The sequence below is a fragment of the Dromaius novaehollandiae genome, chromosome Z (genome assembly GCF_036370855.1).
Source record: "Dromaius novaehollandiae isolate bDroNov1 chromosome Z, bDroNov1.hap1, whole genome shotgun sequence".
Taxonomy (NCBI): domain Eukaryota; kingdom Metazoa; phylum Chordata; class Aves; order Casuariiformes; family Dromaiidae; genus Dromaius; species Dromaius novaehollandiae.
Window position 1 is genome coordinate 37,555,174 of NC_088132.1, and position 72,089 is coordinate 37,627,262.

The 72,089-nt window shown below is 40.1% G+C and overlaps 1 long non-coding RNA gene across 1 annotated transcript; it reads left to right on the forward strand.

Moving 5' to 3' along the window:
• Nucleotides 1–18,274: 18,274 nt before the first annotated feature.
• On the forward strand, nucleotides 18,275–53,990 carry LOC135324962 (uncharacterized). The gene is made up of 7 exons (XR_010386180.1): nucleotides 18,275–18,397; nucleotides 20,412–20,520; nucleotides 25,167–25,386; nucleotides 26,889–26,952; nucleotides 45,007–45,120; nucleotides 45,522–45,685; nucleotides 51,017–53,990. It is a non-coding gene; the product is annotated as an uncharacterized LOC135324962 (long non-coding RNA).
• Nucleotides 53,991–72,089: the final 18,099 nt, after the last annotated feature.

Here is a 72,089-nt window from a genome sequence, read left to right on the forward strand (position 1 = left end):
CACCTGGATAACCAGTTCCTAACCTAAAGACTGTGTTGCCCTATTTATTCATTCTGTCTCTATTCTGGGAAGTCGATAGCTGCATTTTCCTTCCTTCTTGTTGAATGGAATAGGGTGTCCCTATGTGAGGGCATTTGAATAGCTTTCCAGGTAAGAACAGCCGCTGGGATCGATAGGAAGTAAGAGAGGATGAGGAATGGTTATCTGCTTTCCATAGATAGCAAACATATGATAAAGTATTACGAGGACTTCAGTGGGAAAAGTAAATGGTTGTGGAGGGAATCAACAAAATATCGACAGCTGGCTGGCAAGTGGGAGCAGATTCAGAGTTAACACACATTTCCTCCCGTGAAGAATCCTCTCCTTGGGCCTGTGGAACACAATGAATCATGAGTCTAGCTCTGTACTAATGGATTCAAGATTGAAGTTAAATGTTGTAGATACTTATTCACACAGCCACCCAAAATGCATGCATAACTGCAAAAAGGACATGAACATGTATTCATTCAAGTTCTTTTGCTTTTAATTCAAAAAGATATCCACTTTAAAAAATAACCCTCTATTAAGTCTTAGTGTGCATAAGCACCTAATCATCTGTTTCCAGTTATACCCCTCCATTTCTGAACTTTTGTGGATTCATGAAGGCTGTCCACATGTGCAGTGGCTTTATACATTCTCCATTCATTTTGGAAAATGAATAAAAGTCTCATTTGTGATGTTCACAAGGCTATCCCACATTGCGAGTCATTAAGTCCAACATTACCCTCCCAGAGCACTGAAGGAGGGTAGGGGTATGTTGAGCGTTCCAGTGGGTGCACAACCAAAAGGAGGCATTCACATCTTAAGCACACAGACTGCACCTATTCATATGTAACATAAATAATGTTTTTTTTCCAGAAGTATGGTTTTCAAGACATAGCTTGCTGAGGGTAAGGTGGTGTCATTCTCACTGTTCATGAATAGGGCAGTGTGCAAATTCCACGAGCCGCGTACCTTATGTGTAGCATCTGTGTCTTAGAAAAAGTTCTCTCGGTCTCTGTGTCACACAATGTTTCCGCAGTAAGTACTTGCTCCTGATCAAACTGTTGAATAAATAGGCAAATAAAAGGCAGGCAGTTTGCTGCCCTGTTCTGTGAGTTGTCTCTTCTGTCGGGCTGCAGTTAATGGAACATGAGCCTTTATGAAACTGTCTGAAATATTTGCCGAAATATTTTATCCTGAAATGATGTCTATCTCTCTATTTTCACTGATGCTGTTTCTGTCTGGAAGTAGTATACGTTTCAACAGAAGCAAACAAAGAGTTGTAATGTATGGCAGTGCTGGCTCTGTGGTGAGGAATTACATAAATAAATTCTGCAAGGAGGAAAAAAAGCCCTTTCCAAATATTTTTAAAAGATTAAAGGCTGGAACATTTGCATTGGCATGTGCGTAACCTAATTAATCCTGTGAACAGATTCCTAATGTTCAAAGGATGATGTAGTGGAGAAAAGGTTATGCTTTCGTTAATATTATTTTCATTATCCAAAAGCTGGAGGTATTTCAGTGCCCACTTGATGCCTGGTTCCTAAAATGCTACACAAGTAGAGCACTGAATTGAAAACTCAGTGTAGGACTAATTTTTAAACATTGAATGACTTACAAGAAACAACAGTGTTTGTAATTTCTTCATTTATTAATGGAATTACTGGAGTATGAATAAATATTGGTGCTACTGATCTCACAACAGACTCCAAAGACACCGAGGATGTGTTTTATAAAATATTACTGTCCTTATCAGAAAGGCCCTCAAACTTGGAGCGCTCCATCTAACTACTCTTGTGTTCAGCTTTCCTGCAGACGCTTAATCCAGCAAGTTACTAGCCTGCCAGAAAGCCATCAAAAGACATTTGTCACTGGATCAAAATCAAATATGTATCCTGGCTGTTAAGACGGGTTTTGTTGGACTAAATGACTGTACCATTTTAGACACTGCTGCAAGATTAACGATGACACTGGTTGTCCAATTTTCACCCTTGGGGCAATATTACAAAGATGTGCCCTTTCCGTGCACCTGATGTTACGCATATCAAATGCATCATTCCTTCTGCTGTGAGTCTTAGTACTGGTCCCCGTTTCCCTGCTCCCCCTCCACAAAGGAAGATTAACATGGCGTGGGTGCAATTGATCTTGGGGAGGGGGCGCTGGATAGAAGTGTACTTGCCGGTGCTATATGATGCGGGTTAATCTCCTAATCACAGAGAACACTTAACAAGCGCGTGGTCTCTGACAGAGTGAAGCCTCTGGCATATATTTTTGAGCCAAAGCAAATGAACTGTTCCTCCCCGTCATCATTCTTTAGATGTAAAAGCTATCAGTGAGCAACCTGCCTTCAATTAGCTTTATATACTTTGACCTGCTCCAAAGCCCCTTCCTCCCTGTCTTTGTTTCACAGCACCCCATTACCAAGTGTAAGCTGACTTTCACAAGGAAATTCAGAAAATAAAGTTTTACATTTTGCCCCATCTGTACATTGGAAAACTGCTGAATAAAAAGCACTCCTGGCACTGTTAAATTTCTGTGTAGTGTTTTTCTCCTAGGTGGTATGTTGAGCCACTCTGGTGTTTCCATTTGCCCTGATAATGACTTTACATTCAGCTTCCAGCTTCATGATTTTCTTTTCACATGGTACTGAGCTGCTTGCTCTCTCCTGCTGTTCATGTCAGAGGCAGTTGAACTTGGAGGTCAGCGTGAAGAGAAAAGAGCAATATAATTGCATACCACAGAGGCCAGACATTTAGTAAAATCTTGGGGAATCTTGTCAGGAAGCACCATTGAAGCTCCTGGGAGATTCACCACTTTCCCAAAGGAAACTGGAAAATTGTACTCCAAAAAGAATGGTAGTCATTCCTTGGCAGTAACATGCCAAGAGAAAAATAAAATGTGCTTATTTTTGTCCTTTATTCTATATTACATCTTATCTCTCCTTTCCTTTTCTTAGTTTCTATCCATTTCTTCCTGATCCATCCAAAGTATAAACTGTAGCTGGGAAATGAATAAGTGCTTTTAATTTGTGAAATAGTTTTGTTTCTGCTCCTAGTTATGAAACCTTGACAAAGCCATCACAAACTTTTCAGACATTTATTGTACAAAAGTACAAAAAAAAAGGGTCCTCTGCTAGGACTAGTCTTTCAATAGTTCACCACAACTAGTTGAAAAGTTTGACATCTGTTTTCTTCAATATTATGGCATTGTATGACACAATAGCTAACAGAAGTTGTGCATTTTGAGTGTGGAAAATCATAATGAAATATGAGGCTAGACATTAGCTTTTTGAAAATCTGAACTTAAAATTCAATTTTTGTCATGTTAAGAGAAGCAGCGTACTAGGAATGAAAATGTGGGTGGGTAAATTCCAATTATTGCCAGATGGGCAATGACCAAAGTTCTGACACCTTAGAAAATCCAGTTATATCACATGTGATTTTTAAAGTGATTAGAACCATAAGTGTATAAAATATCATCTCAGTACTTGCCCCCTCAAGGTGCATGATTCAGGAAGAAGGTACTCACACTTACAATTTACACAGACTCAAATTTAAAATAACTGCTGGAGCAGGAACCCGAAGGTCAGTACACATTTGCTACTTGGTTAGTTGAACTGGCCAAGGTCAACTTGTGAGATGAGCCCTGGTGGGAAATGTGGAAATTACAGTCTAGTAAGCACCACCTATCATCTTTATTGTTATGAGGGTAGAAATTATAGCACAACATAAGCAGATGTGTGGTGCTTACCAGTTAACTTATTTTTATGGTAGTTTTTAAGCGAATGAAATGAATTTAGGCTATATGGAAGTGCTGTTATTGTTCCTGCCCTTCCCTTTTTGGTACAATTTCTTTTCTTTCTGTGTGATCCAAGGTTAAGTCTAAACTGGGAAGTTTTAAAAAAAAAAGAAAAAGTGCAGTAGGGTATATTCTTAACTGTTAGAAATGCAAAATTACATTAAGGTCTACAGCCTCCTGCAAATATTAGAGGGTGTCTTTGCAATAGGATGGGTTTTGAGTCAACAGAGAGAGAAAGCTGGCCCCTCTCTATCCATAGCTGTGGTAGGCTGAAGATGAATTGATTCTTTCCTTAGGTAGCCTTTGCTTCCAACTTTAGCATCTTATTTTTCTCTACTCTCATGCTTGTGTAATATTCATGTGGGAGAAACTCAGAGGGTAGACTTCCCATAGATACCTCAATTAATGTTTAATTACTAGTGGATGAAAAATCTCTTATGTAGGTGGATATAATAAAACTTGTATCTGAAGAAAACTTGTATTTCTTTCGCACGGTATTCTCCAAACCTAGGGAAATGTCTTTTTAGAAGCTTCTTTTCTGAAATAATGCTAAAATGATATTCTTAACAGGCCCTTAACCACTTCTCCACTCCCACTTTTAAATATTAATTAAAACTGAATTTCTTCTTTGGTCTGGCTAGTCTTCAGTAGAAGGACATCTGAATAGCTCATTGTATGAAAAGTGAACAAAAGCATATGAAACTGAGGAGTTTCTTTGTCTTGACACAACATAACATATGTGATGGAAGTGTCAGCTTTCCTAAAAACTTAAGCCAGGAATATCTTGTATGGGTATAAATACTGTCTTATAAAAAGAGAAGAATGCCACAAAGAGGGATCTGTGAGAATATAGGTCTCATTCTCGACACTTGAATATGGAGCCACTTTACCTTCCTGGCCCCAACGCTCAGATCAAGTGAATTCAGCTTTAGCTTGTTGATTCCAGCAGTAAATTAATCAGTGGCAATCTCGTCCCTGTAACAGTTTACCCTGATGACCCAACCTTCAGTTGTTTCACCAGCAGGGCAGAGTTGTCCATTTCCAAGAGAGATGTAGCTGAACTGCATTATCCATCTAATAAGCCATTCTGCCTCACCAAGATGTGGATGTGCTATCTGTATTAGCACCATGAGTGTTTTGCTGCATGTGCTTGAGCAGTTCTTTGCACTAAAATGTCCTTGCAATAGCCTCTGCCTCGAACGTTCAGAAAGCCAGTGGCACCATTATTTTGTTACTCCACTGTCAGTTGGATGGTATGTTGCTGATAAGCTGGGCAATTCTGTCCTCAGTGATTTTGGATAAGGAAAGATCTATGATTAGGTTTGCTATGTAATATAGATATGACAAGACTTTTCAAAACGGTGTAGCCCCCACATAATTTAACATAATTTAAGTCTCTCATTTCCCACCTTATAATTATAATATATTAAGCTGTTTCAGAGATACTGAATATGAAAGCGTACAGGCACTGAAGTATTTCTCACCCTAATCTTATCAAGTCTGTAATATTTTAACAGAAAAGAAGACCTAAATGCAAATTTCCATTCTCTTTGTATAACATTTATGCAGTAAAGAATGAGTTGAGTACATGATTTTTCATTTCTGGATAGCTAGGAATAGTAATGCATGAGCCGCAGAAGAAAGCATTAATCTCTCAAGCTGCTAAGAAATGAAACGTCGTAGAGAGCGACTTGTTCTTCACTGGCGCTTTCCCAGCACCGTTTTTTTCCCCCCATAAGATTCTTCTTCAAAAGAAAAAAAATCGCACTTCTGATTATATTAGGTTACAGTAAAGCCATAGTCTGTCATACATTGATTTAGATGCTGTATTTGGAGTATGAATATCTCGTGTATCCTCTCTCTCTTCTCATGTATATGTAATTTTAAATCATTTTGGAGTTTGCAGGGGCTAGTGTAGGTAGAGGAAGGCTGAGAGAGTTTTTGCATTTACTTTACTGTGTCACCTTAGAGCTAATTTCTAAATAGGACCTATCTTTTTCTTCATTTTCTTTATTTTATCTTTGTAATTTTAATTCAGGCTTGCAGCCGCAGTTGTGTGATGTCCTCTTGGTTGCCCTGACTTTTGTCTTGGCAGGCATGAGTACACAGAGGTGCATGTTTATGTGAGCAGGAGCCTATGGATGCAAGTACCTGTGACAAAAACATGCTTGGTTAGATCAACTTCCTCATTCTCCAGTGGTAACGTTCAGAGGGAACGACATTCTCCTCCATTTAGTGGTTCTGTGCCATCTTTTTGACACTGCTTAGCACCGCTTCTGCCTTCCTCTTAGGATCTAATTGGGACTTCAGTGATATGAAGGCCTTGAGTGAGTTCTTTGCACACAGGGTGAAATTCACTCCTGCAGGATAATTAGTGTCCTTTGACATGAGGATTTATTAATAGGAGTCATGAGCTCCTCAGACTTTTATGAGCTCCCTGTAATGTTAAGGTCCTCACAGACCTAATCCTGTCATCTCTTGGCACAAAGTTCCCAATGACTTGTGGAATTTTGCATCAGTTTTGGATCAGGATTATGGGTCTGATCCCACAGGATTACAATGATGAAGTCAGAAATCTGTCATCTGATAATATGGCGGTGTATTCTATCTCATGAGTCTCTTTTGCTAAGTTGCAGAAACATAAGATAGCATAGATATTCTGTAAACAGAACTCTCATTTACTTCTTATATGTTCTGTACCCTTTGCCTACTTCAGTCATAATCACAGTGGCCTCTTCTGTTTAATTTTCATCTCTGTTTCTCAGATAGAAGTCCTAAATTTTTTGTTATGTTTAGAAACATTCCGTAACAGTTTTGGAAATCTTGTCAGTCTGGCTGTCTCAAATTGTCATTGTAAATACAGAAATCAGTTTGATTTCACAGGAAGAACTGTAAAAGTGTTCATGTGTACATAAACTGTTCATATGTGGATCAGTGACCTTCACCAGCATTCTTAGAGAACCTAGGCCTTCTCTCAAATATTTAGTTCTGCCTTTAAAATAGAAATATCCCTTCCACAGATCACTGTAGAACATACAGCGCTTGACAAATGTTATAGTATATCATGTGAACAGTAGAAAGCAAAAAAAGTGTATGTAAAAAAAAGTACAAACTATTTAAAATTTGTCATGTGGAAGACAAAAAATAGCAGGTTTGTGAGGCTGCTAAGACTTCTTCATATATGCAGTGCTATTGCCTTGTTTCAGCAGTTATTTTTCTTAAGCTTCAAGTACTCACAGTGTGCTATTAAGCTATGGGTGTCTTTTCTGACACCCATAATGCTGTCACCAGCAGTAGAAAGATCAGAGTTTAAGAATGTGTATTTTTGTCAGAGAAGTCTCTTTCTTATCAGTTTTCAGGACCTTGCCTGACAAAAGTAGACCTCTTCAAGGAAATTTGTATTCACTATTTTTGAAATAGATGGAAGTCCATTGTTGTTGCTGCCAATGTGATTGTTATGCTTTCAGCAGTCTATGTGTAGTTATAGGTACTCTGGAAGTTCATTTTGCTTACGAGTGAAGAAAGGTATCAATATATCTGCCCTTTAGATATGGCTGAAACAATATTTCTTTCCAATAAATTATTCTCCCTCAAACAATTCAATTAGTAATCAAGTCTATAGTCAGCTTGGAATCCAAGTCACCTCCCAGTTGATGCCTATCAATAGTTACAGAAATGGTCAGGCATGGATAGGGATTGCAATAGAGAGGTTGAGGCTGATAGTCATTGATGCCTACCAAGAGCAAACTGGGTCTGAGAACAAAAGCTGAGGTGCATGTGGAGATGGAGAGGTATTGATGGCTATGGATAGGACTGGATATCTACAGCCGTCATTCCCTCGCGATACCTCTGGTAATTGGTACTCAGCAAAGCCTCTTGATATTGTGAATGGTCAACTTTGATAGTTGTCAGTGAGTCCAGCGAGCAGGATCGTTGCGAGAACAAAGGCTAAAGATGCAAATGGAGATGGAGAATTACCAACAGTGTGAGAGGCAAAGCTATAGATGCCTGTGGAGATGGAGAGAGATTGATGCCTATGAATAGGGCTGGTTATCTATAGATGTCATTCTCTAGCGATACGTCTGGTAATTGATACTCAGCACAGCCTCTCGATATTGTGAATGGTCAGCTTTGATAGTCGTCCGTGTGTCCTGAGAGCAGAATCAATGGGAGAATGAAGGCCGTGGATGCCGGTCCAGATGGACAGTTATCGACAGTGCGAGAGGCAAAGCTATAGATGCCTGTGGAGATGGAGCTGTATCGATGCCTATCGATAGGCATCGAATCGATAGATATCATTAGGCATCGATATCGATGCCTATTGCTAGGTGTGGAAATGGAGAGGCATGGATAGGGATCACTATCAAGAGGTGTTGATGCTGATAGTCGTTGATGCCTATCGAGAGCAAACTGGGTGCGGCAGCAAAAGCTGAGGTGCGTGGGGAGATGGAGAGGTACTGACGGCTATGACAGCAATATAATTTCATATTGTTAATTCAGAGCTCAGAGACTTGAGTGAAAATGACTCTCATCTTCTAACTGAAAAAAAGGTCTTAACCATGCTATGAAACTTTCTTTAGGATACGTTCTAAATCCCATTGTAAAAAGAAATTCTTTCCATTGGTTTCAAGGATTTTGTATTAGCCCTCAAGATCAAAGAACAGAGCACAATGAAAGGAGAGAGGCAGGTGTAAATTTGCCAGTTCTTCTGTAACGCCTTTAAAGAAATTTCTCCATATACTAGTGAGGGGATGAAAACAACACCCATTGGGATTCTCATATATCTATGAATTGTTTGATGTTTTGTTAGAAATTACTCTAGATGATCAACAACAGCAAATTCACTTATCATCTGTGCAATACCATTAAATTCCTGTAGAGCCAGATGATTCATGGCTTTTATGGATGCTATTTTATATCTTGTCATTTGTCTTAGAACAGCTACTCATTCTTTGGGAGAGAAATTCTTGTGTTTCTCTTTTATGTTTCATAATGTTTTCACTTTCTAGAAAATCAGCAAGTATGTGGGGGTGGTATCATTCCTGTACTTGCATCTTTTTTTTTCCTTCCATTATTGTTTGTTTGCTGGGTAGTGTAAAACATGTAGCACATACTTGGGGATTTCTTTGTAGCTTGTAACTGGGATGTGACAGTACTGTCGTAATGAATCAAATTAATACAAATAGAAAGGCCTCTACTTTTCTATGGGGTATGAGTGTTAGGAGGTTTTGAAGAAAATGAATTCAGTTTTATAGAAAACTACTGAGTTCTGAAATGCATTTCCCCCGCTATATCCAAAAGCTGGCTAGACAACACTTATCCAGGATGTGTTGCCTTGCTCTTCCTTATCGGCAGGACCTGACAGTGGTCTGTCTCCTGTATCAGTGTACTGGGATTTTTACACTACTTTCCCAAGCAGACTTGCATCTTGCACCTAAGAAAACTTTCCTGTTCATCAAAAGAATAAGGAAGCTGTAAGTACTTCAGTGTTATTACCAGGCTGTTAATGGCTGTAATTTATTCCCCATACTTCTTGAATGTAAAGGCATTTCTGTAGTACTTGTAATTCTAGTGCCTTGATGCCTCACAACAATAAAAAGACATCAGTGTCCCTAGAAGATGGAACTCTATTTCTTTTCTTTTCCAATTCATCTTCATTTTTATACAGTAATTACTACTGTACTGAAAATATTTTTGAGGCATGAAGTTTGCCTATCATTGGTCTAAATGCAATAATGGCTGAATTCTTGGTATTTTGATTTGTGAACCATTTCCTTTTGTGTACTAATTGCATTCATTTTCTTAAGAAATTATTGGTTGAAATTTTGCATGAGGTACTTGTCTACTAACAATGTTCAGTGTCGAGCATGACAATAAAAGTACAGTCACAAAAGGAAGAGGGCTGTACCCTGTGGAAGGCATCAGTGGCTGCAAAATTATTCTCCTTTTGGTTCAAAAAGGCCATCTTCGCAAGGCCAAGAAGGGAAGACTTACAGCCTCCATAAGCTCTGCCATAGAGCAGCCTGGGAAAGCAGAAGGAAGCTATTTCCTAATTCGTAAGCTAAAACACATGGAAACACAAAACACTCTACATTCCTGGGGGCGGCACACAGATTTTTAAAAGAGGGTAAGGGTGGTTTTCAGTGGAGGAAAAATCCTTATTCATACCATGCAGGGAAAATACATTAAGAGCAACATTTAAAACAGAAGAGGATGTCAGTAACCAAATAGCAATTTATTTGTGATATATATACATATATATATTTACACACACACACACGTGCATATATGTGTACACATATATATGAATCAATATATATATATGTAGCTCTGACCATCCTAACTGATGCTAATTGATGAACCCTCACAGTACCCCTGTAGAACTATTTTACCAATGAGGAAATGAAGCTACAGAGAGGTTAACCATCTTCCCTATGTCCGCACAAATTAAGTCAGCCCTGCCGATTCCCTGTTATTACCAACCATAACAAGGCTATTGTAATCCACTGCTGCTGAAGAACTGTGTTGTAGGAACAAAAGGAGAAGGGAACGCTACTTCAGGATGGGAATGCCCACAGAACAAAAGCATTGTTCTAAATTGGTTCTAGGAGTGGAAAATAAAGTTAGCAGAGATATTTTGACTAGAAATGGCTTAGGCCCCCAGAAAAAAAGAAAAGAGAGAGAGAGAAAGAAGGCATGGTGAAAAAAAGAGCCTCCACATTCAATATGCTAACTGTATCTTCACTTCCTTTTGTCCTAGTCACAGCTCTTTTAATGACACGGTGAATTAAGTGTTTGACATACGTATCGAGAGTGTTCAGGAGGAACAGTATGACAACAAAAGTCGACACTGGAGTTTTTTACTCACCTCCTTTTCTGTGTCAACTCTTGGTACAGACGTGAGGCACCTACGATGCTAAGAGCAGACTGAATCCAAGTTTGAGAATTTTCTAGCCTTTTAATACAATGAAAAGAAGCAGCTGCGATATTTGGAGATCATAGATTTTTATTTCCTGAAGCTTAGCTGTGTTTGGGTGAAAGCTCTTGAACACAGCCCACTTTTAAGTACAGTGAGAAAAAATTTTGGTTAAGGTATATACTGCTGTGGGCTTGGTCGCACCTTTGTACGAAAGGGACATGATTATGTTATACCTCTCGCAACTTGAGCTTGGAGGAGATCGATGAGATAGGACGAGAAATAAGAGGTACATTGGCCTTGATCCCTTACAAGGCGTGCATAGACCACCTACCAAATTTATGGTATGCCTCTGTCACAGGACCCGAGTTAATCCAATCCAGTCTAGCTGTAAGCTGCCCCACTGCAAGGTTAATGTGCTCTTTATTTGTGCTGTGATGATACTGGGAAATGTATTTCATAGTTCTTTTTTTCGTGAGGTAAATGAAACCTTTCGGTTATTTCCTGATTGGTGAAAGAGTGGCAGGGACTGTGGGAGGGCACTGGAGGATTATGTGCATCCTCAGTGAGGTTAGCCTGGGCTGAGTTTATCACCTAACTTGTGTGAGAGATTTTTGTGTGCACAGGAGAGCGATGGAGATAGGTTCGAGAGTACTAGCTCTGCACTGGGTTTTGAGCTGGTTTGAAAAGGACTTTGAAACCTAGGTTTCTCTGTTAATTTAAATTCTTCTTGAGATGGTGACTGATCAGCATATGTTATCTGAATCTTTTGTCTTTAATTTCCTCAATTTCTTTCTAAGTTGAACAATTAGACTTTAAATTGAAACAACTTTGGCTTGCCAGTCTATTTACATCTGTATCTTTCTGCAGGCATAAATCCAGCCACATGGAATAAACTGTGCTGTTTCTTTCTTTCATCTGGTCTCCATTTGAAGTAGCAAAATCGAATGGTTCTGTTTTCTTCTATGGTCCATTGAGATTTTTGTGATGATGCTTTCTGCTTTTGTGTACGGGAACAGAGCCAGTTTATCGCATGCAATCAGGAGCTCCTACCAAACAAGTTTATTACTTTCTGACCTACTATAGATTTTGTCTTTTACAGATTGTGTTTATTTTGACTGTTTTTTGCCTTTCTTTCTACTACTAGCAGTAATATTTCCAGAATTATTATTGCCTTTTAATACTTACACATATTGCTTAATTATGTGGTCTCACACCTTACCCTATTTAAATTACTATACCATTGTCCCTGAACATTCATCTCCCAGCCCTGCAAAGACTTGTTCACTATTTAGATTTAAGTTATATGGGACAACTTAGGATCATGGGAAAATTCATATTGGGAGGGACCTCAGGAGGTCTCTAGTCTGACCTCCTGCTCACTGCAGGGTCAGCTGTCAGGTTGGACCAGGTTGCTCAGGGCTTTATCCAGCCAGGTCTTGAAAACCTCCAAGGATGGACACAGCACAGTCCCACAATATGTCATTGCATAAAGCCAACTGAATGTAGAAGTTTTTGGAGGACCAGTGTTTTAGACAGGAGATTATGGTATTTTGGGATATCCTGTAATACTGCTAAACAAAATCACTCTTGGAAGTTGTGTATAAGAGATGCTCAAAGGAACACAGACTCTGTGTGTGTGTATTTATGCATCAAAACTAATCAAGTTCCCAGATAATTATTTTTAATGGAAAGACTCTTATAAAAAAAAATGACCTTTTGGCTACACATGCATTAAAAACATACATTTTTGTCGATATTGCTCAGAGTATTACTCTCTGAGGCAGCTGAGTTGATTTCACTACCCTTGTAAGAGGCAGGTCTCATCCTCCGTTCTCTTCCCTTTATCTGGCTGTGAAATCTCACCCCTTCTCACAGGCCAGTAAGTTAGTTTAGCTAAAAATGCGTATTTTTTTTGCTCCAAGGGTCATTTTTCTGCAGATTTAGTGAGCTGAATTTGCTCATGCACACGGCTAGGAAAAGGAAGAGCAAGGTGTGGGGGGATGCCACTGCTCATTTTCAGGGCACTATGATATTAGATTGCCCAGCTGTTGTCAGTTTGCATCTTTAAAACCCTCTATTTTTGCTTAAAAGTAAGTTTTTCGTAAAACTTTATACACAAATAAAAATACCGCTATAGCAAGATTAAGTGGGAAAGTGGACTACAAATTTTTATTTTGAATCAAGCAACTCTGATGGTTTGATTTCCAGTAAAATGCTTTTTGTTTTTGCCCTGTTAATAACATCATGGGTGTATGTATGGATATATGTGTGGGTGTATATCCATATACAGAAACATACATATATAGTATTCCACAGTCCACGGAATTTTCCAACTACATTAACTTTGTGGTTAACCCCTGACTCATTTCGAAGAAGTGTTTCCAGAAAGAACTATGCTGTATGTGATGGAAATCCATAAATTTTGCTAAAATACCAAACCATCCACTCTGATGGAACTTCTTGTCTGAAAGTTAGGTTAGTGAAACACCTCGAATCATTATGACATTACAAGAAATGAAATACAAAAGAGCATTGGGGAGGTCTTACCATATGCTGTACACAGACTGTAGAAGAAGTGCTCAGCACTTCTGAAGGTTAATTCTGTAATTAAGGTCCATTGTACTGAAAATGTTGGGGATACAGAGCTAAGGCTGTACATGCCGACTATTGAATTCTTAACCATGCTACCATAGTATTCTCCTCAATATAGATTTTTGTATGGAACAAAAGGAAAATCCTCAGTGTTGCAAAATAATTAGTTTGCACGGATACCGATTGTGAGATGCATGCTCTTAGTTAAGAGCCCCATTTGGACTGAAAAGCCCAATAAGCGAAGATTTCCAGATCAAAATCAAAAACAGAACAGCAAAATGAAAACTGGAAACACTTCAGTGTTTTTACTCTCTTGTACTCCCTTGCCCAAATGCCAAACTTTATTTCCTCTCTCTCTAGAAACAAAGGCGAAGAAAACTCTTTAAAATAAAAGAACATCTGAAGGCAAGAGAGCACATTTTAATGGTAAAATGCTCCAGGCCTGCTTGAGATGATCCATCTAAACCTATCAGCAAAGGGCAGATAGTTAATGAATTATGAAATACTTTTATCTCATTTGGGGATTCCAGATGCAGGGAGTCCGCTGCAATTCTTAAAACCCGGTAAAAAACTTATTTAATCATGCTTTTAACTAGATCATTAATTGTAATTTGTTTCGTTGTTGTTGAAAAGTACTCCTGTATAATATCACTAAGGGTTATAGAGAAAGCAAAATGTTTGATTTCTTAACTGAATGTGGGAAGGTATTTTAAAGATTGCTGAAACTTTTTTGTAGGTTTAAGTCCCTTTCCGAATGCGAGTATCGATAAGGATGTCTACTTCTTCTCTTGGCATCCAGTATTCTTCTTCCACCTTGAAAGATATCAAGTGAGAGATTGCACACAAATCTAATACAACTATCTGATCATCTTCTTTTGGAATTATTCCCCAGACCTATCAGAAAATAAAACCCTCCATGACAGTGCATAATGAAATTACAGTAAAAGCAGAAACGAACGTCACTAGCAGTCACGATCCCAGTTGTACCCGTTTCCCTCTCGTGGGTTTGCTTCCTTGAGGCAGGGTGAGAGCGGAGGCGTGAAGCGGGTGGCAGATGCTGAGAGGCCAACGCTAGAGGAGGGGTGCCCGACGCCCACGAGACAGAGCTGCGCAGTGCGCGAAGCTCAGCGCCGAGCACCTTAGGGAGAGACACACGCAAGCGCACATCGCTCCGGCATGATCTGCTCCCCTACAAAATGATTCCTGGTCCAAGCAGACCAAAAACGTCCCCGTTTGCACAAGGAATCGTAACCACTTTGCTCCAGGGTAAATCTCTTGCAGAGGCGAACCCTAGCTCTTGTACAGGGATTTCATGAGAGTCTGCTGCTTACTGTGACTAAACTCACAGTGTCAGCAGCTTTTAATCACATTAGCTGAGGAATTAGTGCATGTCTCAATGCAATCTGTATCATCCACCATAAAGAAATAATTAGAAATAAGTGCTTTCTTCTTTCAGGTGGAGACGGAGCAGCAGCGGGGATCAGTCCGGAGCGACTTGGAGCCCTGTGTCCTTTCACGGCAAAGTCAATAGCTCTCCTCATGCAAGGGGGAGAGTGGTGCAAAAACAAACTGCCTTCCATGCGGTGGCAATGCCTGAAAGGACTTGCCTGCAGTAATCCCAAATCCAGGGGCAATCTATTAAGAACTCAGCATCACCGATCCTGAGAATCAACTGATAAGCACATTCTCCCCCTCCCTTTTTTTTTAAGTTAATCCTCTTAAAGATTGTGCTAAGCAATGAAAGGATGGGATGAAAGAGGCCTTTTTCATTATGACCACATAAACTGCTTGTGTAAATGTTTCATTAACACACTGCTTGACCAGTGTTTAATTCTCCCTTCCCCCATCGCCGTGGCCCTGCTGCAGCCTGCATGGCTAAACGTGTGATTTACACATGTTTAAGAGAAACATTCCCACACTTGAATGCTGCACTACTCTTTAGAGAAGGAGGGAGCTCCAAAAAAAAAAAAAAGAAAGAAAGAAAGAAAGAAAGAAAAACATTGTGGAGGACATTTTAATTTACAATTCTTTTTTTCCTATGTGCTTAAAAAGATCGATTGCTTCCAACTACGCACCAGTTTTGTTTTTTATTTTTCTAAGGTTCCTCTGATATATGTTTGTCTCTCGCAAGCACCCTCAGGCAAGCTGACATTTATTAAGCATGATGGGTTTGAGAAGATATTTATATGTTTTTATTTTCTTGGAGGAAAAGGCAAAGGGATTCAGAGGAGGTTTGCCCTTTTGTGCACTCAAGTGCAGGCAATATGTTACCCTTTAAGCCCATGGGTACTGGTCAACTTTTTCAGAGTCGAGGGTAGAGAGAAAAAAGATTTTAAGTTGTCAGATGAAGACTTACAGCGTGCATTTTGTGCTCGAACCAAAGGGTGTAGTTTTCTTTATTGAATGAGGCATTCCATGATTTTTCCCTCTAGTCATACGATTACAATCGTCATGTGCTGTGTTCTGCAGCTAATCCTGTAAAGCCTGACCGTTTTCATTATCTTATTCAAACAGAAATAAGATATTTTCCATACTGTCGTTATTTCTCTGGAAATAAATACGACCTGTGCTTTACGCTGCTTCCTATCAATATTAGACACACGGGGCCAACTAGTTCTGCCACATCAGCATGAATGTCAAGTAACTCTTTGGAAACCAGCGGCGTTACTCAGGGAAGGCTTCACGGGAGTCACTCTGCGTTTACACAGATGCAGGCAGGAGTGCATTTGGCACGTCCTGCATGATTTTTGCGTAAACACAAACTAGATTTTCTCTTTTAAAGCAGGCATTATTTTAATCTAGTAGAGAAAATGAGAAAATAACAGTTTTGTTATCACAATCAGCTCTCTTCTTTTGGGGTGGAATGAGTGAAATCATTATTATATTTGCATTCGACCACAAGTCCTGTTACCTGAAATTACAAAAATAAATGGAAAATTGATTTAAAATATAGCCTGTATATTGCAATCAAGTATTTCTTTTCAACTCCATTTTGTTGCATTAAGGTTAGCACCCCTGCTTTGATATGAGTTTTTCAGTTACTATGATTAATATAAGTGCCACATTTAGTTTGGTATATGTAAGCTTGTTTGCTGCCATGACCATGATCTGGTTTCAAAGTGAATAGATTCATTTGGATCAACAGTCCCCCCAGGGGTAAATGCTTAAATGTATTCAACCTTCGTAAGAGCTGAAAACATCAATACCTTCATAAAGCCACTTTGATTTGTATTGACTAAGGTTGTGCTGCTAATTCACATACATCATTGTTTACTTCACAGAGCTTTTAACATAGTATTTGATTTATAGAAATAGTGATTCAATTTCTACAAAGAAGCGGTAGGCTAAGACCTCCCCCAGATCCTTCCTTTAGCTCAGAAACGCGGAAAGTCGGAGAGAGGAAGCCTATCATTGCAATGCAAAAATTGCTCAATAAATGTTCATGTGCAGTACATATTTTACTTGCCTAGTAATAGGTAATAGCAATGTAGATGTGTCAGATAAAGGACAATCAATTATCTAAGCATGTCGCTAATGTGATTGCAGCAAAACCATTGATTTATATCCCAGCAGAAAGTGTCTGTGAAGTGCATTTCTCCTGCTCTACTCCATACGTGTCAGTGAGAAACCTGTAAGGTAAACAGAGGAAAAAAATCTGAAGGTCTTGCTATGATTCTTTTTTCATTAAGAAAATATAATCAGCGATTCACTACAGGAAACACTTAAAGCGCATTCGTAAACCCGCATGAATACCATACAGAGCCCCATACAAATAATTGCAGCGCTCACATTTGGTATGAATTTAGAATGTTTGTTTGATGCTGCATCAAATACAGGCTTAAAAAGGTCTTTTGTAGCTCATTAACTTTAAGCAGCTACAAACTGATGGCTTTAAACAAAAGTTTAGTCCAATATACCAAGAGGAAAAATTGAATTACTTTAAATGTCTTAGTAAAGTTTTCTTGAACTGTATTCTTTTGGATTTTTCCTGGCTTGGAGCCAGATCCTACGAATTGTCATGCATATGTATAACTGGGCTCACAGAGGTAGTTTTGTTGAATGAAACATCATCAAAACTATACAGTTTTATATGCCCAGGAGTTTGAAGGGTATTCCTTTGGCTGATCGCTTGAGCCTCAGAGAGAGTCTGAATTCCTCTCCAGCCTTGCCACTGGTAGCCCATTATGCTGGTGCAAGCCTTAGGATTAAAAAAAAAAAAAGGCACTTCGTGCACTTTTGTGGTGAGCATGTGCTGAGTACAGCATGGTTTTTCAACAGTGAGTTTCCTGTCCATCATTTTCAGTGGAGAAAGAGCCGTTGGATACCAAAGCTGTAAGGCAACTTTTTCCAGCATTTGTAAGCTGTATAATATTTGCAGAGGAAAACTGGGTTAATTCGGGGGCTGAAATTGAAGATCTGGGTTATAGAAATGGTGCCGGCATGAAAGCAGTACAAACTTGAGGTTCAGAAAATAACAGCGGTGGAGCTGTTACTTTGTCAGGATTGTATTTTCTGGATTAAGCTGTTGATAAACAGAGTATTTTTATGGCTACAAGAGAATTCACATTTCCAGGGGAGATAAGCTTAGAAAGCTTAGACGCACTATAGGGCTCGTCAGCATCTCACAGTTAATTAAAGGAGTGAGTGGAAAGCATCAAGGCTTGCTCCCCTCTGCATGAATAATTCACTGCCTGTATCCATTATTAAAGCCAGTTACTTCGCCACAATGATTTCCAGCCTGCAATGGATTGGTCTCAGAAATGAGAGATAAATTGCAACAAGGCTTGCAGCTATATTAATAAATTGAAAAGAACATTTATTTGCTCATCTAATTAGAACTGTAGTTTTTTCCAAATGGTGTAGTAATGCATTACCTTGACAGCCAATACCTGCTGCAAGAAATAATTAACAGAAATGCTTTTTATTAAATTCTGTTTCACTAAAAGCAAAAGTTTTCCTCTTGATTTTTTTCCCCTTTAACTGTTTGTTTTTAACTATTTTGCAGTAGAGGTCTACAGTGGATTCAGCATTATGAAAGCAGATGAGATCTGTGTGATTGAAGTGCCTGTAAGTAGTCATAAACTTACAAATAAAATATGCACGCATAAAACAGTCTACTTTTACCAGCTCTCTTTATTAAAGGTGTAATTGTATGATATGGCCTCTGAACAATATCTAAAGAATGCGATCATTGTTTCAAAGCTTTGGTTAATGTCACAACCAAATAAAATACTTCAGAATGAAAAATTTGCTAATTTTCCAACTATATTGGTCTAATAAAAGCTATTACCTCTAACTGCAAACCTCATCTTGAATTCATTAACATCATTCTTATTTATTTTCAAATATATTTGCTTTGATTACCAGATAAAGAAATGGAAGGTATGAAGAAGTTTTCATATCAGTGTGGTTTGGGGCTGTGAAAGTAACAGAGGTGTTATAATACCTCCATCTCTATAGATACATTCTAAATTAAAGTAGAAGCTGTAGCTACCAAAAGTTTAGCCTTCCAGTTCTTCAGCCTCCCCTAGAAGAGATGAGACTCCACCATACTGCCAGGTCTCTGCATGAGGTTTGCAGATTTGTGCTTGTCAGTGCGGTCTGTCCTTATCACCGGTGCCAACGTACAAGGGGAAGCAGAAATGACAGCATGTGGTGGCTCCTCATCTCTGCTTACCCTTCCCAGAGTAGCAGGCCCACGAGAACCTTGAATTTGATGTGGAAAAAGTTAGGAGAGGAGCCATAGGATTTGAGAGATTGATAATGTGTGTCTGTCTGTACATACATATATATAAATATCCATATATATGTATAGATACCTATAGATGTAGACATATAGACCTAGAAAAACAGGAGGTTATCTGGGAAGTGATCAAATGATGTGAAACCAAACATTACCTGGGCAGTGAGGAAAGATACTCTAGAGCAACCATGTATTCAGCGCCGTTTCAGCAATGTTCTGCAGTGGTGCATACTCACCATATGTTAACACTGGGAATGGGTTACTATATAACTTAGAGGAAAAAAAAGGAGGTTGGTGATGAAAGGAAGGATCTTTCCAAATGGAATAATTTTTTTCACTTCCTTATATTCTTTTTATAAAGTTATGTTATCAGTTTGCCAACTACATACGAAATATTTTCTAGTGACTGGTTTTCTAGGATGGTATTTTCCACTAGAAGTGCTATACAAATGAACTGAAATGATCTGTCTTTCATTTAATAGATTTGGAATAATCTTTAAATAGTTTTAGAGGAAAGATAAATCCATGGGTATGGAATTAGACAGCATGGCTGAGTTTGAACTTGCAATTGTTTTTATTTTGGGATCCAAGCACATAAAGAGATTTGAGTGTGCGGCCTGCTTCCTTCTGGTATGCATTCATCCAGCATGGGAACATGAAGCTTGTGTGCTTAAAGAGGCATGTCAAAACTGCTTTGTTAAGAAGAAGGGGGGGGGGGGGGGAAGCCCTAGACCAAGTGACAGGACCAAGTTTAGTGTGCTAATCATATTCGTTCTTCTTGTAACCTAAGGAGTTGCACTGTAGAATTTAAATGAAATGAATGGTGTTTCAGACAAGCGGTTAGTGATTTTATATGGTCACTGTCATTTTTCTTCTTCTGGGAATTCAATTTGTTCCTATTATGCCAAGGTCACAGATTGGGGAATCTTAGAGAACATTACTTCTCTGCCTTTGATGCAAAGGGTCAGTGGATTAGTACAAAGGAGAATTAATCCAGTGTGCTGGCTCACCAAATGATATTTAAGTCATTTTTAATGAATGACTAGCAGTTTCTATTAGTTTTCTTAAGGAAAACAGAAGCACGTCTACAAACAAAAACTTCATAAATGAATATTCAAGGAAAAGTATGACTTCATTGTCAGCTGTAATTGCTAGTTTTACCTTATTAGTAGAAGCTTTCTGAAGCTGAGTCTGACATACATTTGTTTGCACACTGTTATTAGTCAAGACTCAGTGAAGTCTTGTAATTAACACCTCCACATTATCTCATGCAGTGAAAGCAAAGACAAAAACAGATGACTCACTTTGTTTCAGCTTTGCTCTTGTTTTCTGATACAGAAGTACTTAAGAAGAAGTGTGAGCTCATCAGAGTGCCATATGGAGTCAACAGAAAGCATTAAAAGGTTTTTCAGGAAGGAGAGCATCAAAGTTCATTAAGAACTAAAGGGTAAGGCCTCGTCGAGGCACAGTGTTGCTGATCCCGTTGTGGTGTAACATTTTACCAGTATAGTTACATTGGTATTAGTCTTTGTGTCTGATTCTGTTTACACCCGTAAAAAAAACACTGCATCTGCCTGTGTAGTTTATTCCCTACCTAATGTAGGGAAACATTATATTTGCACAGCCGTTCTCACCTCTCCGTGGTGGTGCCCACACCAAGGAAGTTGTACTTTTTAAGCCATCAGTAGCGAAACATTTGCGTGTTGCAAAGTCCCTGCTATGAGTACCATCATGCACTATGCATAGGTGGATTTTCTGTGCTTATCATCTACATTTTACTTGGGGTTAAAACTCTACTTCAACACAGTCAGGTGCGAGGTCCGTATTGGAACTCAAATATTCTTAAGTATTATTTCATTAATGGGCCATAGGACAAATTCACAAGGAATTGTAGGAACTTTAAACCAAGATGTAATTATCTTCTGAATATCTGTTTTCAAGGAAGTCACCTCTGTTAGACAGGGTTTATCTCAAAAGTAGTTTGTCTGCTGAAATTCGAGTACCTAATTCACACGCACATGCTGCAAGATTAATGTTGTTGAGTGTTGTATTGTGTAATGGACCACACTTTCTTTTTTTTTGGCAATACTATAAGGGATGGGGAAAGCAAACAATACAAACCTCAAAATGAAAACAAAGCAAAAAAAAAACCTGTTGAAATGGTTACAACAATAAGGAGGAATTACTTTATTGCAGCAACAGTGTAGCCTTTCAGTAACAAGTATTCCCAAGGCAATATGGAATTCAGTCATTAAATTATTACTGTTGAGAGCTTGGTTGAGTTAAATATTCAGATAATAACACAGCTTGTTTACTGGATGGAAGCTGGCCAAGAATATTCAAAAAAGTAAAATGTACATGAAATTTCCCACAATTCTGAAATAGCCATCAGAAGGGGAAACGGTCGAGAGTGGTTGAATTCCACAGAGCTGCACTCCTTGGCTGTGAGGACCCACTGCTCTCGTAACAGAGCTCTGCAGTTTGATGCATTTTACATCATTACCATTGTTATTGATCTAACAACCCCACGTGTTCCCAGTTTATTATTTTGCTACTCAAGAATAACTATCTTAAATGATTAGGTCAAAAATGTTATTTTATTACTGTGATTTGGAGAATTATTAAAGATGGGTCACTTCATTACTGAGATCCCAAAGGTATCATATATAGTAAAGCTGCATTAGTTAAGTTCTTTGGACTCTGGCAGGTGCTTATGCACAGCTAAGGCTGTCTGTATTTTATCTGCAGCCTAAAAATGCTACCACTGAAGCATTTTCAGGTGCAAACTACTGTGCATATTTAGCCAAGCTATACTGGGTTCTTCAAGGGGAAAAATCTTTCTCAAAAAACATCAGTTGTCCATTGCAGGCTCTTCAGCTTTGGCTGCAATAGGTCATAGCGCAGTGGAGTTTGCACTAAAATAGAATCCTGCAATGTTTTGTAACCTTCAAATGGGATTTCTAATAATAGCATTGCTTCTTGGTTTGGGCACTGGCCCAAAGACTACAGACATCCAGAGTGAAGCACACGCTACACACTAACCAAATCAAGACATTTCTAGAGGGTATAGTCAGCAATCTGGGGCACATTCATATTCTAGAAGTACTCCTGAGAGAAATGTTGCTGGACTGGTTTCGGAATAAGTGCAGCCTTTGTTTTATTTTTCCCAGACTGGAAGGAACTAAGCAGAAACCCCAGCAGAAGGAATTACTCACACAAGTGGTTTGCTCTGTACCTTAGGCTTGTCTGGACTAGTGTGTGCGAGCACTGCGCCAGTGAGGGAAGAGCAAGGGCTGCAGCTACCACAGTAGAAAATTGCTGCATTGGTCTGCGCTTGGTTGAGATGATCTCCAACTGACTAATTGCCACCAGCGGAAATTACAGCTTTCCTTTGGTGTACTCTGTGTCTGCACTGGCAGATAGACCGTTTGCCTGCTACTCCCAACTGAAATGGGGACTAGCCTTTCAGGCAGAGCAGGTCTATATTGGTATCGTCGGCAAAGCGTGACCGTGAAGGTGGGCAAGCCAGTGGTTACAACGCTGTCCCTGTGGTAACTCTCAGAGTGGCTACTGTCCTTGACTTTGCCCATCAAGCAGACATCTTGTGCGCCCTTGCGAATTCCCCCCATCTCGCAGTGCTTCTCTAGAAGGGGGCTATTACAATCCACTTGTGTACAACCTGCGTACTCGATGGAGAAGTGCTGTTTAAGGGCCAAATGATAGCTTTTTATTTATAATATCATGCGATGTCTGTTTGGAATGGAAGCCCTTTCCCCTCATTTTTGGTGTTAGTAATATACAAGTCACTACAGACTCTATGTATTAAGACACTTGTCTGATGCTCAAGGCATCTGGATATTAATATCAGTGATACTGTTTTTTACAAATAGCTGACATCCATTTTGTTGACTGACCTCCAAAGGAAGATTAATGGTCTAAAAACTGGTCATTAAATATGGTAACAAATGTTTTCCAGTGAGGTTATTGCTACCATAAACTTTAATCAATGGTTCATAGGCAGCAGCCTCTGGTTCAGTGTTCTGACTAATGACAAATTAACTATTTCTTAGCAGTTAATAAAGACTTTTCACCAATCTGCATACAGGACATGATTTCCTCAGTTGGTAATTAACATTGTCCCCTGGGTGCTAACTCCATATATCCATACTACATTCAATCCCACATTGGCAGAGATGAAAAGCTGCAAATTTAATACCATTTCACTAGAGATTTTTTTCTTTAAATCGGCTATTTAAAACAACCAAAACAATTTTTAAAGAATAGGAAGCCTGGCTATTTAATGAGCTATTGTTTCCTGAATAGTATTAATCATGTTGATCCTTTTCCCTTTCCTCTGTTTTTTACATAAAATTTTTTACACTCAGATCTAGCAAGCAGGAGGCTGGAACTAGTTAGTGATCTACAAAAGGGGAAAGGGTAGGGATGGAGGTGGGAACTGTTTGGTTTTTCTAAAGGCTAACTGCAGTTAGTGTGAGAAAAACACTAGAGAGAACTAATAAATATATGCCTCATAATAGTAAAAGGAAAAAAGTACACCTAACCTTTCTAAATAGCCTGAGGGCAAGGTTTTGCTTTTCAATGAAAAGGTCATCCAGAATGAATTAAAGTCATTTTCCTGCTGAGGTCCAAGCATGTGGCTTCACTTTGAAGGCTAGAATAAAGTTGTTCTTATCCATGTATCTTGGAGATGTAGAGTTTTACAAAATGCCTTGCAAAAATCTGTGACATGTTTTCAGTTTGTCAAGGCAAACCAAGTTGCAGCAATTAATAAATGGCCTTCCAAGATGAAGTTTCTAGTATTGATAATAAAGGCAAAAGACTTTTGCAAGGTGGTTATTTATTCAGTTTGGTCTCTTTTAGCGACACTCTTACATCAGTTAATCCTTCTCGGTTTTTAGTATTGCTCGCGTTTTCATTCTCTTGCGATGTTTAATATTTTAGTTGATAACTTGGCTCGAATGAAATGATGTGAGAAAATACAATGGCCAGAATTTCAAACTACCAGAATGACAAGGAGGGACGCTGAGACAGAAAATGTGAGAGAAGGCTTCTATACCTCAGACTAAAAGGCATACAGTCAAATCTATCAGTGCACTGTTTATACTGTAAGGATTCTTTTTTTCTTCTTTTTTTTTTTTGAAAAAAAAGGTGCAAAGTTGCTATAATATATAGTTCCATTTAACTAGAATTATAAAAAGTATTAATTGCAAGCAATATCAAAATGTGTTTTCCTTTTTATATGACAAGACATTAGGAGGTGAAACCAAAAGAGGGGAAGAAATATATCTTATTCAGAAAGGGCGTTTCACCTTATTTTTCTCTTACTGTTCTATGCAAGCAATATCGCATGTCAAAGTACGAGATGGTAAGTCTCTTGGTCTAAGCTGTTCTGAGGTAGAGGCAAAAACTGAAGGGTTACAAAAGCCTGCAAAGAAAGCCTGAGTTTGAATGATGAATTAAAACATAAATTCCAAATACCCTTGAACCTCACTGAGCGCTCCAAATCAGCGTCTGAGTTTCCCAGTACTGAGGCAAGACAAACTGTGTTTGATTCTGAACTTGCTGGTTTGGGCCCATCTCCAAAGATCAGAATGACTTGTTCTTTTGGAATGTTTTGCTTTTTTATGACATTTTTGTAGGTTTTGTAGCCTATTTTGTAAAAATGATTGCACTCTGCTGCGCTGAAACTTTGGTTAACGTACCTGAATAGCTGAAATTTCATTCAACAGGACAGTATATTTTTTCCAAAGATCATTTCTGCAAAGAAACACGCTCAAGAAAACAAATCAACATAAACTCATTAAAATATAGAAGACTATTCCTTTGCCTTTCATGCTATTCTAAGATACATTCAAAGCTTTCCAAACGGCTATTGGTACCATCAGGGTTACTGAGAAAGAGGCCTGGAGCAGGAACAAAATATCAAGATTCCTCTAAAAGGGTTCTTGCAAAGCGTTCCACCAGTTTTCTTTTTCTTTCTACCAGCTGGCTGTGGCATGACTGAAAGGCTCGCCAATAATTTGCCTGGCATTTGTTGGAATTTTGCCTTTTTACAGACTTTTGCTTTCTCAGGCAGCTTTGAAGGAAGGCTGGAAGCACGCGCGCTTGGCTGGAGACAACGTGGATTCCTGCAGTCCTCATAAAAACAGTGCCCGTGGCTGAGCTAAAGTTTTGAAGTGCAAGGATGGGAGACTGGTAGTTCACCCTCTCGTTAAAAGTTATTCTCATGTGCAAATCTGGATTCCTGGAGTCCTTCAGAGACATCAGGTGCACAGGGGACGCTGATGGAGAGGTAAGAGCCTGCCTGGGTGTGCAGTCCTTGTATCATTGTGGTTTCAGTGGAACGCCCAGTGTTAATACTGAATTTTTGTCAGCTTCTTGGCTGAGTGACTTCTTAAGAGCAGTTCTGGTGCTAGACTTTTGGATTGCCTGTTATCTGTGGAATGTAAGAAGAATGAAAAGCACCAATCAAAACAGTGATGGTGGTAATTGAATATTTGGAAAACTGTTAAACGCCTCCATCCGAAGTGTTCTTTCTCTCCCTCTCTCTTTTTTTCCCTTTTTTTGGAAATTTGCTCTTTCATAAAATGTACGTGTCTGCGTTTTTATTCCAAAGCATCGCTCTGTTGTGGTTAGGTTCCACAGGAGGGTTCCAGCTTGTAAAGGTTAACCGTGCAGAAATCAAGGCTTTGTGCATTTTTGCAAAGGTCACACTCATCAGTAGTTGCGGAAAGACTGCTGGGAAGGGCTACAGTAACTACCCAATGATTGAACCGTGGCTCCAGGTTTCATTTCCTTTAAGAATACTGTTACAATCACTGGTTGTGTCACCAAGAGATAAAGAGGCTGCTCAGTCACTTGAAATTCAATTTGTACATTACTCGAATCTACCCCACCTCTTTCCTTCACGGTGCCTAGCAGCTGCTGGCTGGCACTCTGAATTTCAAATGCCTGAGCTGCAGGAAGCAGTTTAATAAATGGGATAGGTTTTGATTAATGTAACAAGCTGAAAATAGACAATGATGCAATGCATATCTCAGCAAGAACCACAGACTCAGATCAAACCTTTGTGTTCTGAGGAAGACTGCTATGGCAGAGGGTTTGCCCAGAGATGCATATTTATGTTTCTCTAACACCCTGAAGGTTCAAAAACTACCAATATATAAGATTTAGACCTGTAATCCTGTTATGTCTATAAGCGTGTACTTCAGGTGACTGCACAGTCATGAAGTTCAAGTCTAGATTAAGTATATGACATTGACTGAGTTCCTGCAAGGGCACTGCGCACTTCACCACAAAGCTCTGATTTTATTTGCAAGAAGGAAATACTGCGTTTTTTTCTTTCAGTGTTAGAAATGTAAGCAATCAGTTGCTGTGCTGCAAAACAACGGCATAAATATGTCAGGTTTAATTAGTAATTCATATGCATACAATAAATTACATGCTTTGACATTGTTTCCGATAAATAGTCTGTATGGCGATAGGACTCATCCATTGTGGCTCTACAGCTTTAATACTAGGAAACTTATTCTTTGCCAGTTCCTGCTCTCTCAAGCCCCAAACACTCAGAATTCATATTATGTTGGAATTCTCCCTCAGAAACTTGCGGATTTTCAGTTTTACACAATAGTATTTCTTCAAGGTAATATTCACTATGCCTCACAAAAGGAAAGAGCCGAAGATGTCACTGAAGATTATCACCACTGTCTTATGTAAAAACAAAATATAATTAATATATACTCACAAAAAAGATCTAAATTATCAGGTCCCGACTCTACTCTTTCTTTCCTTGAGGTTGTGGCGATGAGACCTGACAAGAGGTTGAACCCAGCGTGGCAGCCGGCTTCCCAAAGTGGCGGTAAGCAGATGTCGGGTCTGGGTCTCTGGGCAGCGTTCCCATATTGGCAACCATTTCTGAGCTGCCTTTCTTTAATTCCTTTTACAGGCAAAAGATAGCTTTGTATGTCTTCACTTTTTTGTGAAAAAATGTTCTCTCTATATATTATGAAATAATTAGAAAATCTAGAATCTGTGGGGTTTTGTGTTTTCACAGTTTTGAAGGCTCATTGTTTGTTCGGTGTTGTTGCTTAATACAGCCTTAGACGAGTTAAAATTTACATTTGTTTCATTAACATTTCCAGAGACTAAACTCTTGTGTAAGTACATAGTTCTGTAACATTACATGAGTTACCATTATTGAAAGTGAATTGGTTTCTCAATACAAGGATTAAAAATTATTGGAGAACTGTACAGGATAGTTGTATTTTTGAATTTATATAGCATATGTTCATTTCATTGGTATAAATAGCTTGCGCTAGTCATTAGTTGTGACTAATTGGATAATCACCAACTGATTACTGAAAGTTTCTGATTCCCAAACCAGAATTTTAGCATTTCAGTGGATATGAGAAATTCACTTGAAAATCTATACTCAAAATGTCATTAACTGTATATTCTGTCACACTTCAGTGGATTATCAGGGTTGTGGATTAGTGATACTGTTTTTTTTAAAAACAGTATAATATTTAAAATTCCATTCCACATTCACCTTTGTTTTTAAAGTCAACATACTGTGTTCCTATAGACTAATTCTCCCCCGCTTTTTTTTTAGTTTTATTTGGGTTACTCATCCTCCCTCTCCCCCCAACCCCCCACACTACCTCCCATATGATAGAGTGTTGATTGTAGTTGCTGTAAAAGTTAAGTACTATCAGGAGACCAAATCAATAGTGTTAACTCTCTGATCAGTTGTCTGCCATGAATAACAAATATTTTAAGTGAGCAGTTTGCAAACAAGCCATGGGCTAATATTTGTTTGCATAAACTATTCAGCACAGATGCATAGAAAGATATCTTGTGGAAAGCAGGATTAGTTTACAAATGATTCACATACAGAAAAACACTACAGTCATCAGATATTTTGTTCACAATTAATAATTAAACCACTCTAGTAGGGATGCTGAGAATATTGAGATGGCATGTATTCTCTCTTTTTTTTAACTATTATTTTAAACAAAATTAGCACATTGTCCTACTTAATTTTGAGGTGAGTTGACAGTGGCACAGTTAAAAAAAACATGTGGAAGAGCAAAGCAGTTCTGCCGACAAAGAGAGACTTACTTTGACTTCAACTTCAGCTTCGAAGCTGAGGAGGGTGAACGAGAAGGGGGTACTCGCAAAGCCTGGCTTTACCCTAGCGAGCTCCCTACCCCCAGCATCCCGCTACAGGGCCGCGGCAGTAGCGGGGCTCCTCTGGAGGCCGTTCAGAGACGAGAGACCCCACACGTCTCTGAAACGTTCTTTGAACTGCTAGAAATCCTCCTGTGAAGCCTCCTCTTTCCAAAGACAGCCACAAAGTTAAAACTCACCTTTGTGATTGCCTCCTCTGAAAACTTCACTTAAGCTTGAAAACATAATATTATGAAATGTGTTCTCCATGTTTGTATTTTAGCTTCAGCATTCTTGTCATTGCCGGCATTTCTTTGGAAGTTGTAGTTTGTTGGTTTGTGATTTTTTTTAGGGGTTTATTGAGGGAAAGCAAGGGGGAGGGATAGATCTATTTTTCTATTTTCCTCTGATTTTAATCTTTACTGTCTGAGTTTCGCACACTTCTCAAAGAAACTAACTATATTTTCCGTGTCTGTGGACAAAATATGCTTTAGCTAGGTGCCTGTTGGGGGGCGGGGGGAGCATGGTTATGTCCCACTCTTCAGGGCTATAGTAGTTTCTTGCTGTTGGTACATAGACAAGAAAGGTAAACCAGATGTGAAAGGGGATTTGATGAAGTTATGGAAGAGTGGAAAAAGACAGTAACTGAAATGTAAGTAAGTTGTCCTTGAAGAAAAGGATTAAGAGTTTCTATATAGGGATGTGTTAAGCTCCACGTAGTTGAAACAGTGGGCTAAATAATTTTTTTTATTTTGAGTGAAATGCAGATAGCGAGGAACCATTCATTCTCCTCTCTGGAAATTTAATATTCACAGGGAAACGTAATATGAATCTGCACTGGCGTTTCAATTGTAGAAATAAAATTAATGGATTTTAGAGATGTTGTGATGGGATGTTCCCACAGTATCCATGAATTTAGGGAAAAGGCAAAAATGAAAATGTCGATTTGCAAGTCCAAAGGACAGGGAAAGTAATAAGTGATTGAATGCCAGCAGTAACAGACAAGGGAGGACAAAAAGATGATGTTCTACTTTGCCAGGTAGAGATTCGCTTAGTTCATCCATATCTTGTTATTTGAAGTCACAGCTGGAGGTTCAACAGTGACAAGAGGTGGTGGAGTCATAGTTGAAGTCATGTGGCTGAATGAGGTTGCCCTGGGATTGGGTGTCTTATGTTTCGCTTTAAATGTGTTATTTAAAACAAGTAGTTAAAATCAGCTTAGGTTATCTATCACTCCACTGTTGAAGAAGATCCCATCATGGTGAGTTTTGTGAGGCCAAATTTTGAATGACTGGATGCATACAATTAAGTCAGTGGGCATAAAAGAAAACACTCATTTAATTTGGATGCTTTTAAGGGTTTTAGGAATTTCTTTTTCATCCTGATCCAGGGTTACAAACAAAAAGGAATAAGAAGCAGTCTGTTTTATTCATTCACATTGTACCATTCATATTTTGTGGTATGTGCTTTGAAGACTTCTGAAAGGCAATGCTATACACATGGCAGACATTATATTTATTATATTTACATGCCATTGTGATGAAGTACATAATTATGCAACATCAAAATTTCTCAAATTATTCACAATTTTTAAGTGAGTGGATTCAATCCACTGATACAAAAGACAGATGAAAACCTCAGCTATTAATTTTGTACTGCTGCTCAATTGGTATCGCATGTTCCAGCATCAGTTGAGTTCTGCATGATGCTTTTGGTGATTTATTGTATCTCATACAAAGCAGCTCTTTGCTTAAATATAGAAGGCTGTCTTGGGAACTTCAGCTGCTCCTGGTATAACACTGACTGGCCAAAGGAAACGTCTCGTTTGAAACTCTCCTGGTTTTTTTGTTTGTTTGTTTGTTTAATACTGTAAGTACACCAAGCGTATGGTCATAGTAAGTAAACATAAATATAATGAGTATAAATTTAAGGGTAATAAGTATATTTATTAGTTCGTTAGATAACGCTTTGCAGAGTGCTGCTTTCATCTACCTCTAATATTTCAGGTAATATTTCCTCTTTCTAAATTTTGAATACTCGAACAACAGTAACACTGGAGAGTGTTTTTTCCTTTCCGTTACCAGAGCTGCTGTCTGTTCTTAGTACGCTCTAAAAGCAGAATTGACTATCTTAATCTGAGAAACGGCTTTATATAGTAGCAGCTTAATGGTGATCTGCAAGTGTTATGTCTTAATACAAATGCCACCTGGTTCAGCCACACATGTTTGTACGATGGCAATAACATGGAAAATCTTAGCTCAGAGTAGATGTACTAAATAATGTCAGAGTACTTCAGCAGGTCAGGGTCCTGTTTATTGTCAAGTACCAGACAGTGTTTACCACAGAAAGTATCAGTTTCCTTTGCATCTTTCAGTAAAAATTTATCTCACTGAGTTTTATTCCAGGGGAAATGATATAAATTTTCATTAAAGAAAACAGTATATTATGACAGCGCTAAATGAATCATCTGCAATCACTTTTAAAATGCTTGATTTATTTTCCGCAGTTGGGAGGCTGTAAGTTAGGAAAATATTTTTGCTGACAAGAATGAAATGCAGTCCAGATATAAATAAAAAAAAAATACATCTCTCTGGCTATCTGAAGTGTTTGTGTGTGTGTGTGTGTGTGTGTGTGTGTGTGTGTATGTATGTGTGTACGCACATGCATTTCTCTTCCCTGTAATTACGTAGGTATCTATGGGTATGAATATATATATTTTGGCCACGTTGGGAAATACTTGGTCACATTCCTTCTCTAAGAAAAAAGCAAAGCAAATTGACTAACCAGTGCAGACTAAAATAAGATCCGTCATAACAGAAGAGAATATTGTCCTAGAGAGAATTTATATTCGCACATCCTTCTGTGAGACTTTCATATATTTGGTGACATTGTGAAATGTCATTGAAGAAAAGGCATTTCAGTTTAGCCTTGAGCAAACATACACGTAGTAGAAGCACTGTGCATATGCAAAGCCTTTTTCTTCTTCCAAAAGGGACCTTTTTTTTTGCTATATACATAACTGAAGCTAAGCTTAGGCTAGTAAGGTGCTGCATGATAAGAACTTGGTTAGCAAACATGTTGAGCAATCGAATGACTTGAATAACAAAATCCCCAGCAGAGTGTTTCAGAGCTAACTGCGTTTGCACTCTGCAAGGAGATCAATGCCTCACCCTCATTGATTTTCTTCAGTCGCAGAACCAGGATTATGCACAATGTGAAACCGTATTCCCAGACACATTCAATCTGATTTCTTAGTCAACGATAAAAAGGCATAGTATTGTACTGTAAACATAAGGTTAGAGAAGTATAGCATATCAAATCTGTACCTCTAGTAAGGCTGCATGTTAAACAGAAGCATCATAATATATTCTGGATGTGATGCAATCCGTCTCACAAAAATATTAGACCGGTGCTAAACAGATCCCCTTTATATGTATTGCCTCCAAATAAATGTGCAGAGATGCCAAAGAGAGAAACTGAAATGCATTGCATGGATTTATTTTAGTCTCACATCACTTTAAAACATGGTATAGTTTCCTTTCTGGCAGACTTGAGCTTTAGTGTAAACACATAAAAAGAAGTAATTTCTTCAGAAACTTGAGAGCAGGAATGTAGTACATCTTCAGAACATAAATGACCTTGTAATGTACAGTGTATGCCAGTTTTCAAAAAAGTAATAATTACAGCAGAATAAATCAGTGGGAAATGACAGCTGACAGGAGCGTCATTCTGATCTGCAATTTCCCCTTGTTTGTAGCATTGCGCACAAGCCATGGGAATGCCATCAAATGCTGTTCAGCTGTAGTTCAGTTTGAATACTGGAATGAATTAAATTAGCTCAGTTCAGAGTTTTCCTAAGCCATTTGTGGGTGGATGTAGGCAAAAACAGCAAAGGAGGAGCAAGAAGGGACTGTGGTGCCTTGACCAAGAAAACTTCCTGTCTTCAGCTTCAGTCATGTCAGGCTTTGCAGAAGCAGAGACCAGTCCTATGAGCTGTAAGTTGCCTCTGAAAACAGGCCAAATTAAAGCCTCTCCTAGAGAGATGCCTGTGCCATTTATAGGTAACTTACCCAGGAACTGGGTACTGTCTGTATTTCATAATTTAAGATCAGAGTTGCTTCTTGTTGTCTGTGCTTCTCCAGTGTTACTACCCAGCTTAGCGTGTATGTGCGCCTAGAGCAGGTCTCACATTATGCAAATATAGTAAGTGCGAATTAGGAAGCTTTAAGTTACTGAAGCCAAAGAGTCTGGGTTGATACATCCATAAGACTAGCATTTTTTTGTTTGATTAAATTTTTAGACATAACCATGTCAGTTGGTTAGGTTGACTCTTGTTGGCTCTCAAAAGTGTTATGAGAAAACCCTGAGTGCCATGATGCAGGTGAGGCGTGCTGTATGCTAAGCACGAGCTAAAAAGTGACAACAGCACTGGCAGCGCACTGGAGGACTTTTATTAAGTGTTAACAACCTGAATAGATGTGATGAGCATAAACAGTAGCTTGGAACAAAGTGTTCTCTTAAGCTAGGGGAAAAAATATTTATTTGTTTTACTCTAACATGTACAAAAACCTAGGCATGGGCCAAGAGATCCCTGTGAAGTTTGTATTTTTCGTACTAAGCGCTGACTATTTTTCACAGTATTGAACTACTTGATCAGGAAAGCACTTATTAATCTGCTTGACCTCTAATCATGAACCAAAATCCACTGGCATATGTCCTTAAATGCTTTTTCTGAACAGGGACAGCTATATCCACGTATTTAAGCACTTTACAAAAATGAGGCCTTAGTCTTGATCCAAAGGCCACTGAAATCATTGAAAGACCTTCCACTGTCCCCTGTTCATCAGGGTCAATATTTCTTTCCTGTGAAAAGACTTTGAATGCGTGTTTCTTAAGGGGTTCCAATTCCATGTTAAAGATAGATGTTAAAACAGTTCACTGAAAATTCCCTGTTTCTGGAGAAGTCACATTTTTAGAACTTGGTATGCTTGATCTAAGTAAGTGATAGTAGTCTAAATTAACATTGTAAAGTAATTTGATAATGAGTAAGTGGGAGGATGCACACAGAAAACTAACACCATTGTTTAACCTCAAAACTATGCTAATAAGTGGGGTGATAGACATGCAACTTGGAATAATGGAGCTGTTATTCTAGCCTACCAGGCTCTTTCAGGGGACTCATAAGTGGATTTGCCATGCCATGACTAAATGTAGCTCCAGTCCAGTATTTTGCATAGCCTAAAGTATCTTGTTGCAGTATATTCTCACATTTATCAAACTGAATCAGGTTTAGAGGAAAATATATTCTTCCACTCTAGAAAGGAGACATCTGTGTATATTATTTGCATACTATTTATTGGCATGCATGTAAAATTGAAGAATCCTTCAGAAATAACCTGTTTTTGAAAAAGACTATATCAGCACAAGAATTTCATTAATTTTCAGTGTGCCCATTAAAAAAATAAAAGTATCCTTTTAAGAGAAAAGAAAAAAAAAACAGGAAGAGTGCAAAACATTATGAACTCAAATGCATACGTATGCACATGTGTTTGTCTGACCTGGAGCTGATCGTAATGCAGAGCATACTCCAAAAATTATCTGAACCCAGCTTACGTTGAAGTCATCTACAGTTACTCAACATCCAGCTTACGTTGAAGTCATCTACAGTTACTCAACATTGACTAGTCAGTGTATTTCATTTCTTTTTACAACAGCCATACCCTGCCAATAAAAGATCAAATACTTTTGGTTACTGGATTGAATTTTTTAAAAGTACTTGATGTTCTCCTGAATCTGCTCCCAGTTACAGCTCACTAAAGGGTCTGGTCCAGTGGTGATTCTATAAATACAAACGCAAGCTGAAAAAGCTGCTCCTAAAGCCGAATGCACAAGCCTGATGTTAAGTGATTTCCACTCCACTCTATCTTGTTTACACAGTTTCCACCCCTGAAAGTGGGTGGTTATGCAAAAAAAAAAAAAAAAACAAAACAAAAAAAAAACTGTTTTGTTTTGTGCAGTCCAATTTTCTGTTGGCCTTTTGCAGCACAGAAACATACAATTACAGTGCACTTGAAAAGCACTCAGATGAACTCATCCCAGCTTCCCATATGTACAAAGTGATGCATTTTTAGATAAATTACGTTAGAATGAAGACAGACAAGCAGGAGATTGCATTGTGGTTTTATTTCCGATCACTGGCAGTTAACTTTGTTTTTTACATCTGTTTAAAAAAATGCAGAGGATAAGAAGTCCTAAGGAAACCACACAGCTTATTTAAAAAAAAAAAAGAAAAAAAAAGAAAAAAAAAAGAAAGCTAATGTTAAGCTTTTATCATTCTCCTTTACTTGTTATTACAGCATCACTTGCGTTAGATAGAAACTTGATCTTTCAGTCATTCACAATCATTAAAATCCCCTAGGTTACGCTACAAAAAGTGGGGCTGCCCGGTCAGTGCCTGGCACTGTCCCAAGTTAAGCACAGTGAAAACCCTTGTAACAACCATGGGAGAGACTAGTCCTAGCTCAGCTGCTATAGCAGGTGTCTGCTCAGTCAAAGTTTCACTGTTCTTTTTTTTTTTTCTTTCTTTTTAATTTTTAGTACTTTTAAAATTTAATAAACGGGCTGCATAGGAAAGGCTTTTCATTACTCGTAAGTCGCACAGGAGTGGGGTCCCATGGAATGGGTGTTGGGAACGGCGTTATCCTCCTCCTACCCCACGTCCTGTAGGCAAATGCCTTCCTTTTCTGCCCTTTTCTTCTGTGCCTGCCTCCCTGCCCTCCCCGAGTATTTCCATGCTCCACTGTATGAATTCCCCGGCTCTCTGGCGTGCGCTCTGCTTTGCATCCCCCGTGCTCGGCACGCTTTCCCGGCCCTCACCTTACAGGGTAGCGGGTGGCCGTCTTTCCTAAAAGCAGCCCAAGTTTGGTCCCGTGGCAAAATGCAGGGCAGGCTTTACAAGGAGATTTCAGCATCTGCACACCCCCCCCCGCCAAGGCTTTTAAATCCTTCTTTGATCTTCATTTACTTTACAGTTAGAACATAATTTCCATGTGGACATTAGAGTAATGTGGTTAAAAATACGGCAGTATTTGTCATAGCTAGTGGAGCAGGTGTCTGTGCTACGTGTGTTAGGCAGGTCGTTTCAAATGGGAAAGACTTTTAAGGCCAGATAACATGTTGTTCGCTCAGGGTCATGGCTCATAGGTGGCCCTAAGGACAGGTTTGAGGGCAATTATATTTGCTCTGACTACACTTACCCAATGGTTTCCTTAAATGCAATGTTCTTCATCTCGTGCGTTGGGGCTGCAGGCCCGATCTTGCAGTGTCACATGCATAAAGGCTCCAAAGATTGGCCCCAAACTGTTACGTACTCTTGGGCCACACGGTTTCGCTGTTATAGCTGATCAAAAGAGATGATGGAAGGAGCCGTTCTTGCAGACAGCTTGTGGTCTAGGCAGTCAAAGATACGAAGTCTGTACTCAGAAACGTGAGCGCTGTCGCTCAACTGCTTGTTTCCTTCAGATATACAACCACCCCAATTGCACGTGCACAGGAGATCTTCTCAGGTGCGGGATTAGAAAATAGGACTCTAACAGCCAAAGTAAAAAACCAGTTGCTTGTGTCCTGCTTGTTTTAATACCATATTAATGAAGACAAGCTTGCTTCTAAATAAGTTGCCTTTGGCTGAAGCAATTCTACTTTCATTCTACCTAATTCACTCTCTTCTTTCTTCTATCACTACATGAAAATCTTCATTATAAAATGGTGCCAAAAATCTGTTTATGAATTATGACCCAATTTACAACCTACATTTACAGCAAGTAATGTACAGGTGATACAAATACAGCTTGAACAGACAGAGGGATTTCTTCCTGCTGGTTCTGGTGATTTCCAGTCTTAGAAATTATGTGAGGAAAGTTTTAAGCATATGGTAACTGTAAGGCTCTCTGGCTCTAGTGCCATTTAAATCAAAGAACATCCTCATTAGCATCCAGGAAACAGAGCTGTCCTTTAATGTACAACAATGCACCACATACTGAATGGAAAGTTATTAAGTCCCAGATGAAAATGGTTTCTTTCACTTATTTATTTAGCTCAGTATGCAGCTAGGCATACAAGGCTAAATGAGAGAAAATTAAAAAATGCATGTAATAACCATACATGTCAAATGGCACTAAGATCCTCAAGTTCTTTTATCCCATACCTCCCAATAGCATTAATCATTTTCTTATTCAGTCTTGCACTTTATCTAAATCCCAATTCTAATATATTCAGCCTTATACTTCTATCATTCCAGCATGCACTGCAGAGTCTTTACCAACCCAATATAAATAAAGAAAATACGGGCACAGAAGTGGTCATGCTGGACACATAAATTAGATGGATTAGTTCATTGTTTTCTTTGCTTTTTTTTATTCCTTTTTAAATCAATATTGGTTCTAGGTGGCAGAAAAAAATTGCACAGTATTTGAGTCAACACAATAAATTTAACTTACAGGAATCTGACTGCATTTCTTAGGCCTTTAGAGATATCTGCTTGCAACTTCAGTGGCCACAGAGTAAAAATTGGAACAAAACAAGAAAACACTGCTTAGCCCATAATTCAAATTCCAGTAAGTGGAGGACTTTCCAATAAAATCCAGGCACTTGAGAGGTATGGAAACGGCTGTGGCTCAATAAAGTTGATTGAGTGCCCTTACTCCCTCATATAGTACCGGTCAGGAAAAAGAAAAAAAGAAAGGAAACATAAAAAAAATTCAAAAGATAATAAAGACTTAACTGTTAGGTCTCCAGATTTAATCTTGTGGAAATTCTCAAGAAGTCTGCAAAGCTCATCATACTGCAAGCAATTAAAGGCATTACTAAATGTAGCAAATGAATAACATACTAGACCAAAATAGAGCGGTTGATTGATTTGATATGTGACTGAAGGCTCCTCTTTGTCTTTTTCCCTTTTCTGCAATCAATAACATAAACCTTTTCACTTTCTTGCCTCTCCTGCAGCTCCCTAATATTGCCTCTCTGCTGGGTACTACACTTTTCTGGGAAAAGTTGCCCACTGTATTGTTCTGAGATGACCGCTCTCTGCGACCTCGATCCTGCAAATAATTGCTATCAACTTCGGTACGAGACTGAATGAAATTACTCTTCATGGAATTTACCAAACCCCTTTTGTTGAAGTTATTATCATGATCTGACTCTTAATTCTCCTTTGCATGACAACATGAATCCTCAAATTGTGACAAACTTGCATGACAGGGCCTTGTGCTTTTAAGTTGAGACAAATGAAAATTATAAGGGAAAGGCGACTGACCACAGAATTATACAATAATCTTCAGCTGAATCTAATCTTCAATTAAAATATTCCTAAAGCTTCACAGTGGTTGGAGAAATGCCCTGCCAGTACACTTCTTTACTTGTCCGCTAGCAGAGCAATGCAGTTGCTGTGGATTGACAGGACAGGAGCCCGTCTGGACTGTCCCGTGGCCTGCTGAAAGCCAGAGTGAAAGGCAGCCTGCAAAGTAAAACACGGACTTGTGTGGGCCAAGGGAAGATTTATGGGAGGAGGTAGCAGACCCCTTTCCTGTGATGTTTGAGCTCTGCCCAGAAATGCCTTTTCTTGGCTAACCGCAAAAGCGGAGAGAGAAGGTGAAAGGAGACAAGGAATCTGAGAAGCTGCTAAGCGTTAGAAAAGGTGGATTCATGACACGGTTTGCATGGCTGCAAAATTGCTCTATCTGAGCAGAGTCTCCTCACAGAGAACAAACTGCAGCTGAAGAATTTGACACGTTTTATTGGGTTGATGTTGAGTAAGGAAAGCAGTTATCAGTTGCATACGCCTTTACTAAGACTTGCTATCAGAAAAAAAATACTTGCATTTTCAAGTTTGCTGTCCATGCTGGAGGGAAAACTATTCCCTTGTTCTGCATAGTTTTTCAGCTACTTAGCTGTAGTTAAAGCAAACAAAACCCAAACCTACTTTTGCTGTTTTGAAGTCCTCGCTCTGAAGGTGAGTTAGCAGAAGCAATGCTGTGGCTTTGGTGAAGCTGAAATTTTAAGCTGCTTTTGGGTGGAGTTAAAAAGTGGAGTGTTTCCTTCTACTATAGCTCACCTCTCAACTTCAGAGAAAGCAGCATGCTGTGACAGAGTGGACATTTTGATCTCTGAGAACTTTCTTCACATTGCAGAAAATAACAGTGACCTCTTTGGATCTTTAAACTACAGTCTGGGTAAAAAGAAATGAACAGAGAGTTGAATTTAATTTCTGATCTTTGTCCAGCAAATCTCAACATTTTAACCTTATCTCTGTAGTTGAGACATCTGAAGGAAAGCATCTAGGGAGAGCTCCCAGGTGGTGACTCGGCACTGGCGCTCTGCGTGCCCTTTCAGTCATCGCGGTCTCACGGCTCAGCTCATAGCACAGTATTATTTAGAGTAGAGCTCCAATAGTTTTCCACATATGCTCCTTCCATTTTCTTCATGACAGGTACAAGCCTGACATGTTTTTCTGTACGAATGCTCCTCAACACTATCCATCTCGCTCTGTGAAGAAAAAGCATCTTTAGGCAGAGTTTTTAATGTCCCTGTATCTTTCAGTGTGTGCTTTCTCCAAGGTAGGCGGTTGCAGATATAATTTGTAGTCTTCACTATTTATTTCCTTAACTAGTTGCTTTCCTGACTTTTCTGGTTATTATTAATTAATAATGCTACTGCTTATGAGAGTCGGAAAAAATAGGTTCGATATTTGCTTCTGAGTCCAACATAGGAGCTTCTCCTGCTGGGGAGAGGGAGTCTCCTTAGTGCATACCCAGCAAAAAGTGGTTAATTCGTCCTCTACATTGTAAGTTCACAGAGTGGCACTTTGTTTACTGCGGAGCTGAGCTGAAACATTTCAAAACAGTGTTCACTTACATGCATCTTCAGCAAACATTGCCTTTTCTTTCAAAACTAAGTTGCTTTTTTCCTGTTATCACCCCCTTTCTTTTGACTTTGCTTGTCTCCCTGTCAGGGTCTGTGGGTAGGATACAAGGACCGACCCTGCAAATGTATTTTTAGTTTTGCATTTCATTGAAAGCGTAAGACGTTTTGGAGGTTTGTAATGAGAACTTAAAAGCTAGGCAGCTGTGGCTTGGCAGCCCTAGAAATACTGCGCGCTGGAATTTTGAACTCACTGAGCGGTTCAGAAAACGTCTCTGCTGAAAAATGTAACATGCTTTATGTGCCTGTGCTACAGCAGTTGGAGGAAAGTCCTGATACTCTGAATGGTTTATATTACTTTGCATAACTGGCATCACAACCTTTGTTTAACATTCAAGTAAGATTAGGCAGATAAAGAAAGAAGGCAAGAGAGAGGAAAACTTAAGCAAGCTATGGTTAAGGCAGTCTAAAGGTCAAAATTGTAATATTAAATAAATCTTACATGGTTTTATAAACCCTAATTTATTGTCTATGTGCAACTGACATTTTAGCTCTTGGTTTAATACCAAGCACTTCAAAGTATTCTTGTAGAAGAATAGTCGATAACCCTCTTACACAGTATAATTGGAATTCTGCATGTTAGAACATTTGGTTTCTGAAAGATTTTTGTAAATGTTAATAGCTGTCTTTTAAAATGGTGTAAGTGTGAAATGCTATGAAAAGCAAAGGTTTAAATGTCACTGTGTCTATAATTTTCATATTGTAAAAACTAAATAAGTTTTTTGGAATGAAAGCCTAAAGGCCTGCTGCAAGTTTGAAGATACAAACCAGCTCATTATTAGTTTGTTGAAACTGATATGACAGACACATTTTTGTAAAACTGTGTGAGTTTTAGGCTAAAGTGTAGAGCTGAACATTTAACTGTCTGGCAGTGTTATTACTGCAGATTCTTCCTATTTACTGGCACCCACGATCTGAGTATGAATAATTCATGGTGATAAAAGGATTTAACTGGAGAGCCTTCCTGGGTCTCATCAGAAATATTCTCCTCTTATGGATCCACTGGCACTTGGAGTGAAAAGCTACTCACCCTTTTTCTTGGTTGAGCATTATCATTTGCATCCACTAGCAGGGAGCTGTGGTACGTGAGTAGGAACGTTTGGGTTATTTTCTTCCGGGGGTTCTGTGCCTAACTGGAATGGAAAGCACAGATGTTTGAAGCCACAGGGTGGAGAGCTTTTCCATTTGCTTAGGTGAAGAATGGAGTCATGAATTTTGGATTACTGAGATTTGAAAAAGCAGGTTTTCATAACCTAACCCTCTAAAATTCTCCTTTAAAAGAGTAAATAGCACAGTAATAACCATGCCACAGAAGAAAGGGGAGAGGGGGTGTCATTGTTTATGTCTTCTTTATTCCATTGTTCTGAAATACAACTTAAGAATAAAAAGGTAGTTCAGGACAACCACAGTCTCAGCACTTTTTTGAGAGTTACCAAGGGTATCGGTTTACCATCCAGCCTGTCTAAATCAGAGGGACAACAGCATTTATGAGAGCAAAAATACATTATAAAGAGCAGGTAACATAAACAAAAATCATGCCAAGAACGCCTTGTCCTCACATGCGGGTTTTAGGAAGCCAAAACAATCTTTCCCTCATGTACTGTAATAATAAAGATTTACTTCAAACAAAACAAGATAAGATAATGTTTGTGTGCTAAAGGAAAGGACTCTTTAAAGTCTCATTGCAAAGTCTGTGATCCCTTATTCCCCAAGCAGATTTCTTTAAGCAGTAAACTTATTTACAAGGTTGCTGTTAAAAGAGTGTGTCAAAAGTTTCCACAATTTTGGCACTCACATCTCCATCCGGGAAAAAATGCCAGGGGCAGAGAGTGCATCCTACAGCAGGCAGGTACAGCGCAGAGGCCAGGGGCCCGCTCCAGGGCAGGACTCCCAGAAACTGTAGTTCACCCCTTTAGTGCAGCAGAAAAACTCCTGCTGCTTGAGTCGTCGGAGGTCACTAAGCGCTACCAGTCCAGAGAAGGGAATGGCATCACGTTGTGATGATTTTGGTCATCTTGTGCACTCTTCAGGTCTAAAAAGTCTGGGAGTAGCGGGGAAGTGGGGGGAGAGAGAAAGGATAATGCACCTGGAAGGTATCAGCATGAAGCGGGAGAGAAAAATGATATTCCAAAAGACCGGAATTAGGGTACTGTCAAAAAATCTACAGCTTGGATAGGAAGACTGGGTTTATTGATATTCTTGTTCATGGCTTCCGGCTGCTGACTGCTGTCTTGCTTCCAGGCAGTGCAGCGCCTGGGTCTGTTCTTGTGTGCAGGAGATAGGTTGTCCTGCTCCTTGCTCTAGAAATTGGCAGCAAGTAATAGAAGGAGCAAAGAGGTTATAAATAATTTTGTGAGGTATTTTGTGCCTTGTGTCTGCTGGTCTAGAAAAGTGAAACTCTGTCAAACAGAAACTGGAGCATGGCTATGTTAGTCTATATTTTATGAAAGCTATTGCCTAGTCAATAGGGAAAAACCTGAGAGTTTTGTTTTTCCATTAAAGGCTATTTAGGACAGCAAGAGTCCCAGTTATTAGATGTTTTTTTGTCTGTGTTTAAAAGGGCTGAAGGTATATTTATTTTCAATTTACAGAAAAAGTATTTAATATTCCTATTCTGTATTCATATAATAATTCTAGGAATTTACAGCATTTGAAAATATTATATTACTCATCTTTAAATTCAAGCTTCTTGTCTTGTAGAATGGTCCATTTTCTCCCTTAAGAATAAAAAAAGCAATATCAGGAACATAAAAGACAGCAGCTGGCACCAACTCTCTTATTTACAATAACAATGGAAACCTTAATCACCTGTAGAGTCCAGCAGGCTAATATGAATGTACAGTAAATTTTAGCTGAAGTATATTATATTAGAAAAGGACATTTTTTCATTTTGCATCCTGAATGATGCATGGTTTTATGATGCCATTTCTCAATCTTTGTATTTTCTTCTTCTTTTTTTTTCTTTTAATTTCCATCTTTTCAGTCAAAGGAAATCATCAAGTGACCTTGAAATCTGCACTGGCATTTTCCTGGCAGAGAAAGAAGCTCTCTTTTCTCATTTGCAAAAATGAATAGCAATTTGATCATTCTTAAAACTTCTAAAAGGTTAATTATGCTCTTTCCATGAGTACTGAATAAAAACCTGCTTTATCTCTGCCTAAATGAAACCCACAGGGCTCCCATTCCCTCTAACTCTGCTTGGAGACCGAATCCTGCAAGCTGTCAATTAACTCCTATCAGCTCATAGATCTGTGTGAGCTGCAGTTGATTTTCTCATCCGAAAACTATGACAGCTCTCATTTGCCAGAGCTGTTGGGTGACTTAAAAAAAAATTCACAGCAGGAACGTGTTATCTGGCTGTGGGCTTGGTGGATACAGAAGGAAAGAATGAGAAAGAGAGAAGCAGAAAGGTCCCGGGTTAGCGAAAGTTCATTTCTAGCTCTAAGATTTCTGTCTGGTTGCAAAACCCCACTTGAACTCGAATTGCATGTTTCAAGCAATAACAGAAGCTGAACATGGTTTTGTACTATGGGCATGATTCCTTGAGTGATTTTTTTTTCTTTTTTAATATTACTGTATTGCAGCAGCCAGCCACCAAGGAGATGATACTGGCAGGCGATAGAATTGGTAGAACAGAAACCCCAACGTTACACATTTACCCAGCTGGTATTATTTCCTGGTTGTAAAATGGCTTTTTAATTTGGAAGTGAGAATAGTAACCTGAAAGGGAAAGACTGAGAGGCTGTATGAACATTGTTCCACTTAGCTCGAAATAAGAGTAATGCTATTTTGAAATGAAACGAGAGAAAGCAAAAAAGTACAAGATTGAGCTGAGCATTTGGTGATCACTATATTTCTGCCTGCTTATTTTAGTTTTATAGTTCAGGGTCAGCTCTGGAGGAGTCAGCTACTACAACTTGCAACAAAGTCAAAGGAACTTGTCCTGATGGCTCTGCATGTGTTAGAAGCCAGAGTTAGAGTAATTAATTTTAGAATATAAATCGATGGTGCTGCAGTTAGCACATGGCTGGGACTCAGGAAGCCGGGTTCGGTTCACGGCTCTGCTTTGACCTTTGGAAAACTGTTCGTTCTCCCTGTGTGATATTAGTGAGTCAGCTGCAAATATCAATGCCTACTCTTCAAGGCAGGCAAAATAACAGCTCGTGTTCATGACAGTATCCACTCCTACAAGATACATCATTCAATTTTCTACAGAAAAGAACAATAAAAATTACAAACCTTTACTGGAAAAAGAAAGACATTGATCAGTCTATTTTATTCCTGTCTTCTGTAAATTTAAGATGCAAGCCTTTGGGACAGGCATGATGACATCTTATCTTGCTGGAAGTGCTTACATGCCACCCCTCCTAAAAAAATAATAAATTTAGTAATCTTTATATGTGAAAAATGAATTTGAGAGCCAATGAAAAACTAATTAATCAGGATGTTGCTCCATATTTATATATATCCCTATAATACTCACTCTCTTTCTCAGCACTTGCTGATTTGCCAAAGCTGTCACCAGGTAAATCATTCTTGACATTGCAGTCAGCTGAGCGAGCTCGGCACTGTGCAGGATGGGTTTTCTGCGGTAAGTCTCTGTGTTGCATTAGACTTTTGCTCTGACTGGAATGGGAAAAGCCTCACTGTTGTTAGAAGGGCCAGGATTTCATCTCCAGAATTATTAACATCAGTAGATGGCAGATTCCTGGACAATTTACAACTTTGGAAAATCAGACTCAACTGGTTAATAGAGTGGAGGAAATAATCTTTATATAAAGGTGAGCTGAAAGTTAACAATGTTCAGCATAACCTTTGCAAGCACCCACAGTGTAATCTGGTTATGTGCTACCTGATTTTTGGGAAGCTATACAATTCCATTTTAGCTTTACAGTTCATCTTTAAAAAAAAAAAAAAAATCAGTATAGCTACTCTGATTTTTTCAGCTGTAATCTAACTAGCAAGGTGGTATACAATGATTGATTTTTTTTGAGAAGTGTCTGAAATAGATTGCTATATGGTACATTAAAATGCCTTTGTGAGGCTTTATCTCCTTTTCATTATGCAGTAGAGCAAAAACTCAGCGTATCATGGAATATATGTTGTTTATATGGCAATATTCTGCCACTTCTTTAAAAAGATCTAAGGAACGCTGCAAATTCCCAATGATTTAATTATGTTTTAAATATCAAGAAGCTTTAGTGAAAAGTTTTAAACCATCTTAATCATGCTATCAAGATTACCTAGCACAGAGAGAAAAATGGAAAACCTACAAGGCAGTAAGTAATTTAAAAAGTGGAAATATATGTGAAAAATTCAAGGATTGTCTGAGCTAATTTCGAGGTGCTAATAAGAAACCTCAAGAAATGATTATCTTACACTGTCCACAGAAACACCTATTGTAAAAATTAAAAAAAAAAAACCTCTTGGAATAAAAGAACACAACTGACAGCACAAAGTCACTGAAATATGTAATCATGTCAGAATATCCAACCAGAAACTGGAGCTTATGAGGTAAAACCATTGAGGACTTAGTAAATACTCTCCAGCTTTTATTTGTCCCACTGTTTGTTTATAAGCTTTTATCTATTTTCTCTCTTTTGAAATCCTTCCTTTTCCTCTGATACCTTCATGAAGGCCTTGTGTTTTCCTTCCTAGCCTTTGGTCATCCTTCTTTTCTGTTCCTTTCTGTCACAGTTTCCTCAACCACAGTATATTTGGCCCTGGCTACTTTCTTTGGGATAATAAATGTTTGGTTTTCATTCAGAGTCATCATACTTCAGACTGCTCAGTGATGTAACAACTACGTTTGTAATCAATGCAATAGCAAGCGACAGGAAATTTAGAAGAATATGGGAAAAACATCAAATACTTCAATGAGGTAAGTGCCTCAAGGCTTCATTTGCCAGAAGCATGTGGGTCGTTGGTGTTGTAGGCACAGCTCATTTATTAGTGATATGATTTTTGGGGCCTGTCCAGAAAACAAAACCAAAGGTAGTGCGGTCAGAATGGTATAGTCAACCGAAGAAGGCTGTTTCACCAAGTTGGGAGCAAATGAGGGGGCTGAACTGGCAGAAATGTCCAAATGGTTCATGGGAGACTCAACTGGACAGCTCATGCCATAAGTGAAGCTGCACTTTTCAAGAGAAGGCTTGACCTCTACCAGATGTTTTAAACAGCAAAGGGAAATAATGTATATAGGGGGCATGAGAAGGCTATTTTTCTGTGGAGAATAGTATTTTCTGACGACTTAGGCCAATCCAATAATTCTTCCCATCACAGATAAACTGGTGTTGCACTGGAGTTTTCAGTTGGCTTTGCCTGGGCAGGAAGACCTCAACAGCCTGCATCTGGAAGCAGCACCGTAGCTCCTGCGCTCTACCGCTGGCTGCAGTGCCCTTGTCACCAGTGTTCCCAGCTCTTTGATTTAGCTGTTTGATTGGCAGGTGGGTTGAACTGTCACTTTCTAGGCTCCCTGAGGCCACTCCTCCAGTATTAGATGTAGTTGCATTTCTTTTTGCAAAGAAGTTTTGAAAAGCCCCCACTGCCCTGAAGTGACGTAACCCTACATTCCCTGGCCTGTGAAATCAGCATTTACTCTGCTTTTACCCTGGAAGGTGCGGCAGAATTTGGAAATAAGAGCTTATATTCAAAGTTTGTTGTAACAGGAGATGCAGTGCATCCACAAAGACCTGTGCTTGTACGCACCTACCAGGTGTGTACAAAGACTTGTACGAGCAAGTTTCAAATGTTTACCAATATATATGTTCCAGTGCAAAACCACCTTTTTTGCTGAAGTTTAAAACGCTAGTGCACACCATTTTTTTAAATGTGCATACCACTTTTTGAATGCAAAGTAGGAATGGATGAACCCCAAGAACATTTCTGGGAGGGTTCACATAACAGAATGATGGTAAGTTCACTCAACTCTTCTGCCAATGGCCAACTATTTTTTCTGACAATGGTTTATGTACTACTCCATGTTTCTAATAAATAACTAGATTTGTGGAATGTATTAAGGATGTAATCAGCTTGGTATTTGAATTACATTTCTATTCAGCTCCCATTACAATCAGTATAAAGATTCCCTCTGATTTCAGTGAGAGCTAGATAAGACCTGGAGCACTATTTTTTTAAGTAATGTTAAATGTTGCTGTTCATTGACATTGTTTCCCAGACACCAGCAATTGTTCACTGACCCAGATGTGAACTTGTATTTTTTTCTGTCTCTGTTTATAGAGGCCCATTCTCGGTCATGCTTATCTGCCCTAGTCACAGAGACCTGTTTAACTTGCTGAGAAGTTGTGATGGACCAAATTAGAAAGCCTGCAGAAAACTGTTTATAGCTGAGTCTGTCAGAATGAGTATTAAAAAAAAAAGACAGAGAAATAATATTTACATAGAACAGGGACTGCTACTTTACTGTTCCTACTTCTGTGCCATTACTCAGCTACAGGAAAGGAGGTTAGTACTCGGCAGGAGAAAAAAACCAGCTCACTAGATGCTGAAATAGGTGGCCATTCTCATCAGCCTAGTACTTGCACCTGACAAGGCAAGATGATAAGTTTTGCAGAGCTTGGGGTTCGTTTCCAAATTCCTGCCCACACTTTTGAGCAATGTTCATCCTTGCAGGACTCGGAAGCCATTTCCCCTAGCAAAGGAATCCAAAGGTTTGTGTCAAGCTGATAAACAAAGGTGGTGAAAGCCAGAAAGGAAACAGAAACGACCAAAAGAGGGGTCATTCCTATCTGCAGAACGCAGCCTGCTGCTGACGTGATGGTGATGATGATAATTTATGAAGACATTTTGTAGCACAGCCTTTTCAGCCACATTTGGGTTCTATATGAATTTTCTCTTATTCACATAAACATTGCTAACAGCAAAGCTGTGTGATGTTTCAGCCTTTCAGTGCTAGTTGTGTTTGCAACAGGGTTGCAACCCTAAAAAAAGGTGTATGTGCAATGACCTTAAAAACTTGCTGACTTCAGTGGAGTTACTTTGCATGTGTAAATGAGTGCATGATTTTTCTCCTCCATTATTCACTGTATGCATGTTCAGAATAATTAGGGACAAATGTCCTAAAGCTCTCAGGCAATATTTGAGTTCAAACACCAAAGAACCTTTCCCATTCCTTTTGTTCATGTTGCAACTATCTTTAGATGATGTATGAGTGTTTTTTAAATGAATGTGAAGTTACAGAAAAGTATGAGCTCACTAGCAAATAGGTAGTTTTCAGTCTAAAATCTGCACAAGATGTAAATTTTATCACGAATAAAAGAACAAGTTAAAAAGCAATTATTTATTCTCCACTGACAGAGGAAATGTCATCAGCTCCAGGGTAGGTTTTGTTTTCAAAAGGGTATAAAAATGATCATCAGTGTGGTCAGCCTTGCCTGGAATTTTTGGAGGCTTTTCTTGAGTTGTTCCGCGATGCAATGGGACTCGGGAACAACCCCAGTGCTCTGTCTCCATGCTCAGTACGGTCCACTGCTAAGTGAGCCCCCCCCCGTTTCCCATCACAGCCACTGTAATGGGGGATCTTTCTCTGCTTATACAGCGTAAAGCATTTGAACACCTTGGAGTAGCATTTCCCTTGTCTGTCTTGTACATTGGTATAGGATTCTGTCTGTTGGAACGTCGGTCACAGACCGCAGAAAGTACATTTCTCCTCTGCTGAAAAGTAGTTGGTCGACTGTACCGCAAAACATCCCCCTTGCCCATCAGGTATGTAGTGACACACTTGGAAGCAGCTGCTGCATGAAGTGCGAAGTTTGAAATGACACAGTTGTCTGGGAGGGTTTTTTAGCCATCAAAATGTAACCATCTTTTTGCACAAAAGCTCTTCCATATACAACAGGATTCTGTCTTTAAAGAATAGGCAGGCATGTATTATTTTTAGACTAGGACAGTGATAAATGCACTGGAGATGCAACACGGCCTCTTGGAAGTTGTTCCCATGTAGGCAAGAGGAAAGTGTCACATGGCGTTAGGCACCAGGACATAGACTGTGTTCTGGGCTATGGAGAAAATTGATTGTAATCTTCTGTGAGTACATTTACAATAAAGTTTTTTGGCAAAGCCATTAATTTGATTGGACATACTGACTACTGTGCAAGCCACCTCTGTTTGCAACTTCTGCAGACAGCACCTATATCTTATTAAATTCCTATGCTGTAAGAAATACCGCTAAAAAACAAATTTTAATGGTTATTTTGTAACGGCTCTGAGTGAGCATTGGCAATTGTATTACTTCTTCACAGGAGCTAGATAGCTTGAATGAAACACTCAGGGAGGCTGTGCATCTGTGAAAGATAGGTTACTGAATTTAAATGATTCAGCACAATCGTTAAAATTCCTGAAAATGTCTGCAAGTCATTGCACACAGATATTTTCAGATTACCCCTTGAATACAGGAGGACTGGCAATGAAGAAAAGAGATGGCTGTGAAAAGATTGCCAGAAAGCCTTTCTCCGTGACAAAACCAGCCCCAACTCTGGAGTTGCAAACTACCTTTTCGTGCTATTTAGGGCTTATGGTTTCAAGAGGAATAAATGGCACATACTGAGGAAGGCCAACCAGTGTCGCATTAATGACCCGATACCAAACATTCTTCATACTCAGGCTAGTCTGACTGGCATGCAGATTTGTTTCATAAACAAAAAGTAGTGTTTTCTCTCTAAACAATTCATTGTGAGCAATTTGTCATTGCAAACAGCTTCTGGCAGTCGACCAATTCCTTTCAGAGAATCTTTCTCTAAACCAACTGGCCATTAAAATCTCTCCTCCCAACAATGGCTCTGATTCATTCCCAATGAATAATTTGCTGGGATTGCTGGATTTGCTCTATGAGATGGTATAAAACTTGTATGTCATAAGCAAAATTGTTAGCACTAAGTTACCATTTAATTGTCTTTCTCCTCCTCTAAATAACCTTGGGTCATTTTTTAATTCTTCCTCTTTCATGGTTAGGGTCTGAACCCACCGCATTTCTTAAGGCCAAAAAAAATTTGTCTGACTAGAGCTGTTGACTGGCCTTAAACACATGTACTTCAGATTTTAAGTCATTATTTTCTTTTCATCACATGAAAAAAAAAGCTAGCAAAGCCCACAATGGGGGAGAATAATTCAGATTTACACTTACTGCAAATACAGAGGAAGAAAATGTAAGCATTATGATAAATATAAGATCACAGATTATTGAAAACATGTAAATAGAGATTAACAGAGTCTACTCAGTTCACATTTGGGCATTTACCAACTTCTAGCATGGAACATTAAACAGAAGAATATATCAGTATTTACCTTCTTAAAATGTTAACGTACACTTTATATTCCTTTCTCTTACTTGTTTTTCTCCCCCTCAGTCAACAGATTATTTATTCCTCCATTGATTGCAAATGTTAGTAATAGCTATTACGTATGTTGAGTCAGATAGAGTTATTTTGGTTTTATGTGTCATCTACCTCTGTAGGAAAGACAGCATGAAGTTGAAGGCATTGGATTGGGAAGTGGAAATTGTGAAATTCAGCTCTTACTGCCATGGTGATCAATTTCTGTTCAGTTCCTGTTGTCCTCTGTAATCTGGAGGAAGTCACTTCTGCAACCTGTAACTTTATTTTCTCATCGGAAAAATGAAGACACTAATCTTTCTGGTCTCACAGGCACTGTCCAATGCTAACCTCACTGGTGTCTATGAAGACTGTAGATAATTTGGTGATGAGAACAAAGGAAAGGACTGTAAAAATGATAAAAAGTAAACTGTGTGAAGGAGGAATTGATTTTAACCATAGCCATATTTCCTGTCAATACTGACGTATTAGTTTCATTTTCCATTAGCTCTAGTTGTTTTATTTAAACTAAAAAAGTAACCTCCCAAACAGTGTTTAAGCAGTCTTATTTATTGGACTATTTCTAGGCTCCAAGGGTTGTACAGAGGCTTAGGAAAGTTTATAGACTTACAAAGTGTTATTCTATGAAGAAGTGATGGCCAAGTTTTATAAAGAACTTTCATGCTTTTAGTTTGAGGTAGTGCTGCCCTGGTTTCTGATACCATCCTTGTTTAATGGAAACTAGACAGATTAGGGACTCTAGGAGCTTCCCTGAATATGTATACAAAATGGGTCTCTCTGTTTCGGTCATATAGACTAAAGAATGCAAACATCAGAAGTAATGGATGGCAGGATAGTTGTATTGGATAAAGAGGAAAAAAGGCAAGCCTAAGAGAATATTAGTTTGCTAGTGGGTTACCCCAATGTTCCCAGATGACCACATCTAGCTTCTGATGCCTCAGAATGTCACCTTTGTTAGTCAGCGTGAACAACCAGTACTTCCGAAAATCTAGTTTCCTCTCAGCTTTCAGTGTTGAGAGCTCATGTTGTTGGAAAATGCGTTTCTCAATAAGGAAGAGTCTTACATGTCCTAAGGAGTCCAAACAAAAGATAAAAGCAAGATGAGTAGTCTCATAAATAAATAAACAGGTCAGCACAGACATTGCATGATATTTGGATGATTTCACTTCAGCTTGGCCCAGTAGCTAGGCTGTCCTTTCCTAATATTTCTGTGACCCTTACATGCTAATATACAATACATCGCCAAGAATGCCCTGAAGTGCTCAGGAAAAACAGTTGTAGCACAAATACTCTCCCTGCCAAATACACAATCTGTGGAAGCTGGGCCCTTGAGAATATTGCCCTGTCACAAGATACATTCTGTTTCCACTCTCTAGGACTTAAAATTGTATTAATTGTGTGGTCTTATATCCTCTCTCACTACTGCAGGCAAAACTTTGATGACCCGAAAGACTGTCTGGTATTCAAGACATATTTGCTATCAGTTTGGAAGCACCATCTTCTTTATCATCACTCACTCCCCAGCGCTAATCAGAGGATTAAGTTATTGACTTAGCTATGTTTTCTCGATACCAGTGTGTAAGCTGATGCAGAAGATGTGTACAAGGAGTGCAATGCAAGTGAGAGAGGACAAGTTATATTGTCATGTGTGAACCCTGGCTGTGCAAAGGCGCAAACACTTTACAAGCGTACAAGAACGTGACATTTCTAGATTCACCTATGAAAGGTCTTATTTGCACATCTGTTTGTGTGTTGCAGATGCTATTTAATTGTAATCTCTGTTTTATGAGATTACACTGTAAATTATCCAATTGTTTGGGAGGGTTTCTAGGTCACCATTCACAGCGATTTAATATTCTGGGACCAGACCAGAGGGAATTTGATGACTTCTGTGCCATCAGTTTTAGTTTCCTGTTATCATTTTTGTAAATGGCAAAGGAGAGGGAGGAAGGGATGAAGGAAGCAGGAAGGATGCACTTGAAAACGGTAAGGTTTTTCCCTGTGTTATTTCTGTGGAATTTCCAGGACTTCACTGTGCTAATGAATAGGCATCTCTCCAATTCCAGCATAACGAATTTTTGAATAGCATATACCCCGCTGTTCATGTGCCTACATGTCCTTCGGTTAATCTTTCTTATCTGCCATCGGTAATCCAGAACATATATTATCTCTTCCACGGGTGCAGATGCAGCTTAGATCCAAAAGCACTATCTGTACCTAGAACTGGAAGCATGAGGCAAGGGAGGAAGCCATCAGGAGCAGATAGATCGTTAAATGTATCCTCACTGAGTGAGCTCAGACCAGTGACTTGATAACATCATCCTGCTGGGTCTGAGGCGAATCCAAGCAAAACTCCTACTTTTGCATGTCTGCCACGTGACAAAACCATCTAATTTTCAGATTTTTCTTGTACTGAAAGTGAACATCAGTCAACAAGATTTTGGAGGGCTAGCGGGGTGCAGATAAGGTCAAGCATGATGTTAACGTAGCTTTTCCTCCTTCCTGTTGTGTCATATGTTAGCTGTTATTACGTCATGGGCCAAAGTACCTGAAACAAGTTGTGTTCTCCCTGCCATACTACAGCAGTAACAGACAAGAAAAGGTAAGATAGTATGGAAAATGAAGATTTAAAAATTTCTCTTCCCTTTCCTGGGCACTGGCCAGTATGTTATTCCCATGTCTAGAGCAGGTATGCATGTGCGTATCAGCAATTAAGAATTTCAGAAACAGGGACAACCAAATGAGTATCCATTTAATGTCCTGACATTTTGGTAATGTGCTTTTTAGCAAGAGTTATCAGATTTGCAAAGCAGTTGTAGTGTTTCATTTGGCTAAAATTCTCCACCTCTGGCCTCTGTCTGTCTGTTTGGGACATTTGTCCAATATGTTAGACTAATTCAGCGTGCATGGTGAGTGCCTCACTATGCCCGCCTTGGTAGGCTTCATTTTTGTAAGCACTGGCCATCTATCTCATAGGTCTGGTGCGTCCTGCTGCACTAGATTTGCTATGAATGCAAGCTGTGGGCATGGTCTCCCACATCGCTTGCTGCAGTTCCAGCTGGCTCAGTCCCATTTCCCTCTGTTGATCTGGACAGGGGATACGTTTGCCTTTGAACCGTACTTAACTGGTTTGCGACCCCATGGTTTGCAAGCTATAGGTTGACCACCTCTGGCATAATTTATGACGTGACATGCACCTTATTATTCTCATCTCCTCTGTGTGATATGGATCCCTGACTTGCTGGGAATGTAAATTAAATACAATCAGTATTATTACATCTGCCTTTCATTTCACAGGCTTGATCCTTGATGTGTGGGTGTACGTGTACCATGGGTACTATTTTTTTTACCTTGTGTCCATAGTCCTTTCTAGTAATTCCACAAGATATCTGTAATAGGACTGTCAATCAAAAGGGAGCCAGAGGAAAATGCTGTCTCAAAGTACAAGGTGGCCTTGGCAGACTCTCAACAGTGCTAATCCTCAGACCAAATGGCAACCGCAAAGCTGCAGAAACAGCTGGCAACAGGGCTCACCAAGAAGTCAGTTGCCATCACTAATAAAACGTTATCTACAGACTGATAGCTAGGTCCTGAGAAAAATAGAAGAGCTACAACCTCTCAGACCAAGTGGCACTAAGGTATGAAGGATCTTGTTTAAATTTCAGATGCAAACTCTCTACCTAACTTAGAATATGTGTGTATGCGTCTGTAAAATTATATTTTTACACTTAAATAATCTCAGGTTCTTTTTCACTGAAGTCCACAAAATCTATTCCATAACCTAAGTGCTTTGACAGTGTTTGATCACAGAGCAGTTGCACAGGAATTTCACCAACATGAATATGTTCAAAGAAACGTAGAGTCTTGATGCATTTTTTCTACTTTTTCATCCTGTTATATTCCTTAAATGAAAGGCTTTCTGATTAAATAAAATACATATATGCAATATATGTATAATTTATATTCTTAAATAGATATATAGCTTCTCTGTGATATCCAGATAGCAAACCTATATGTAACAAAAGGCCCCAAAAAGAGACTACAAGAATCAGTTTTCTTTAAAAAAGCATACATAGGATGCAATATTGATTATTTCTTCATGAAAAACAGAAATTGCTTCTTCCTTTTTTCTTAAGAGTAGGAGCTTCATGAATTTGTATGCAACATGGAGCTCTTAATCTTATTTACTTACTCTGCTAGTGTTTTTCAAGGATAGAAATATGCACTTTTACTGAGATTTATGCAATGCTCATTGAAGGTGATGGTTTACTTGGAATTTAAGGAGAATAATAAATGTTTTATAAGCATGATACCTTTCAATATAGCATGCACTTATAATTACAACTTTTATACCCAAACACAGTGAACTGGCAATTCACAAGCAATTAGTAATAAAAGCTGATTATCATATGGTCTGCATCATGTCTCTGAATGTTTTGAATCTCCTAACTTCTTTCAGTAAGATCAGTCTATGGGGCTAATCTCTCCCACGTGAGCAATGCTAGGAGATTGCCTTCACTACAGAGCAACAGAGAAATTGTTTAAGTAAAGGCAGTGACTGTATAAATCACAACCCACTTTCTCAGATAAAGGCCATTAAGGAAGTCTGTGTGCAAATTTGACACAGCTTCCTTGCCTTTGACAGCCCTTTGGAAAGGTTTAAATGTACAAGATCTGACTAAAGCTTTCAAAAATTCATCGCTGAATATTTGTTAACCTTATTCTCTGTGATAGCTGTAGAACAAAGATAATACTCTTCAAATGGAGATAAATTACTATCTTTCAAAAGATTATCACCAGTCTTAATCGAGTTTGCTCCTACAGCCGAGCAGCCAGTGACCTTGTTACTTGCACAACAGACATCTCTGCTGTTTCCCATTTACAGGAAATACATTTAGTCTAACTAGCCTGCTGCAAGCAGATCCATGGATTTGGTGTAGTTAGAACTTTTATAGGTAAGTTAGGAAATTCAGCTGGCTGAGGGGTAGAGAAAAGCACATTGACTAGTGCATGGCGACAGAGGCAGAATAATCAGAAGGCAGAGGAGGTCCTAGGAAGGTTAAATGCAGCGCTGAGATTTTCACACTCACAACAGAAACATGAACATTTCTCCTCTTGTTTAAATATTGTAATTTGTGAGAATTAGATAAACTTCAAATAGAGCTTGTGGATATTAATCACCTCTTCAAAAGAGGTGCTGTGTCCTCAGCCAATGTAAATCAGCTCAGCACTGAAGATTTCCAGGGTACCATACCACACCTCCTCCAGCTGAGAGACTGTCCAGGCAGCTGGGTCTCCTCTTACTTTAATAAGAAAAGGAGATCTGGACAGATAGGATGAGACCTCCCCATGTAGCTATGTGCCTTTTCAAAGCGTTCTTTGCTTTTGTTTTATTTCCGCTGAAAGAACTCCTACACCTCTTTATTTGACATCAGCATTTCAGCACCCATTTTTCATATCGGAACACGTTGGCTCGGCGGGAGCTGCGCTGCGGGGAGTTGGCACTCGAGCTGATTATGGCCTGGCTCTCATTCTTTGCAGAGGTGTTGGGGTGGAGATTAGAGCGTTATTAATTATCTCATAATGGCATTAAATCCCGCACTGCGTGGAGCTTTGGACTGCCCATGCCAGCCCAAGTTCAGCAGAATCAGATTAAACAGCACAGGTTTAATATGCAGTTTTTGCAGAGAGAGCACTTTTTCTTTTTCTTTTTTTTTTCTTTTCCATTAACAACATGACCTTTATTGGAATTGGCCCCTCTTGATGTTTCACAATGGCACAGCATGGTAAAAGATGAAGCCGCGGTGAAGGAAGGGTTCCTTGTTCTCTGAAGCAGCCCGTGCACTGGTGGGCAGAGCTGTCTGAGCACAGTTCAGAGTCAGTCCTGACATGAAAGGTAAGCCGGGGCCACTCCAAGATGAAGCGTTTGGCATTACAGCGGGTCTAAGCATTGTAGCTATGAGACTTTCTCTGTGCTTTCTTCTCTTTTCTTTTTAGTTTAATAGCTATGGGTTTTACTGAGTATTCTTTTCATACCTTTGGGGAAAAAAAGTCCCCTCGTGAATGTTGCTGAGTGCTTCACTGCCTCAGTGGGAGTGGAGGTCACCCAGCACCACGTAGAATCAGGCCATTAACAGTGGCATGCTGAAGGGAAAGGAAACCTTCATTGCATGCTTCTCAAAATTGCAGCAAGGGAAATAGTAACATTTTGCCCTCACTGTGGAATCCGGAAAAAGTTTCGAGGCCAGTAATGATAATAAAAAATAACTGCTGTCACACAGCCTGGAGACAAACCTCCATAGGAAACTTCCAAATGATTTTTAATGTGTGTGATGTTCCTCTGGCCTCCCGCCATGTCTGATCAGTCTCCCCATTCTTCTGGTTTCTCCAGCTTTTGTGATCGTTGAACTGCCCCTGCAACTGTTCCTTATACACTTCTACAACAGGTTTCAGACAGAGAAAATAAAAAACCCTTTGCTGCCTTTCACTCATTTGCCCAATCCTCAGCTGCGTGAGTTGATTATCCCAGGAAATGGTTAACGGTGCTAAGTGTTTTTATATATTGCAGCAAACCCCAGGATTTGACTGTTGCTTTTGTAAGTGAGCCCATGTGATTTTATTTTTTTTAGGGGACAGGAAAGAGGCTGTTTTAATCATATAGCCATGAACTGAGCTTCATTTTCTAACAAAACAGCATGTGAGTCTCCCTTCACAAATGCAATAGTAAAATCTTAAATCCAGAGGGGCTTTTTTTGTGGGTTTGACAAAATTATTTGGCATAACCTCAAAATAACACTTACAAGGTTCAAATACGACAAAGCTAAGCACCTTCTAGTGTTTATCATCCTTTGGCTAAGCTGAGCTCTGCTTTATGGAGAGAAGGATAGTTGTGAATTATCTCTGTGTCCTCCTTCCCTCGCTTGATCTGTTGAACGTCCTGGGGTTAGGCGGGACTGAATGGCACACAAGCAGTCACACCAGCTTTGCACCATCAGCTAGACAGCGTCCTAGTTTAGATCGCAAAGGCGATTGCAAAGGGTTCAGGTACCTCCCACAGCTCACAGCCGCATCTCCACGGCAGGAGTCTTAGACCCGCGAAGCTCTGCCCCATGAACCTCCACAGATTTGCATGCCCATGCGCTCCACAGCTAGTTCCTGCTTTATTTACCATTTCAGGCCAGCAGATCTTTGATGTACTACTTGAGCGCTGCAAAGCTGTCTTACCATTGGGCAGAACTTGCTTTCTTAACTCAGCTTTGTTGTAGGTTCAGGCTAGTATATCAACATGGTGGTGATGCATGGGAATACTCACATACGCCTGTGCAGATAGGAACTTGCAGACCAACCAGTTAGGCTTACAAATGCAGGTTTTGCATGTGTATGCAGGTGTGCAGATATACTTGGCATGTGTACAAATTAGCTGCTCTGCTTCTTGTTTTAATTTTACACACAGTCAAAGCTTTTGAGGAACTAGTGCAATTGTTTTACAAAGTAAAACAGCTGAGCTTTTTTTGTTTTCAACCAGAACACTCAGTAGGAGCTACAAAGAGCCTTTTTGGAGACAGGCCCCACGTTAGCAAGGAGCTGCTAGTGAAGAAAGCTTTGTCTTGTCTTTGCAGAGATGACTATGAGAACTTCATCAGGCCACCTCTGTGCATCATGATTGCACACTGTTGCATGTTAGTGAATAAACTAGCAGAGGAAGCCAAAAGAATTTGTATTTATACAGGGTAGAAGTCTTCTTGTGTAGTGCATTGCAGCTTTTATTATGGTGCATGTTTATTGCTTGTAATACTTGAGCTTCTGCAGATTTCCGACCAATTCATTCTGTTGATCGATGGCAATAGCTGTCCTATTGCCTCTGCACTCTCATATAAAAAATTCCCTGAAATGGTGGAGACTTAGGCTGCTAGAGGTGACTTTGGTCTCCCCCATTCTCTTCCTGTAATTCAGTCTCCCTTCATTGTTTTATACAAAAAAAAATGCTGCAGCGAAGTGTTTCTGGGCTCGCAAATGCATAATGGGGTGGGACGGGGTGTTGTGATGTTGCCCGTAATCACAGGGGACCAGGTGATGGCCCAGGTTTTAGGTTCCTGTTCCTTTTCTAGGCAAGAACTTGAGCCGTCAAACACAGGCTGATCGCTTTGCTGTTTTTAAGGGTCAGGAATACATTGCATGTATAAGCATCTGTGTTCAGTAAAAAAGATTGCGCCTACGAATTTGATATTTGCAGGAGGGGAATTGTGCAACTGTTTGGAGACGACCGCATGCACCAAGACTGCTTTGCTCTCAGCTATGCTCACTGAGGAATAGACCAGGCAGGCTACTGGCTGCAAGATTTTTGTGCAGCATTGCGCATTTGACCTTTCACATTCAAGCCTGAGATATCAGTGATCTCCATTTTTGTTTGTTATACAACTCTAGCTGTGTAACTGTTTTTACTACTACTCTTTGTTTTTATTATTATTCTGTGGTTAACCCCAGGACCCTAGAGGAACTGTTGCTTGCTGTATTACACATGCTAATTTTGCTTACCTCGCACATTTTTTTCTTTTCGCATGACTCAAAAATAAGGCAGTGGATCCATTGCAAGTGGACCACAGCTAGGAAGGAGCCTGTAACTCCGCAGAAGTGTTTGTTTGCAGAACAGCCGAGAGAAAAATGTTCTACAGGGCTTTTTCTTGTGCATGTTTTCAGAAGCATGCTTGAAGCCTAGACTGTTATCTGCCTTGTGGAGAGGGTTTGGTTGGTTGGTTGGTTTTCAGCTTCCTTGTTTGCTACTCTCTCCATCTGTTCATCTCTTCTTCTTACTGTGTTTTTGCGGCTATTTGTGTCAGAAACGTCGTCTCTTCTTGTTTTCTCCACTGAGCCTTTCACACCGTGACATCTGGGCAATGCTGTGTTTTGCTTAGCGTTCAAATGATTGAATTAATAATGGGCTGGAACTTGAGGTAACTGATGTAGAATTCTTATAGATACGCCCCCGAATTTGGATAAAATTTATTACAGGTGTCAGTATTGTCATAAACTACTTTAGGCCCTTCCTGGTGCTTTCAAAAGTCTGCAAAACAGTATGTTAGTCTCTTACTAAATTTTTGGCTATTTTTCACTATTCTTTTTGAAAATTTCACCCAAAGAGCACCAAAAATCTAAAATTACTGTACCATTAGCCTTGAGGCCAGGCCCTCACCTGCTATAAACATCTCTAGCTAGACACAATTTTATGTGGAAACGCACCTTCGGCGTTCCACGAAGGCTTGCAGGTGCAAATGGCGAACCATTCATCTAGCTAGCCAATAGCAGGAATGAAATCTCAGCTTACGTATATCGCACAGGACTTCCAGTTCGATTTTAACTGTGAACAATTTAAAGCAAGCGCATGCCCAAGGATAGATTGATTGATATTATTATATAAAGCCTCCATATGCTCAATATATTTAATTATCTGATAACAGTTGCTCTTGGTAACTGATTAACATTGGGATTTCCTTTCTTCCACCAGTATCAGCAGTGTTCACCTGTGCATGTATTTGCTTATATGCAACCAAGAAGCTGCAGAAGAGGACATAGATATTCTGAGGCTTAAGAGAACTTGTCCCCTACTTACTGTGCCAGCACAGTATCTGTTACTGTTGTTTTAGGAAGGTAACAAGCTTCCTGAATGAAACAGAATTTATCAGATCTATAGCTAGTAAACTGAGATCAAGAGTTCAAGTATTTTATCAGCAAAGTGACACAAGAAAATTGGTGGAAGGGAAGTTCTGGGGGGAAGCGTTGCCCTCACCGCACACGCACTTCTAATGAAAGTGCCTGAGCTCTGGCACTAGGGGCGGTGGGTGAGTCACCACACTGAAGTACCTGCTTCCTCAGGGAGAACCTCATTCTCTTTGCTAAGTTGATAAGGAATGCAGAGAAAATAGCCGCCTGAAGGTGAGTGCTTTAATTTAGCTCGTTTTCCTAGTTTTAAAACAGGAGGCATATATTCCCACATTACTTAGGGCCAGATTTTCAAAACAACTTCAGCTGCAGCACACAGCTTCAAGGTAGGTGGGATCCCAGAGAGGGGTCCCTGCGGGAGGGGTGCAGGCTGTCTGTGGAGGGCTGGGTGAGAGCTGGGCCCCTCCCCAGGGGTGCACTCCGGTCGGCGCACCAAGCACGGCGGCACACCGAGGCTGCGCCCATCCGTCCGTCGTCGCAGCAGGCCAACGCAGTCTTGTTCTGCATATCCGGGCTGAAATCTCCTCCTGCAGATGGCCATGTGCAATCTTTCCTTCAGGAATCCTCTCTCTTTCTTTTAAATACTTCGAGGGAGTGTAAAAGTTGCACAGAAAGTCATCTCTTGAGTTGCCTTTCCAGCCCAAGGGAAATAAGATCATCACCTCCGTCTTCCTGTTCCCACCAAACTACCAAACAACAGGGCGTTCTGGGTCTGAGGCACTATTGAGTCTTTTTCTTGGAGCTATTTTACTGGGAAGAAAACACTACAGGATTAGCAGGATTAGTCCCAGAGGGGGAGCAAGATTCTCTAAACTTTGCTCCGATCCTGCTTCAGGGAATGTTTATATTGGCATGGAAAGGGCTGAAGATAAATGTGGATGCATCTTACTAATCTGACAAGTCATGTAATACTCGTCTGCGAAGGCAGAGTTAGAAAAGCGTGTGACTAGGTGCGTACCGGACATACGGACTTTACACAGGAGACGCATGAAGGGACAAAGTTAACTGCAGACTCACGAGAGCAGCAGGGAGCAGCAAAAGACATTTCTGCAGAAAGAAAGGGTGGCAAAAGACATTTCTGCAGAAAGAAAGGGTGGCAAGAGGGGAGCAGAGAAGTAAAGGGGATACAGAGAAGGTCCTCAGAGCTGTAGAAGGCCAAAAGGCTGAAAACAGAGAACAGCCAAAGGGAACAGAAGAGTGGTAAAAAGATTTATGTAAAATGATGGAGCCATTAGAGATTCCACTGTTAAAGCTGGATTGACTCTGTCTGATAAAATGGAGCTTACATCCATTTATTAAGCAAAAGAGCAAATGTGGATCATAACGAAAATTACACCACCTCCTCTGTGGATAATGATTCAATTTTCTCAAAAGTTACAAGAAAATTGTTGAAGGAAATTGAACAAATACCGTTCCAGTCAGAGACTGTTAAAACTCACCTGAAGGAATTATTCTGAAGTTTCTTTACATATCTTTGTGTCCTTCATATACTTAAAGGGGGAGGGAAATTACAGCTGCCAACCCTGAGAATAGTATCCATCGCAGTCTTAGCACACAAGACTCTGTCTTTGAAGGCGATAGGAGAGGGAATCGTGCCTCTGGCTTGATATTCTACATGAGCAGCCTGAACTTCATTGCACAATGCTGGACATGTTTTTCAACTCTGCTTTTTTTTTTCCCAGGAAAGAAGCAGAGAAAAGTGGAAGGTGGCAGATGCACACGCTCACTAATGGCCGTGTGTTTCAATAACAGTCTTGTGGGCAGCAATATGGAACAGAAACTCAACTGTGGATGTCTTACTGCAAGAAAAATAAACAGATCAGCACAATAAACTCTACTGCATTACTGCTTGTCTTGGGAAACACTTCTAAGAATCAATGAGACTTTCTACAGAGGATTTCTCCAGCAGCACAAAGGCAAATATTTTCTTAAGTAGTTCTGTTATTTATAGTAGATTTATTTATATTTGTAATAAAATAAGTAAAAGGATCATAGAAAATAATAAATAACAAACTAATAAGTGTTAAATTCACTAATAGTAAATAATAAGTGACAAATACCAATAGTCAAATAAAATATTCATATTTATAAGAACTTTATCACTGCATTATTTATTCATTGGCTTTTGGATAAGGTGACTGACCACTGTGCCTAAGAAAATCTCCTCTTTATATTCTGCAAAGCTTAGGAACCAGAGTGGGATTCTGACACCTGACATCCAAGTTGTCTGGATTTTTGCACCTTTAAGGAGGCACCATGAGAGAAGCCCTGTGGCACATACATGTGAAAATATGTGTTGGAACATTATTCTTGGAACCTTAAGACTTTAGAAAGTCTTCGGAGAGATTGAATTTGGGGGTAAAGAGTACTTACTGCGAGAGGCTAGGACAAAAAAGAAGCTGCAGAAGTTTCAGCAACCAGATGAGTCACTGCAAAGTCTTTAGCATCCTTGCTTACTCACTCTGAAGGATTTTTATATCTAGTCTGCTATCTATATTTTACAGTGATAAATATATATCTTATGAAAAGAATGCCTGTTCTCATACATATGTGGTCTTCATCTGGACACCCCTACCCTTTCACAGCTTTCTCGTTTGCCCCAAGGTTTTCCTGATTCACTGCTTCTATTCCTAATAACTTAGCATCCTCTGTACTGAAGTATATTTGAGTTAACTGCACTTCGTGATGTACAAACTGGGGCATCAGCCACTCCTGTGGACTTCCTAATATCTGTAATAACTCCTGCAGCCTTCATAACAGTGCTTCATGCTAGTCTTTGGGGAAGGCAACAACACATGGAAATTCAATAAAAAAAAAAACCTCTTAGTGGTCTAAGATGGGTAAATAATAACAATTACAGAAAGGTAACTACCTTTCCTTGATACATCACTTATGTTTTAATTTAATATTATTTAAATGCTATATTACTTGTCAGGAAATTGCTTTTAAACTAAACAAACGTTATGAGGTGTGCTGGGACATGTTGTGAAGTTTCTCCCTCTACACAGTTTCTTCCAGGTTTACGTGGCACTTTTCCTCAGCAGTTCTTCTCCAGGTTCTTTACTCTGGAGGTAAGTGTCTTGTCTTCTACAGCAAAGGAGCCGAAGACAAACTTACAAGGTAAGTATTGGGGATGTCCTCCAGAGAAGCCAAACCCAACATTTTTTAAAATATCTCACTTCATGTTCTGGGGAACAGCGTGGCCCCCCAAACCGCTGTACCACGCTTGCTGGAGGGTCAGTAACCTTTGGCATGCAGGTGGAAACACGCAGCCAGGCCTGGGAGAAAGGAGGAACAACTTAAGCCGGTTTCACAGTCAAAGAAAAAATATGACATAATTACCAGCTGCAGTACAGACGGGTTACTCTGTCTTTTATTTGCATTAAGGAAGCTGTGAGATGGTGAGAAGCTGTGACTTGAAGCCCTGAAAGAAAAGTTGTGGGGCGCATCCTGACAACAGGAGCCTGACCAGTTTTTACATATGCACGTAACTGAGCAGTCTATATGTTGTTGATGGCGGTTTGGCCACCGGCTGTATACGTGAGAGATGATAGAGATAGATCAGTGTGCGAATGCATTGTTTATTACAGCGCTTGCTGAAGTGCGCTCTCAGAAGTTGCCGTTTTTTCTACGCGATCAGAGGTAGTGAATCTCTTTGAATTACAACGGTGAGAAGCGATGTTGGTGACAGGCTGTGTTAAAGCAGATCTCGTTGGCAATTTATGGAGATTAAGAGCTTGCTGGAAAGGTATCACCGGAGATTTAGGGATCACTAACATGGAGGTTTTAGGCATGTTTGTGGAGTCATTCTCAATGGGGATTTTGCGCGGTAGTTGTTCTACAGGTTGTCGGAGCTGGAAAAAGATCAGGCTCTAAGGAGTTTGGTTTGGTTCAAAGAGTAGTTTCTGATGGTAGAAGAGCTGACTTCTGAGTAATTTAGTCGTCATCTTTCTGCTTCATCCCATGTGTTACATCTGTTGCTCTTCTGGGCATGTTGCAAAGCCCTTCTTATCTTTGTAGGTATTTAGGGAGTCTGCAGGTTTGTAAGAGAAAGAGCTGAAGATTATGGATGATTTAGCTGATTTTTTATGGCATGCCATTGTTAAGCGGTATTGCTTCAGGTTCTGTGAGAATCTACTAACTGGAAAATGCATAATAAGCAATTTAATGAATATAGATCTTTTACTGGGAAATGTTACATTTTCTGATGGGGTGTTAAATTTTAGAGGGTTCCAAGAAGTCTGGATAGGTACCAGGAAAAGAGTAAAATGAAATGAAAGAAATAATTCCCATCAGTAAGAGCTGAAGTTACAAAACGAAGGCAAGTCTGGGTTGAAATGCTTAACATTATTTAAAGAGCTCCATCGCGAACTCTTCCCTTGACAGGTTTATTCCTTTAGCAAATATTTCTTTGAAATATTTCCTTCCATGTGGCATTACCATATGTTTCATATTGCATGTATTTCCATAAACAGAGCACATATACACATTTTATAGACTATTGGTCTTTTTCCTGCTCTGAACGATGTTGATGAGAGTTTTCTCCATGACTTTTATTGGAAAAAGTTTCTTATTTTTAGCAGATTGAACTCTATCCTGTGCCGTTTGAGAAGTTTGTACTTTTCTAAGATACGCCTTACAGTGAAAGTGTAGAGAGTAGGGACTAAACTAAGGCCGTCTCTTGCCTGAAGAAGTGCCTGTACCAGTGAGCGACCCCAGCCGCTCGCCCCGGGGGCTGCTGCAGGCTGCCGAGCGGCCTCAGTCAGGACATCCCACCCCTCGGCCTGGCCTCGCTCCTCTGCTCCTGATGCTCTGAGGCCTCCATGTTGAATGCTTCCGTCTTGCTCACCTCGAGACACTGAGGCAGCGGATAATTTTCTGAAAATTAAGGCTTTTAAGGTGTCTAGTTAAGGAAGAAAAATCAGACATTCACGATTTGGGGAAAAAAATGCTGGGCTTAAAACCATCTGTGAGCAATATAATGCCCTTGTCAGACAGACTTAGCTAATTAATACTCATATTTTGCTTAGGACAGCATTAGCGTCCTTTGTGTAGAAAAGAGAGGCAAGGGAGGAGAGGGCAGAAGTCTGCCGGTGTATTAGAGCCGCACTTTGCCGTGCACGGAGGCCAGCCCAGCTGCCGGAGAGGGTCTGCCCTCGCGTCTGGAGGCGTCTGCCAGCCTGAGGGCAGCAGAAGTGCCGGCACGGCCGTGTCCTGAACGGGAAGCTCACGCGGCTGAAGGGCAGTCCAGCAAAACCCTCTCCGCGCCCTTCAGGCGGACCAGTTCCCTCAGCTCTTTTTGGTCCCTGCTTCACAACCACTTCTGGGGCGCTGCGGGTCGGCGCAGCCGAGGGCAGCGTTAGCGCCGCTGGGGATGGCTGTGATTTTGGCAGCAGCGCCAGCTTCCAGATACCTAAAAGCACAGCCTAAGATTTTCAATAAATGCCGAGGCTACTTTCTGTGGCACAAGGGCCCTCTGAATTCTTTTGTCTTATAAATCCGACAGGACTGAAAAATATCTGTATGCTGCTGGTACAGAACTTATAACTAAAATACATCTGAAAACACGCACATAATATAGACTTAGCAATAGTTTACCAGTGTGGCGTTTTCTCCTTTCTGTATAATATCTGTCTCTGCACATAACATGAGGTCATTCAGTTAAGACCTCCTTTAATACAGTAATCTCTTGGTAGCTCTATGAGATGGCCTTGTCTTATCACCTATTTTAATGAGGGCAAGAGTAGAGAATCAAGATCACTTATTGATGCAGTTTCTCCTTCGTTAAGGTTATCCAAGGTAATGCAGAGGTGAGCAATCAATATGCCTGTTGGAAAGAAGAAATTTTCAAGCCGTATTATGTACCTTTGTAATTATTCAAAGATGTCATCCTGGTAGGCAAATATCTTCCAAACAGGGAGCACTGATGCATCGTGTAGACAGAAATTCTGAAGGGATTGCATGTGATTTTTAGAATAGCAACAAGAAAGTTAACATTTGTACTCTTTTTATCCCTCTTTCCCTGCACAGACTATCTAGGTAATTATTATCGCAGGATCATTCCCTGTGGAACATTTTTACAAATGTTTTCTTCTGTGTGACCGGTCCGTGTATCCATGTAAGGTCCACTTGTACTTAGGCAAAGAGAGGAAAGGAACTGAATTCTCCTTTACACCACCATCCCCAACCACCCTGTTAAGGCCATATCTGTCCTGATGCTATATACTGCAGCACTCCCACTTGAAATTCACTCTTCAAGCAAGGGGGAGCCGTAGGAAAAAAAAATATGCAGTTAGAAAAGTCTGTATCAACAGTTTGAATAGCATCTCTCTCACTAAAGCAGAGGGGAAAATGGTGCCAACTGTCAAAGATGTCCCCAGCAGCTCAGATGCTGACGTGACCGGAGAAACGTGAGAACCGGTAGGGCTGCGGGAACGCGTCCCACCAGGGTGTCAACAGCTCCTGCGCGTCTAATGAAATCCCTATTTAGTGTTGATTCAGCTGCCGCTGCATCACCAGTTACTGCCAATTTGTCTTGCCTTGGCGAGGTCTAAGGTGTAGGATCTGGCCGATAGCACTACCCTGTTTACGTGAGATTTTTAAACGTGGGCAGCTGGTTGTATTGTACCCGCACGGTCCTGAGCTCGGTCGCAAGATCCTGAGCTAAGTGTTGTGGCTCTTTTCCTCTCGCCATACACCTGTAATGTTGCAAAGAAAAAAATATATATCCTGTTGCTTGTCACGGTTGGTAAAATAAATATGTTTTTCAATCCGTTAGTGATATAGTGCTTTCAGCAGAGGAGTGAATAATACCAGGTGTTCCATGGGACAGAGACATTGTATTCTCATTTTGTTTCACAGGAAACCATGGAATAAAGCCATGTTTGCGTTTTATGGCTGGAAACAAAGAAGTGAATATTCTTGAAGTGGCTGCCTTCAGCGTGAAATGTGGAATGAGGGAGGTTTTGTTTACAGTGAGGAATGTCACTACCAAGTTCCTTAATCCTTTGTCAACAGCGAGCTAATTCAGCTTTCATAAAGACAGGGCAGGGCAACGAGTAAATGGGTCAGTTACATTCCTCTAATATCACATTATACTAACATTAGCGTTTGCAGGTTGCTCTGCTTAAAGGGCTGCCTCAGATTTATGCTTCACGGGGATTTTTTGGATAAATCTTTGGCAGCCTGTGCTGTAAGAGTATGGGGAAGCAATAGAAGGTGTCTGTGAAACAACCATGACACATTTTGCAATGATCTCAGCTATGCAGCAGTAGCAATTAAAAGCTACAATACCACAACGGTCAGTACAATTAATGCCACGAAAGTAATTAGGCCTGGCAGCTGTAAGGTCAAATAAAGATAGCTTCATAACAACAATATGCCAGGAGAAAATTACAGACATTTCCAACCAAATTATACTCTCTAAATTATTGTCTTAATACTAAATAAATAAAGTTATGATAATTCAAAGACTGATTGCAGACTTAAATTAGCGCGACTACTTGCTCCGCAGTTGACGCGGGTTAATGTTCTTAGTGTAATTAATAGCCTTTCCTCCGTGTATCTGGCTATACATGGTGTTTCTCATTTACATTCCTTTGCAATATGCTGACAGGGCTAAATGTCTGCGAAGAAAGATCTCATCCGCCACAGGAAAATGGTTCTCCGCGTTACAGCGCTTATAATGGACATGGTTGCTGCTCTGCTTTAACACTGATGGCCAGAAAAGGAAGGTGGAGGAGAGCAGCTCCGCGCTGTTTTTCTCCTCAGTTTTGTGTCCCAAGCCTCTCCCGGAGTCAACGTGAAATGTAATTGCTCTTTTGACCTCTATCTCCTCTCTCCCCAGGTCCGGGGAAGAGCGACACTGGTTGATTATTGCCGGAATGAAAGGCACCCTGACCTTGCCGCCCGAGCGCCTTGCTGCTTTCAATGTTGCCCATTATGCTGCGGGCCGGCAGCTCCCGGAGCGAGCGGGGAGCGACGGGAGCGCGGCCCGCCGGGCAAGCTGCCAGCTCCGGCCGCGGCACAGGCACCGCCAAGCTCCTCCGGCGGCTCCGGGGCAGGCGGAGAGCGGGGGGAGCGGAGCCAAACCCTGTTAGCGCGGCGTGTAAAGAGCTCTCAGACGCGGCGCGCGGCTCGCTTCTTCGTTAAGGCGACTTTACATCATCCACCTGAAATGAAAAGTAACAGAGAAGCGCGGGAGAAAGCGGAGCGCGGTAATAATTTTCTTGCAGTGGAATGTGGCAGTCGTTAAATTAAGGCGAAAAAAAAAAGCAGCCTCAAACCCACAGTTTTCACAATAATAGAGAGATTGTTGCTGTATAAGGATCCATTGAAAATACTTCTCCAAGGAAAATGGGTCAAATATTCAGTTGCTATAATTGTGCTAAATCGGAAAATGTACACCATAAAATCTTTCTTAGAATATTTTTGGAGCTGTAAGAGGTTGGAAAACGTACCGCCTGGCAAACAGCCTCTCTTTTCATTTGTGTGTGTTTATATATATTTCAGAAAACCAAATCCTCAGAATTCGCTGTCATAAGAAGGCATTATTTGAAACGATTTCCTATTACTCTGACTGTAACTTTCTCTGCTCCAAGGCAGCCACGATGTCTGGCTGAGCGAGGTTTCCAATTTGACCTGAGGATAATCTGGAGACTTGGGCGAAGCTGTTGAAGGCCACTGATAATGTGCAGTCCCTCCGTTTTATATTCAGCTATCCAAAAAGAGATTCGAAAAGCACAGGCATTTCATTTAGACACATAGCCTATCCCAGCTGGGTCACCAGTGTCATCAGGACTTGAAGGCTGTCTAGTGATTCACACAAAATGAACCAATGCTCTTGATCTGTTTTTCCCTTGGTTGAGGATCCCTATCACAAAGAAAACACTGCTAAAAAATGGACAAAACCCTCTTTTTCTTTTTTTCTTTCCCTCAAGCAAAAGGGCTGGATGACTCACCGAAACTAAATTACTCTCTCACTCAGAAGCAAATGCCGCTTGGCACATCGGCCCGGAGGTGAGATAGGGCTGAGAAAGGCATCCTGTGTCCAGCTGTCTTGCCGCACATTCCCAGGCCTCACCAGCTCCTCACACGTCCCGTCGGGCTGTGGACGAGGGCGAGGGCTGCTGCTCCGGGCAGCCAGGGCTGCAAAGGTCACCAGGTGGCCACCCGGCCTCACACCAGGTCGCTTGCTCAGAAGGAGAAGCCCTGTCCCCTGCGTGTGCTATGCTGCTGTCCGGGAAGCCCAGAGCGACCAAGCCAACGATGAAGAAATTTGTTGTAGGGCAGGTCCAGGCTCAGGCAAATATTCGTAGACACATATTCCCCCCCTCCCCGCCCCCCGTCGTTGCTTGGGGCGGGTGTTTGGACCAGCACTGGAGAGTCTATCACAAATTTTGGTAAACCATGAAAGTAGGTGATGGCCTTTATTGTTAAAAGGCATGTTCCCCACCAAGTTTGTGCTAGAGCCGGTGTGAGGTTGTCTACGTTTATTCTCCATGCTTTCCATGCCTCTCTGCAGCCCTGTGTTATTAAATTTCTGATTTCTTGTAGGAATTTGACTGCACCAGTGTCCCCATTTAACTTCTCTATGATAAAACAGACTTCGCTCCCCGAACCTTTCCGTGAGGCTCATTTTCCAGCCTTTTAATTTCTGGTTTGATTCTTCTTTGAGCATTCTGCAAAGCACCAACATCCTCCTTGAACAGCATGCTCCCGTACACATCATCCCACCGCCAAAAATAGAAAGGTAAGACTAAATCTCCTGAATCTTATTTGAGAGTCGCCCAGCTTTATCATTCAGCTGAGTATTCCCCGTAAACCTCAGCTCATTTTCAGAGCTGCTGAAATCCTTTCCCCTGTAAGTAATGGCCTCTCTTATTTGTTCCTCGCTGAATTGCTCTACGGTATGGCTGGTCACTTGCTGTTTCTTTTTTGTTTAAGAAAAGCCACTGTGGTGTGTCAAAGTGAAGGAAGTCATATTTTAAAATAACAGGTGCAAAGAGCCTGCGTGTGCTAATACAGAGGATCCTTTCATACAACTGCCATAAGTTCAGTAGTTTTTCCCATGGAACAAATACAGATTGTAGGTGGGAATTGTTATATTTACACTGTAGCTAATACTGAAAAGGCATTCACATTGAATACTTTTTTTAATATTACTTTTACTCATGTCGCCTACATTTCAAGAAGTAATTGCCAGGATTCGTCTTGGAAAGGCAGCAAAAGCAGAACTGGCTTGATAGGAATGAAGCCAGGTGAGCAGGAGTCTAACACGCAAACAAGAGAGTAAATATATTTTTTCCTACATGCTGCAGGAGCTAAGTGGCTTTTTTCCCCATTCTTTTCAGAGTTCAAATCTCTGGCAAACAGCTTGCTGCAGCTGAAGTTATTTTGTTTGGAGAAATCTAAAAAGGTTAAGCCAACTAACACCATGAAACAAATGGATCAGAGGTACTGGAGCTCTGGAAAGTCAAAGTATTAAATAAATTGTAAGTTCATACTGTGCAACTTCTTAGTTTTCATTGCCTTAACCTGAAGGATGAAGTAAAGTAAATCTGTGTTAGATAAAACTAAATAACAAAATGTATGAGTAACTCAACATAACATATATAAAGCAGAAAATAATTGTTTTTGCTCAGAAAGCTGCTCATATAGAAACTCAGTAAAGGAGGATATTTTTTTCCTGCAAGCACTTCAAAGAACAGAAGCTGCCATTTGTACCCTGTGGTTTTTCCCCTCTTCCTCCCTGTGCTCTTCCACACTTGCTTGCTAAAAGCTTTGTGTTATAGGTTTAAAAAAGGATTTTTCACTGTGAACCTGACAACATAGGAAGGTTTTCCAGCAGTCTCTGTGGGTGCAGTTTTCCACAATACAAGCACCCACTTAATAGGAAAGGGTTATGAACATATACAGCTGCATGCACTTGCAAAACCAAGTATTCCTGAGTGTTGAATCTTGTGTGTGCATTGGCTTGAGGCAGAAATCCTTGTTTTGCCTGTGAATCAGGCCCAGTAGGTATTCAAAGGGCACAGAAATGCATACTTCATAATATGGTCTCCTTTACCCATAGGCCCTTCACACTATTAAAAGGATCCAAAAGAGTTGTTTTTCTAAAGTATGGTTATTATGGTTATTAATGTAATTTAGAAATGATCCAGTTCTAAAAACAACTTTATGAGGACTTTCTCTTGATCCAGCAATGAGCCCTGAACATTAGCAAACCTGAAAAGATGCCAGTGGTTCTCACCATGCTCATTTTGGTGTATGGCCTCTCTGGGGTTACCTTTGATCCTTTTCTTTTTTTTAAAGTTTTTGCTTGTTTTGATTGACTTTGTTCTCACGCAGACAATACTTTATACTCTTAAAGTCTTTTTTTTTTCTATTTTTGGTTCAGTGAGCCTAAGGAAGATGACGGGAAACCCTAAAAAACCTACGTTAAAAACATTGGCGCCTTTGCTCTCTGTCCAATCCGGCAATGTGCCAGAGTTTAACTCTTGTCGTTGGCCTGAGCTGGGTGAGCTGATAAACCCGGAAAAATCGTGCACCCCCGAGGATGGGGCCCATGTGTCTGTGGGCCCCGTGACTGGGCTCGAAGTGTACGCATTTTATCTGCGTTTGCTCTTTGCTTTGTCTTAAAGGTTGAAACGTGGCATTTTAAAAATGTAACGTCAGATAAGTAATAAGCCTGAATGTTAAGGGTTTTGCTGCATATCAGATTTCCTCCAAAGAGATGGCAAAGGCATAATTTCGGTAACGTTTGCTAGCTTAGGGCTTTTATTTTTGCAGGGAGGGTAGCTGCTGGCGGGGCGGCTGGCAGCTCCCGGCAGCAGACGGGTAGGAGTACAAGCAGCTTCCTTGTACTCCCTATCAGCAACTCCGGAGCCATTTGCATCCGAGGGAGGTTTTTCCATAGCGTATTCATTTGCCAGTGAGTTAATGTGTCCCTGCATAATCAGATAAGAGCAGCGTAGAATTACTAATGATAAGAGGAGGTGGAACAAGGGCACGCCAGCAGAGTGGCCTTTCCTTCTCCCACCTGGTCTGAATAGATCATCCTCTCAGCTATCTCAACTTTGCTGTTTTGTTTTTCCCAAGGTAGTAGTAAGGGTATCTTTTTTTCTCAAAGATCGAGTTTAGAAAATTAAATGCTGTGGATCGGCTATGACAGCTAGTACTTCATTCTGTGAAGCTGGAGTTAAAGAATAAAGTGCTCTCCCTTGCAGCTAGGCAAACACGTTACTTACCTTCTAAATCCAATCCAAGAGCCAATTAATTATAGCAGAGTAAAAAATATTCGCTGGGAAGCTCCAAGCAAGAAAAAAAAAGAAGCAGAAAACTTTGCTCCCAGTGCAACATACCCTTACTGCACGCAAGTCAATAAGTCGTAATTGCATTAGAGCGAATGCAAATGCCATAAAGCTTTAGGGTTGCAATATGCCTTTCGCGAGGCAGGCCTGCGCAGCGGAGGGCGAAGGAGGCTTTCCAGATCGCGTTGTCAGCTAGTACGGGGCCTTTGGGGCTCAGCGAGCAGGTCGTGAGCGGCAGCTCCTGCGCGCCCGGCCCGCCGCACCGGTAGGCGAGAGCCGGGTCCACCTCGGGATCTGGCGTTGCAACGGGGGACAATGCTTCAGACTGTTTAACGACATCCTTGAGGGTCCCTCTTTAGTATCCAGTAACGGCAATGTGAAGTCGCAGCATTTTAAAGCATCACACCAAAAATAAGCATACCAGCTATCTAGTCCCTTCTAGCACCTCTTGGATAAATCAGCAGTATAAATTC